The following is a 72,089-nucleotide window of genomic DNA, read 5'->3' as shown; positions in this document are numbered from 1 at the left end:
ATGGTCAGGCTGCCCAAAGTCAGGAGTGGCTATAATGTCTGCTCAGGAAAGGAAAAGTCCTATTGAACAATGGGCACCCAAGAGAGCATGTGATTTGGGTTGCTTTGTAGTGACTGAGCTAAAAGCAATATGGCAAACGCAGCATACTGATTCTCTGTAGCATCCGTAGCTAATTATATATGCTGCCCCCTACCCTTCCGAGGAGTGTCAAGATTGTTAACGGTATGTTAACCAATCTGCTGTTTTGAATTTAGGGCCCAAATAGGGGGCATACAAAATAAAGAGTTAGCACAGAAGCTATGAACATACATAAAAGAGCAGAGCATAAGTCACCAGAGCCTAAAGTTAAGAAAAGTGTTACAATCTTCACCAGATGGAAAACTTTAAATAAAAACAGTAACTAGTAACAGTACTTACTAGGAATCCTAACTTAGAAGAATTTTTGTTTAAAAATGATTCAAAAACATGACAAGCAAAAAAAAAAAAAAAAGATACCCAAAGATCATTCTTTTTCTGAACTATGTCATTTATAAACTCTTTGTTTACTAATTCACATGCATATATATATACACACACATCATTAAATGGAAATGTACAGCTTTATAAAATATATATCACATTAAATTTACCATCCTTATAAAACTATAGCAATTTCCTTGAAAGCCCAACAAAACATATCCATCACCTCAGCCATTTGTATGTTCTGGCAACTACGATTTGAGTACTGGTTTTCTTATAACTTTTAACCCAAGAAACTAACTTCCGTCCCCTCTCAGGCACAGAGAAAACTAGAAAGGAAGCAACTGAGGTTTGTCTGACATACTTAGTACCTAGCAGGCCACAGCACTACAAAGATGCCTGCCTGTGTACCAGCAGCTCATTCCACACCCATTCATTCTGCCTACCTTTAACAAAGCAGATGCCATCCTGTATGCCAATACGACCCATAAGGCCCTGGCATTTGTATATTGGTGGTTATGGTCCCTCCCTAAGGAATAAAGACAGGAGATAAGGGCAGATATATAAAAATTAGACTTGCTTGTTTTATATTCTCCATTTTTTAGAGTTTTGATCTGCCAAGGAACTGGGCATCCAAAGGTTATTAACTAACTAACTCAATTAGTCCAAGGTCTCAAAGCCAATTTGGGATCTTGGTATTATGATTTAAGTTGATGCTGCAGAATAGTTCAGTCATTGCTGATATCAAAGATTGTCAAACAAATTTTATAGAATTTATAGAGACAGTGGAAGTAGAGTAACTAATTCTGTGTGTGTGTGTGTGTGTGTATTTAGGGCCGCACCTGCAGCATATGAAGGTTCCCAGGCTAGGGGTTGAATCGGAGCTGTAGCTGCTGGCCTACACCACAGCCACGGTATCTCTGGATCCTTAACCCACTGATTGAGGCCAGGGATCGAACCTGCATCCTCATGGATACTAGTCAGGTCCATTACCGCTGAACCACGAGGGGAAATCCTAGAGTAATTAATTCTAAATAGTTTAACATTTTCTGAAATTCTATTTTTTTTTCTTTTTCTTTTTTTCTTTTTCTTTTTTTTTTTTTTTGCTTTTCAGGGCCACACCCATGGCATATGGAAGTTCCCAGGCTAGGGGTCGAATCGGAGCTGAAGCTGCCAACCTACACCATAGCCACGCAGGATTCGAGCTGCGTCTGATACCTACATTGCTGCTCAGGGCAACGCCAGATCCTTAACCCACTGAGTGAGTCCAGGTATCGAACCCGTGTCCTCATGAGCAACAATGGAAGTCCCCTGAAATTCTTAAGAGCAAATCTTTTTAAAAGATATAATTCTAACTCACAGCTCTGATTTGACCCCTAGCCTGGGAACTTCCATGTGCCGCAGTGCCACCCTAAAAAGAAAACAAAAACAAAAACAAAAAAACCTCAGTGTAGTTGAACATATACCTTTTACATTTTTATATTATTAAATAATTAAGAATGTAAGCTTATCTGAAGAACCAGACTAGTAAAAGTCTTAGGGAGTCCAGATTAGGCTTTCTACGTATAAACAAATCCAGGTCTTGCAAAAGGAAGGATGTTAGCTAGTATTATGCTTTTACCCTGTTAAAAACAGAGAAGACATAATATTGTTTTCAAATCAAAATTATCAAATCGATAGATTCCAAGTGCATGGGATTAAATATTGAATTCTCTTCTATTTATAGGAAAGAAGATTAGCTTCTCCAAGTCCATCAAAATAGAAGTTCCTTCAATTGTAATGCAGTTTAGAAAGTCTCTCTGGAGGGAGGCAAAGACAGACCAATCCATTCGTTTAGAAATTATTTATGCCCTAGATCTGTCAGGGTTCACCAGAGAAGCAGAGCCAAGAAAACGTGGACATTTTAGACAGAGGTTTATTACAAGGAATTGGCTCACACAATCACCGAGGCTACAAGTGCAAATCTGCATTGCGGACCAGCAGGCTGGAAGCCAGGACCATTGATGGTGCAGAGGAGGTCTGAAGACAGTCTGCTGCCGAACTCCCTCTTGTTCAGGGAAGCCAGGTTTTTTGGTCTCTTTGGGTCTCCAACTGATTAGATGAGGCCCACCCACATTATGGGGGAGGATCCAGATTTAAATACTCATCTCATTCCAAAACAACCTCCAAGACAACACAAATCAACAATCACACACCCATAAAATGAAAAAAAAAAAAAAATCTTGTCAAGATCTCAAGACAGTTAAGTAATTATAGAGGGATGTAGAGCTGAATTTCTATTTTATGAAATGCTATTTTTTTCCCCATACTTGTTCAGTCCATTTGTGAACTGAGCTAGGGGTTCAGTTGCAAAGGTTTATTAACACCTCACTGCTGGGTCACAAAACTTCCCTCATACGCTGATATTGCTCGTTTGCAGGTACTTCTTGGAGCTGTCTTATTTCTTTTACTAAAGAATGGAGGAAGAGGAGTTCCCATCGTGGTGCAGTGGAAACGAAACTGACTGGGAAACATGAGGTTATGGGTTCAATCCCTGGCCTCGCTCACTGGGTTAAGGATTCGGCGTTGCCGTGAGCTGTGGTGTAGGTGGCAGACGCGGCTTGGATCTGGTGTTGCTGTGGCTGTGGCATAGGCCGGTGGCTAAAGCTCTGATTCGACCCCTGGCCTGGGAACCTCCATATGCCATGGGTGCGGCCCTAAAAAGACAAAAGACAAAAAAAAAAAAAGAAGAAGAGGAGTTCCCCTTGTGGCTCAGTGGTTGACGAATCCGACCAGGAACCATGAGGTTGTGGGTTCGATCCCTGGCCTTGCTCAGTGGGTTAAGGATCCGACGTTGCCGTGAGCTATGGTGTAGGTTGCAGACACGGCTCGGATCCCGAGTTGCTGTGGCTCTGGTGTAGGCCGGTGGCTAGAGCTCCGATTCGACCCCTAGCCTGGGAACCTCCATATGCCGCGGAAAGCGGCCCTAGAAAAAAGGCAAAAAGACAAAAAAAAAAAAAGAGAGAGAGAGAGAGAATGGAGGAAGAGTCTTGTACATAGAACCCTTTCAATTTCTTGGCATGTCATGAAGTTAAGGACAAACTAGAAGCAATCATTCTTATTCTGTCTGCATTCCCCAAACACACGTTTAAATCCATTTATATAATTGCTATTCATTTCTTTCTTTTCCAAGTCATTAAAAAAAGTTTCAGGTTGTTTTGTTTTGTTTTTTTTTCTTTGCTTACATTCCCTCCCATTGATAGCAGATGTGTTTGAGTTAGCTATAATCTATGACAGACTCCTGTGGCTAGTCTCCAGTAGTTAACAACAACCCCCAAAAAGCTGTCCCATAGGACTTCTGGGGTGCTGGTGTGAGCAGCCAGATAAATATGAAAAAGAAGAACAAAACTGAAGGATTCACACTTTCTGATTTCAGAACTTATTACAAAGCAGCAAGATGGCGTGGTCTTAGCATAAAGAACATAGCTATCAATGAATCGAGAGTATAAAAAACAAGCCGTTGTATTTGTAGTCAGTTGATTTTCACAAGGTAATTAATTCAAGGGGGGAAAGAACAAGCTTTTCAACAGAGGGTGCTGGGACAGCTGGTATCAACATGCAAAAGAGTGATGCTGGCCTCGTCTCATATCACATACAAAACTTACCTCGACACGGTCATAGACGTAAACGTAAGGGTTACAACTATAAAATTCTTAGAAACATACGGGTGAGTCTTCATTGCCTGGGTTAGGCAAGGCCTACCTAAATGTGACATTGAAAGCACAAGTGCAAAAGAAAACAGGTAAACTGAGCTTCATGAGAATTAAAAACTTCTGTGCTTCCATGGACATCATCAGGAAAGTGAAAAGAGAAGCCACAAGATGGAGAAAGCAAAAACCACACGGTAGGTGACTGGATTTTAGCTTGGGGCAAGCCAATTACCTGAAAACTACTGAGGAGAACAGTTTGCCCTAGAGGGGAATGCAAGCTACTAAGCAGAGTGATGGGGAAAGATCTGGGTTTTGTTATGATAATTTTGCAATGTGGCAGGTGGATAGGGGCACCCAGTGAAGAGACTGCAAATGATAAGGACCCGAGCAACATTTTCTCATTACAGTTTGGTAGTGAGGGATTGAATGTACAAATGGGCAAGGGCCAGCCCACCTATAAAGACAGAACTCTGACTCCTATTCTGCAGCAACCAGTCGGGGAAGCCAACCTACTATCTGCAAGTTGAACTTATAAGAAGTCAAACTTCTACCTCTAATACCTAGTCCAAGAAGTGAAACAACAACTCCTGTAACAATGGGCCCCAGATGGCCAGGGCTTTATTAACATCTGATACCCTCCCTAGTTTGGGCCGCTGCTTCCAGCTTGGGACCAACTGAAGACAGCACATAGGCTCTCCTGATGAATCGCACAGGATGCTGTGTTCCCAGTCGGCCTGCCTGTAGCTTCCCAAGCCAACAGCTTCCAGTGAGGGTACACCTGCAGCCCTCTCTGTGTCCTACCCAGCTACAGCTTCTTCACTCTGCTGCCTGCCTTTGAGTGTCTGCCAAAACCTAAGTGATGCTGGCTGCCTCCTGTGCTACCGCAAGCCTTGAATAAACAGCCTTTTATCTCCATTGGTTGGTCTTTGTTTATTTCCACAGCAGACAATGACTGTTTAAGCCAGATGTTAAATATCACTCCCAGATCAAAGTGGGGAAAAGAGTCAATGCTTTATAGGTATTCTTTCCATGGGCAAGACTAGCTCTAGCCTCACTTGGGGTTTCTCAAATTTAACCATCCTGGTTGATTCCTTGGGCTGTGAAGAGAAGCCGACGCATGCTGCCCTTGCCCTGGCGTCTGCGCCTCCACCCTGAGCAGCACAGTGGAGCGTCGTCGCTCACAGGATCCCTTGCCCTGAGCGTGAGCTTAGTTTGGGATCTTGTCACCACTGGAGTCCAGGGTAGGCACTGCCCCCCCCACACACCGCCCCCCAGGCAAGGTGAAGCCAGGCTCCTCCTGTTCCCCATAATCTCCCAGCCCCAGAGAGAGACTCTTGGCCGGAAGCCACCCTCGACAGCTCGCATGATAAGCAGCGCTCAGAGACAGCAGCCTGCGGATCCCCGTCAAGGAAAAAAAGAACAATTTTCTAAAGCAGCATAATGGGAAAAGAAGGTCGCCTCCCTTCTACCTTACCTCGCAGAGAAGTTTTACTTCCACTTGCTGCTTGTCCACTGCCAGGCCTGCCCTGGGGCTTCTGGTCCACAAGGGCGTCCTTGCTGCCCCCCAGCCCATGTCTGCGCATCACTAAAGACGTGAAGGATGAGCAAGAGCTTTCCCAGCTGTTTCTCGTTTCCAGTTTATAGTCCTGGGCCCAGCTGTGTCTTCCCACCTGGCCAGATTAAGGGAAAAAATGGAGCTAAGATCTGTTCTGCCTGGATCCAGAGCAAACCCTGGGGCTTAGGGTGTGAGGAAGACGAGGGGGAGTTGTGTTTTTAAAATGTGCATGAACATACAATGCAAACTAATTAAATATTTCTGTCTTAAGGTTTTTTTAAAAAAATTGTAAAATACACAGAAAATTTCCAGCTTAACCATTTTAAGTGTACAGTTCAACGGTGTTAAATACATTCACGTCGATGTGTCACCAATGTCCAAAACCCTTTTCGTCTGCAAAACTGTACCCAGGGTTAAACAGCTCCCCACTCCCGCTTTCTTCAGCCCGTGGCAACCACCCTTTTCTTCTTCAGATTTATTTTATCGAAGTCAATAGCCTTCTACGTCCTGTCCCTGTGATTTTGACAACCCTAGGGACCTTATGTAAGTGGAGTCCTACAGTATTTGTCTTTTTGAGACTAGCCTTTATCACTTGGCATCATGTCCTTGAGGTTCATCCATGTGGTAACACGTGTCAGAATTCCCTTCCTTTTTAAGGCTGAAAATAGTCCATTGTATGTATTTACCATATCTTGTTTGTCCATTCGTCTGTCTTTGGATACTTGGGTCGCTTCAAGCTTTTGGCTGTTGGGAAGGACGCTGCTGGGAACATGATGTTACTTTTCTCTATTCCTTCGTTCTTGACTCTGGCCAGAGATGCCTCTAGTACCTCAAGTAGTGTTATTAGGGTGAAAAGAATCAATGTCCAGTTTTTACATTTATTATCTTGTTTTACCTCTGAAACACACGTTAGAGGAAAATCTGAGAACAGATCCCCAAGTTTATGGCAAACAATAGATTTTGAAAGAAAACAGATCAGAGCTTCTTGACGCTGGCTGCACACTGGGGAGATTTTGAAAAAGCACCCTATGCCCAGGTCCTACACCTCTGAGGGTCTGAAATAATTGCTCTGGGCCTGTCAGAGTCACCCGAGAGCCTTTAAATAGCACCAATGCCCAGGCCTTACCTGAGACCCACTAAATTAGAACTTCTGGGAGTGGGGCCCAGGCAGTGATGTATTTTAAAAGTTCCCCAGATGAGTTGATTGCTAGCTGAGACTGAGAACCACTGTCCTAGCCCACACCTCCACCCCTAGAGGGACCAAAGATGGGCCACCTGGACTGGAATGGCAAGGGGAGAGGACTGGGACACGACTTAGAGAAAAGGGGACATCTGGGAAGGATCCAGGTGGAAGGGAGCCATCCCCTGAACCTCTCTGCATCTGTATCAATTAAACTCTCCTCCATGACCTTGAGTGAGTCACCCTTTCCTGCTAGATCCTGACTGATAGAGTTGTCCTCACCTAACAAGGTTGTAAAAATCACTGAAGGTCAGGTTGCCATTAATGCAGAGTAAAGGACAAAGTAGGTGATTAAATGGTTAATTCCACCTGGCGATTGTAAGTAGTGAAAAGTATGGGAGAGCCTTGTAGGTTAATGATCACTCAAGAAAGCAGCCTTGCTTAACAGCAAAACCAAGAAGGCTGGCTGAGCAACAAAACCATGCAACAGGAGCAAGGCGACATATGCCCCCAAACAATGAACCAATGGTGGAATAAAACCCACATCCTGCCCAGGGAGGTCGGCACGTTAGTGATTCCTAGGATGTGCTCCTCTGCATGCACTCAAATCAAAAAATCTAGGGAAAGGTGACATCATACTGAAACCTGAAATGATCTGTCATGTTTTAGTATGTTACCACCTTTTTGCTCATTTCCATTGTGCCATGACAGTCCCAGTCTGACCGTGTAGGGACAAGAAAATTCCCCTGCCCCACATGGAGGAGGAGCTGATGATGGAAGTTTGACGTCTACTCAAGAATGAGAGGCGTTCCTGCTGCGGCTCAGCAGAAACCAATCCGACTAAGATCCATGAGGAGCCAGGTTCGATCCCTGGTCTTGATCAATGGGTTAAGGATCAGGTGTTGCCATGAGCTGTGGCGTAGGTCGCAGATCTGGCTCGGATCCTGTGTTGCTGTGGCTGTGGCATAGGCTGGCAGCTGCAGCTCCAGTTCGACGCCTGGCCTGGGACCCTCCAGATGCCACAGGTGCAGCCCCAAAAAGAAAGAAAGAAAGAGAAAGAAGCTGGTTGTCTCCCCCTCCCCACTTTTCCTTTGATTACAAAATTGTAGCCCACTAAGTTCTCAGGGCAGAGCACACCTTTGCCCGCCTGTGTTGTGTTTCTCACAAGGGTCCTACACACTAATAGACTCTTTCTCAAGCACATTCAAAAAGAGCTGCTCCAGCCACCGCTTCCCCAAGCTGACATATGCCCCCGAACAATGAACCAATGGTGGAATAAAACCCACATCCTGCCCAGGGAGGTCGGCACGTTAGTGATTCCTAGGATGTGCTCCTCTGCATGCACTCAAATCAAAAAATCTAGGGAAAGGTGACATCATACTGAAACCTGAAATGATCTGTCATATTTTAGTATGTTACCACCTTTTTGCTCATTTCCATTGTGCCATGACAGTCTCCCGCCAGCAAACCCTGAAAGTTCTAGTTGCTCTACCCTCTCATTGATACTCGATGTCATCAGCTCTCCTGATTTTAGCCATTCTGTGAAGGGTATAGCCGTATATCATGGTGGTTTTAAATTGTGCATATTAGTATATTATTTTAAAAAACGAACAGAGGAGTTCTTTAGGTTGTTGCCACTGTTGGGGAGGAGACATGGCTTAAGAATTAAATTGACATGTAACAGATTAACAAGAGAAAATCAGAGTTCTCGTCGTGGCTCATCAGAAATGAATCTGACTAGGATCCATGAGGACACAGGTTCGATCCCTGGCCTCGCTCAGTGGGTTGAGGATTTGGCATTGCCATGAGCTGTGGTGTAGGTCACAGATGGGGCTCAGATCCCGTGTTGCTGTGGCTGTGGTGTAGGCTGGCAGCTACAGCTCTGATTCAACCCTTAGCCTGGAAACCTCCATGTGCTGCTAATGCGGCCCTAAAAACACAAAAGAAACAAAAACAACAACAACAAAAAACAACAAGAGAAAATCAAACAAAGTTTAATAAATCTAATGTTGGGGCTCACAGTGGGCCACCCCAAAATATGCAAAAATGGCATTGATTATTTGGAATCAAAGTTACTTAAGACACAGCCAGTGCAAGAGGGACACTCGGACCCTCCTTTCTGTCTCCTTAAAGGTAGGACTAAAGCGCCCAAACGGAAGGTGCCCTCCCTGTATCTGGAGGTAGAAGGATCCCCTTTCCCCAGAGATAGGAATTACAGGTCTGGAAGCCTCTATAAACAAGCCTCTTATTCTTTCATTTACTACCCCAAGCCCACATACGGTTCTGATTCTTCACTACTTGAGCACTGCAAAGCTGTTTCTTTGTCCTGTAAATTCCCTACAATTTCATTGCCGAGGGTCTAAAAGGATAAAAGCTGCCTGCTTTGGCTACTTCTTAGGCCCCATCCTATGAGACCTCTGTGTGCACCAATTAAAATGTGTTCCTTTTCCTCCTGTTCATTTGTCCTCTGTCAGAATTATTATTAGTCCAGCCACAAGAACTCGGGAGGGGTAGAGGGGGACCTGTCCCCTCCCCAGCATACACATCAGAGAGACTCAGGGAACCAGCTCTCCAAAACAGACACGGCCCTCACCTTAGACACCGTCTTCGGTTAGAGACAAACGAAGACGTTGGACAGGGTGGCTTAGAACTTTCGAAAGGAGGAAGACATTTCATATGAAGATTGGAAAAAAAAAAAAAGTTTGGTAAATAAATGTTTGCTGGGCCTTGCAGAGACAATGGGATACAAGACAGATTCTGATCTTTAGGCTTTTATGGTTCAAGTGAAAAAAAAAAAAAAATGAAGGCTGGGAGAATTAAGCACCCAAAGACACCAAGCTCTTATAAGCAGAGTCAGGCTCAGAAGGTGGGACCCCGTTACGGTTGCCCAGGCCCTCGCACGGTCTCTGACGATCTTTAGCCCTGTCCGCAGGGGGAAAGGATCAGAGGCCGCCTGACCAGTGTCCAGGCCGACCTTTCATCACTAGTGGGCAAAGCCATGTAAACCTACACGTTCATTTAAAAATAAGTTATTTCACAAATGCTCGAGAGGGTGTGGGAAAAAGGTAACCCTCCTACACTGCTGCTAGGAATGTCAATTGGTACAGCGACGATGGGGAGCAGTATGCAGGTTCCTTAGAAAATGAAAAAGAGAGTTGCCATATGATCCAACAGCACTCCTCCTGGACATATATCCAGAGAAAAGTATAACTCAACATGGTGTATGCACCCAGTGTTCACAACTGCACTGTGTATAATAGCCAAGACACAGAAGCAACTTATGTGTCCATCAACAAATGAATGAAGAAGATAACACACACACACACACACACACACACACACACACACACACACACATGATGCCTAGGGCCCTCTCACACAGCCTTATTTTTCATAAAAAGAGTGAAATAATACCATTTGCAGCAACATGGATGACCTAGAGAGTATCACAAGTGAAGTCAGACAAAGATAAATACCACATGAAATCACCTAAGTGTAGAATCTAAAATATGACCCAAATGAACATATCTACACAACAGAAACAGACTCACAGACACAGAGAACAGACTTGTGGTTGCCAGGGGGGTGGGGAGGGATATACTGGGACTAGCAGATTGAAACTACTATATATAGCATGGATAAACAAGATCCTATTATATAGCACAGGGAAGTATATTCAATCTCCTGTGATAAACCACTATGGAAAAGAAAAAAATAAACACCATTGATATAATTTAGTTGTCATCAACTAAGCATTTAAGGTATGTGAACATCAGAGATACGTTCACTGTAACAGGGGGAAAATTTTTCTGATGAATACAGGAAAACATCCACAATCTGAGTTTCTCCCAGCCTTATCAGGATGCGGGGAGAGTTACAGGGTGACAGTAGCAGTTATAACTCTTGTCCCTACCTGCTGACACAAGACTTCCAATTTCTTGCAAAGTTTTCTCTCAAACTCTTCTCCATCCCAAGGTTCCTACCTCAAAGTTGGCTTTGCGGGACACAGTGTCCTACACCACTATCTCCACCAGGCGGCAGCACTACATTAGCAGGCACAGCTTTCAGTTTCCTGAGCCCTCTTCCCAGACCATGACAAAGAATCCTTTTTTGTCTTTTGCATTAATTTAAAGAGTTCCCAAAAGACCAAGATTTTTTTGTTTCTACAGGATATAGCTTTCTCAGCCCCTGTCTCACCATACGAATCAGCCATTAGTCTCCTGTAAGCCAAACGTGAGTCACAGCCATAGGGCGGTAGTCAGAATAGCTTATTAGCTCTTCTGACAAAGGCTGCTGAGTCCTTCCAGTCCCTGGGTTGGTTGAGAGCTTGGGAATAAGCAAGATCTCAAATGAGTCCTACCTCTTCTCATGCCTAGATATGATCTTTTGAGGAAATTAATCTCAAAACCTCTGTTTCCTCATCTGTTAAAGGGGGTTGCTGGGGGTATCCACTTCGTAGGGCTCATGTGCAGATTAAATGAGTCTAACAGTCCCTGGCACGTGGAATGCACTGATCCATGTTAGTGCTTAGTATTATACCCATATATACCTACAAAAAAGATACAAATTATTGGAGTTCTTGTTGTGGCTCAGTGGTTAATGAATCCGCCTAGGAACCATGAGGGTACGGGTTTGATCCCTGGCCTTGCTCAGTGGGTTAAGGATCCGGTGTTGCCATGAGCTGTGGTGTAGGTTGCAGACGCGGCTCAGATCCTGTGTTGCTGTGGCTCTGGTGCAGGCTGGCGGCTAGAGCTCTAATTCGACCCCTAGCCTGGTAACCTCCATATGCCGCAGGAACTGCCCAAGAAATGGCAAAAAAGACAAAAAAAAAATACAAAGTATTAACAGGGATTATTTCTGGTGGCAGGATCAGAGTTGATTTTTAATTTCTTCTTTGTTTTCCCAAGTCTTTTTGATAGGTATGCATTGTTTTTACAGTCAGGAAAAAAAGGCAATTAAAATATAATAGATTGTTGATTCCAGTTCCCAACGATTTCACTAAAAATTCAAATACTTTCTCCACTGCTCAATGAGCTCTGGTGGGCTGGGCCTACGTCTTAACTACTTCGGTATCTTTAACATTAGATATATCATTTGACACTCAGTAGGTGGTCAATACTCATGAACAAAAGCTTCATTATATTTCAGATTTTAATTTCTCGGTGTAACTGAGCATCTTCTCTATGAATTCTTTTTTTCTTACTTAGGTCCAATTTCAAGTCCTCTTACAAATTTAATTGAATCTGCTTCAAATTTCTCCTATCAGAATTCCTCTTAGACTGTTGAGTTGGTTTCAGCTAGGTTTGCAAAATATGCACAACATAAAAGTTGAGAGCAAAGTTTTATTTGGGGCAAAACGAGGACAATAACTCAGGAGAGAGCATGTCAGACAGCTCTGAAAACCCACTCCAAAGAAGCAGGGGGATGTCAGCTCCATACAGCTCCCGCCGGGAAGGGCTATGAATGGGGCCACTGAGTTGAGATCAATCTGTTTAATAGCTAAATGAAGGCAAAAGGGCCAGAGGAACCTAGATTATGCAGATTAGAAACGGAAATTGGGAGTTCCCATCGTGGTGCAGGGGAAACGAATCCGACTAGGAACCATGATGTTGTGGGTTTGATCCCTGGCCTTGCTCAGTGGGTTAAGTATTCGGCATTGCCATGAGCTGTGGTGTAGGCTGCAGATGTAGCTCGGATCTGATGTGGCTCTGGTGTAGGCCAGCAGCTGTTGCCTCAATTAGATCCCTAGCCTGGGAACCTCCATATGCCATGGGTGCAGCCCTAAAAAGCAACAAAAACAAAGGGAAATTGACTTTTCGAGAGATGTATCATATTTTAACTTGAACCCCACGGCAGAGAGGGTGGCTGGTTTTCACCTCTTGTAAAGAGTGTATCATCATTTACTGATGATCCAGCTCGGCTGTTGCTATTATTTGCTGACTTTGACTTTCACTCTGAGTGAGTGCAACTGGTCTAGGCTCTCTCTAGAAGGCAGCCTCACACACGATACTGCACTGGTGTTTCTTCTCCCGGAGCAAAAGCTAGAGTTCCCGCTGTGGCTCATCGGTAATGAACCCGACGAGTATCCATGAGGATGTGGGTTTAATTCCCAGCCTTGCCCAGTGGGTTAAGCATCTGGTGTTGCCATGAGCTGTGGTGTAGGTTGCAGACGCAGCTCGGATCCCGAGTTGCTGTGGCTCTGGCGTAGGCCGGTGGCTACAGCTCCGATTCAACCCCTAGCCTGGGAACCTCCATATGCCGAGGGAGCGGCCAAAGAAATAGCAACAACAACAACAAAAGACAAAAAGACAAAAAAAAAAGAAGAAATATGTCAAATCAACAACCTGACTTCCCACCTAAAAGAATTAGAAAAAAAACAAAACCTAAAGACAGCAGAAGGAAGGAAATCCTAAAGATCAGAGAGCAAATCAATGAAACAGAGATTTAAAAATAGAAAAAATATCAATAAAACCAAGAGCTGGTTCTTTGAAAGGGTAAACAAAATTGACAAACCTTTGGCCAGACTCACCAAGAAGATAGAGAGAACCCAAATTAACAAAATAATAAATGACAAAGGAGAAATCTCAATGGATACTGCAGAAATACAAAAAACCCACAAGAGAATACTATGAACAATTATATGCCAACAAATTTGACAACCTAGAAGAAATGGACAAACTTCTAGAGACATACAGCCCACCAAAACTGAATTAAGAAGAAATAAATAATTTGAACAGACCGATCCTAGAAATGACATTGAATGTGTATAGTTTCCACACACACACACACACACACACACATATGTGTATGACTGGGTCATTTGGTGTACAACAGAAATTAATAGAACACTGTATATCAACTATAATATGAAAATTTTTTTAAATTTAAAAAACAATTTTTACAATCCTCCCCCAAATATAAATAAACCTACACATGGCAGCAAACTATTAAAAAAAACCCAACAAGAAACAACTAAAAGGGGGTGGTGAGTTACATGAGTTTCTCTTGAAACTCTGGGATTCCACCCTGACCACTCCTGGGCCTGATGCTTCCTTTCTCCCCCGGATGCAGCACCAGACCAGGGTAGTGTGGACCCTCCTGGCGGCAGCTCAACCAGAAAGGGACCGAAGGGATCCAACTAAATTCTGGTTCAGCCACCTGGATTTTCTTCCCTGCTTGAGATGGTCCTAGATCATAAAGATAATGACCACCTGCCTGAGAGCCCGGCTTGCTGAATCCTCCTCTAGCAGCCCCTGGAGCGCTGTTGCGGGTCTCTGTAAATTTGGTAAAGGTGCCTCTGTCACCCTCATACGTGACCCGTCTCGTATGGAAGGTCTGGGCGTGTTGGGAGCATGACTGAAGGAAAGAGGGAGGCGCAGGTGCTGGAACAGGATGTGCCGGTCCTGTGCTGGTGGAGGAAGAACAGTAACCCCAGCATCTGTGGACCCTGGAGGTGTTGAGTTGCAGGGGCAGGGGTGCAATGAATGGTTCCTTGTCCCCAAGACCTGGCAGTCACCCATCAGCCTAGATCAGGCAGCAGCTCTACTGGACCCTGCCCTTCTGTGGGGTTTGTCGTCCCAGTCTGAATATGGTGAAAACAGGATGATTCATGCAGACGTGGTGGCTTCTGAAGTATCCCTATCTCTGTGCCTGCTGCTGCTGACTACAGCCCTGATCACACTCCCCCCGACTACTGCTCAAACACCTGGACTGGTTCGACCTTGTTCTATCTGATGGGTACAAGTTCACATGCTCTCCTGGTGCCCAAGTGGTCTTGGGTTAGGCCATGTCTGGCAATCACGGCTGCAAAGACAGTTTTTGTTCATGTTCCTTATCCAAAGAGGTGCAATGGCGACAAATCAACCCAACAACGAATCCCCAACTGGAGTGACATGTGCCCCTGTGCCCTGTATCTTTGTATGTGGAGGAGAAAGGGCCACAGAATTCTCCCCAATGGGGTCTGAGCCTCAGCCTAGCAAGGCCTTCTCCAAGGACACTTCTTCCTCGAGTTCTCCTTCAGTCCTAGAACTAATGCCTGCCGCCTAGACCCACTCTTCGTGTGTGTGTGTGTGTGTGTGTGTGTGTGTGTGTGTGTGGTGAATGCACATAAATAAAATTGACCATTTTAAAGTGTACAACTCGGTATCATTAAGTACATGCACGAAACTAGGTAACCATCACCATTATCTCTTTCCAGACTTTCCCATCATCCCAAACTGAAACTCTGTACCCATTACACAATAACTCCCCAGTCCCCCTCTATCAGCCCGTGGTAACCTCTACTTTCTGTTTCTATGAATTTGCCTCGTAGAAGTCGAACCAACGATATTTATATTTTTGTGTTGCTTATTTTACTTAGCAAAATGCTTTCAAGGTTCATCTATGTTGGTGCATGTGTCAAAATGTACTCCCTTTCTTTGACGAATACTCTTCCTTTGTATGTGCAAGCCACCTGCTGTTTATCCATTAATCTCTTTCTATACTCTTCAGAGTTCTCTTTATCCATCAAGTGGTAAACCCTCTGTTGTCAGTGAGTACTTATGTACATTAACCTTTCTTGTTCACATCATGCAGTTCTTGTCTTCTGAGACCCTGGCCAACAGGAACTGCCTGGGGGAACTGCCTTTCTCTCTCTCACTCAGTGTGACTTTGAGGGGGCCCATCATGGAACCTCCTTTTCCTTGTCATAAATCATATCGACCCATCATGCCGGTAACAGTGAGGAGTTCCAGGGCAGGAACCTGGCCCCACCAATGCCAGTCGGAATCCTTCCCCCGCTGATGGGTGAACGTGGGGATCCCCATGGGACTGCTTCGCTGGAGTTCCTGCAGCCGCATTCCCACACACAGACAGGGGCTTACCCTGTGGTGGGAGAAAGTGAGGCCAATATGCAAAGAGAACCAGAGCAATGGAGAGGTTTCTGGTATACCTAGGCAGCAGAGCTGGAGAAGGCTAGAATTTACGGAAGTGAGGGAGTCAATAAGAACAGTGAGAAACGGTGGCCAGAAAGCAGAGGAGCGTCAGGAGCCAGTGGTGTCCTGCTATCACCATCATGCCATCAAGAGGATTTTTTAAGAGGAGGGAGTACAAATGGGCTAAAAATAGCTGCTGGATTGGGCACCAGGTGGTGGTGGATCCAGTGAGAGCAGAGTCCGCAGAGCTCTGGTTTGGCACCGTGGGCTCTCCCTGCCTGTCCCCAGCACCCACCAGGGCCCTGGGATCGGGCAACACTTGCTGTTCCTCAAAGATGCTTTGGCTCTCAAGCTTCCCCAGCTCACTGTTTTGATCAAGTCTGACTGATTCTCCCCAACTTGGCTTGAGCTCAGCTCTTCAGAGAGGCCCAGCCCGTCAGCTCCTTGATCCCAAAGAGGAGGCACCATCTCCGCCGCACTTGGCATGTTCTTTCCTGGGACCATCGCCTATCATGCTCTTGGCTTTGCACATCTGTCTCCTCCTCCAGCCTGTGGACTCCTATAAAGCAGGGTCTTGGACAGACACTGTAAATCAACTATAATAAAAAAATTAAAAGAAAAAAAAAAGAAATTGAAACTGAGGGGGGAAAAAAGGCACGGCCTTGAGTTTATGCATCTTTGTTCCAAGCACTCAGCACAGGGCCTGGCCTTGAAAGGAGCAAGGTGCACACAAATGGATCGGTGTCCACCGGGACGGGCGTGCTCACGGTCCTCCTGTGAGAGGAGAATGTGAGCTGGTTGCCATGGTGCTGAGAGAGATTTCTCCACCTGTTGTTTTCAAAAGGAACAAATCACAGTGAGCTGACTGCATCTGGGCATCAGGCCAGCAAGATCTGCAGAATCCAGCAGGATGGATGCCGCGCTAACCCTGAGATGGCTGAGACACTTTTCCAGCTACAGACTTTTCTGCCCTTTTCTCCCAGGCAGGTAAACTGTCACATAACATCAAAGAATTGCCTTCTTTCTGTAGTCGGCAGATTTAAAAGGCCCCTCTTTTCTCTTAGCTCTCATGCCAGTTTTTTCTCTCCCCCTGCACTATACTTTCTACCTCCTTACCTGCTGCTACCCAACGACAGAGGCTTCCAAACTAGAGCCTGTGGGCCGAACCCTCAGAGGACCTCAGTTTTTTTCCTAAAGGCCTTCTTCAACTGATTGGGTGAGGCCCACCCACGTGGAGATTTACTTTACTCAGATTTAAATGTTAATCTCATCTCAAAAAATTCCTTCACAGCAACATCTAGATGTTTCTGATCAAATATCTGGACACTGTGGCCTGGCCAAGGTGACACATGAAATTAGACAGCACACTGTATGAGCCAGCGTTGGTCCGTGAGATGTCAGCAGAGGCTGCTGGATGGACAGTGCTCCTGAAGAGGAAGGCAGCCACGCTGTCGCACGGCCTGTTACCTCTTCCTCATCCTTCCTGCCTGAGAGGTGAACCTAGTGATTGGCATTTCATTAGCCATTTTGAACTAATGCAGGGAAAGCCAAGAGAAGCTCAGAGAACTCAGCTCCAACACCCTTAAGCTTTGCACCTGCCTAGAACGTCTCCCCTTTGGGCTTCTTTCTCGATGAGAGAAGAACAGAGCACTGTGTTGTTATGCTTCTGTTTGTCGTGTCTCTGATACTTGCAGCCAGAAGCAATTCCCAGCTAACACTCTGCTCCTTGGCCATGCAGAACTCTCTCGGGTCTAAGCATTCCTGAACCTAGCCTCCCAGGCTCCCGCAGACCCCATGGGTCTCCCTGATGTCCCTCCAGTGCGTGTCCTGCCATTCGGGCCAGCCTGATGGGACCTTGCTCGTATCCACGAATGTCCCCCGATACAAAGCATGTGCCAGGTGAGAGGGACAAAGGAGACTAGAGCCATGATGGGGAGGGGGCGGTGGAGAGGAAAGACCATGTTCCAGGTAGAGGTCTGACTATGTGCAAAAGCCAAAGGCCTGAGGCTGGGTCATAGAGGGAGGGGGAGGACTGGCTAGAGTGGAGCTGAGACGTAGGCTGTGGCGACACTGGACTTCAATCTCAAGGATATGGCGAGTCATGGATAAGTTTTATTTGTGTGTACGCACAGGTCACATGATCATGTTTCCAACCCGGGAAGCTCACTGTAAGTGTAGCAAGGAGAAAGGATTATAAGGAGCCTGTGTGAAGACAGAAACTTGTTGCAGGGATCCAGGTAAGGAATGATGGAGGCAATAGGAAAAGGAGAGACAAATTTTAGAGAGGTTTGGAAATAAAGTAAGCAAGAACTCTATTTGGTGGGTAAAGGAGGAAAAGATATCATGTTCAAAATTAAGAATTCTGCCTTGCAAATATCCTATGACATCACCTATATGTGGATTCTTTCAAAAGGGATACAAATGAACTTATTTGCAAAACAGAAACAGACTCACAGACTTTGGAATACTTATGGTTACCAAAGGGAACAGGTGGAGGGAGTGAGGGACTGGGGGGTTGGGACTGGGGGGTTGAGGCATATGGAATGACTGGCCAATGGGGTCATGCTGTAGAGCACAGAGAACTCTACCTAAATCTTCTGTGCTAACTGACATGGGAAAAGAATCTGAGAGTGAGTAATGGATATGTATATGTGCACAGCTAACTGGGTCACTTTGTTGTACAGCAGAAATTATCACAGCCTTGTAAACTAACTATACTTCAATAAAGCTTAAAATAAAAAATAAAAAAGAATTCTGTCTTGATGAATGGATAAAGAAGATGTGTTATATACACACGATGGAATATGACTCAGCCATAAAAAGAATGAAATATTGCCATTTGCAGTAACATGGATGGACCTAGAGAATATGACACAAAGTGAGGCAAATCAAAGATAAATATGATGCAATATCACTTATATGTGGAATCTAAAAAGTATACAAATGAATTTGATGACAAAACAGGGAGTTCCTGTCGTGGCACAGCAGAAACGAATCTGACTAGGAACCATGAGGGTGCGGGTTTGATCTCTGGCCTCGCTCAGTGGCGTTGCCATGAGCTGTGGTATAGGTTGCAGATGCAGCTCAGATCCTGTGTTGCTGTGGCTGTGGTGTAGGCTGGCAGCTGTAGCTCCTATTGGAGCTCTAGCCTGGGAACCTCCATATGCCATGGGTGCGGTCCTAAAAAGACAAAAGCCAAAAAGTTAAAAAAATAAAAAATTAAAAGAAAAGAATTTGATGACAAAATAGAAACAGGCTCACAGACATAGAAAAGAAACTTATGGTTACCAGAGGGGAAAGCTGAGGGGAGAGATAAATTAGGATTTAGGATTAGCAGTTACAAACTACTATATATAAAACAGAAAAACAACAAAGATTTACTGCATAGCATGGGGAACTATATTTGGAATCTTGTAAACTTGTTACAGAAAAGAATCTGATATGATATACATCTATATACACATATATATGTATCTCACTTTGCCGTACACTTGAAACTAACACAATACTAATCAACTGTACTCCAATTAAAAAAAAGAATTCTGTCTTGAGCACCTGGATGGATACCGCTTTTTTCCTCCAGCAGGTAGTTTATCATCCTCATGCTACATCCCTATACCTGTGGAAATGTTCTCGGTGACCAGAGAACCCACCATCTCCCATCTCTCCCCTGGAGTCACAACAGTCACCATCTTTCAGTTGGTCTCAGGCTGTATCATCAAAGGTACTGAGCTCAGAACAAGGGAGGTGATACTCCTGTCCTCTCAACTCTGGACAGACCATATACCAGGTGTATCATGTCTAGTCTTGATCCCTAATCACAAAGAGAAGTTTAACAACTGGAGCTTGCCCTGGTAAGGTGACCATCAGGAAACCACAGCAATGAGGATGTTCTGAGGGACCTGGGACCAGATAATTTTTAAGGAGATAAAGCTCCTGCGGTCAAGTCTGAAGGCAGAGAAAGCAGAGGATTCTGTGTGGCTCTGGAGTACAGAGCAAGGACTGGTGGGCCACAGCTGTGGGAAGGCAAATTTTGTCCAACATAAAAACCTTCTCTAGTTCAGAGTTTTCCTGGGTGGAAAGAAAGCCTGGGGAGGGAATAAATAGCTGATGCTGAGAGGAGCTGGAGTAGGGCGGTGACTGAGGGGACATACGGAACAGGGACCAGAGCGGAAATGCCCACAGGAACCAGAGAGGGATGCACATTCAAATTAAAATCAGCGGCAGCAACACCAAACACTGGGCATGTGGAACGCAGCCTGCTGCACAGGTGGGACTGGTGGAGGCACAGCCTCTGCCCAGGAAGGTGGGGGGCGGAGTGTGTTAGTTTGCTTGGGCTGCTCCCAATTTTCTCCACATCAGGAAATGACACCACAATCCACCCATCTGCTCAGGTAACAGTATCTACCACATTCACTTTTCCTGACTCACCTAACTGGGTGGCTTAACAGATCATCTTGCAGTTATCATCCCACAAATCTGGAGGCCAGAAATCCAAAATCAAACTGTTGGCAGGGCCATGATCCTTCTGAAGCTACGAACAGCTCCAGATGTTACTTAGCGTTTGGCTACGGATGACTTGAAATCTCTGCCTCCTTCTCCACGTAGCCATCTTCCTCCTGTGTCTATGTCCAAATGTCCCTCTTCTTACAGGGACACCAGTCATACTGGATTAAGGGTCCATCCTACTCCAGTATGGACTCCACCTAAGCAGTTACATCTGCACTGAACCTATTTCCGAATGAGGTCACATTCTGAGGTGACCTTACCTTTTGGAGGCATGTAATTCAGACCATAACTGGGAGTCTGAGGTCCTAAACAGCTGGAGATGTGTCAACCTAGGGGTAAGCCTAACGTTGGTGAGCCTTTTGTTTGGTTTTTCTGCCTTGTCTTCCCAGCTTACATAAGCTTCCTCCTTCCCATGAAACTGGCAAAGCCAGAGCCCCACTGACACTTGGTGACTGACCCACCCTCTCTCTGCAGGCCAGGTGTGGGGGGCCAGGATATCCTAGGGCAAGGCTGAGAAGGGGTTCAGGGTCACTCTCAGGGGTAGGGTCTCTGGTGCTTGCAACTCTGGCTCAGAGGCTACTTCCTGCACAGAAGGCCGGGCCTGCACTGCTTATCACAGCCTTCTCACTGCTTAGCTGCTGGTTTGTGGGGAGCTGCCCCCCTCTGCTGGACAGAGGGAAATCTGCTCTCCTTCCATTTCTTAGGAACTTGTTTCCCTAAGTCACAAGTTCACAGACCCACAGTAAAAAGAGGAAGGGGCCAGAGGTCAGCAGGTCCAGCCCCCACCCCCCATTGTGCAGTGGGGGAGACCGAGGCTGGAGGGGGAAAGGCCTCGTCTAAGACCACACAGAGACCAGACATGTGCCACCTCCCTCCCAGATCAAGGTCTAGGAAACATCCCTTAGCATCCTGGAGGTGCAGGCTGGAAGACAGCCAGGGCGGGACTCCTGGAAAGGCTGCATACAGCTTAGCTTGGAGGACGAATGGCCAGAGAAAGAGAAGGCAAAGAGGGGGTGGGCACTTGACTTCAAGCAGAGGCATCAGAAAGCTGGTGAGATGCTGACCCAGAGAAGAGAGCCAGGCCCACCCATCAGTCCATTCTGTCTGGACGAGTCCCTGTCAGCCTGTGAGTGATCCCAGCGTAGCCTAACTCCATGCTCCTAAAAAGCCAGGTGTAAAAAGAACTTGGGTAAATCAAATGCTCTTTTTACCCTCCCTTGCTTCTCCTATGTTCCACGACCACCTTGCGCATACGTGGCCCAGGGGTAGCATAGTAGTTAGTACGTGCTTACTGTTCTAAGCAATACAGCAGGAACTTACTTTTTGCTCTGCCAACGGTTCATAGAGCTTATAACAAGGGGGTGGGGTGAGGGGCTCTGTTCCACCTGGTCACTCCCTTACCTCCCCCTTCACAGAAAAACAAACACCAACAGAAGGGGAGTTTCTCAACCTCACGCAGGGCCCGCCTCTCCCACCCTTCATCTCCTTCTCCTGTCCTCCATCACCAAGGGCTTCCTCAGAGCCTACTGATGTCCTAGTTTTTGGATCCCCTTCCTCTGATGCAGGGATGCTGTACTGCTCCCAATTTTCTCCACATCAGGAAATGACACCACAGTCCACCCATCTGCTCAGGTAACAGTATCTACGAGGCCACGTTCACTTTTCCCGACTCGCCTTTGTCCTCCAAACAACTGATCTGTAGCATGTCTGGTTTGCTTTACCTTCAGAATATTTCCTAAATCCAACCCCAATCAATAGCTCCACCGTTACCAGTCTGATCCAGGCACTCTAACAGGTAACGACAGTAACTGCTTAACTGATCCCCCCACCCCGCCACGCATCTCACTCCAGCCCCATCTCCACACAGAGCCAAAAGGAACATCTTCAACGAGACATCAGACTGTTCACTCCCTTGCTCAAAATGCTTCAGTGACTTGTCACGGCACTGAAAATAATTAACCAAAATGACCAAATAAATAACCACAGCCTATGAGATCTATATGATCCACTCTGCTTACCTAACATCACTTCATGCTTCTCTCCTGTTTACGGACATTCCAGACACAGGGGTTTTCTTACTGTTCTTTACACGGGCCAAGGAGGCTCCTACCTCAGGGCCTTGGCACATGCTCTCACCTCAGATCGTCTCATGGCTGACTCCTCGTCTTTTCAGCTCCTTCAAATGTCACCTCAGAGAGTCCTGACCACCCACCTAACCCATCCCCCCTTATAAACTATACTTTACTATAATTTTTAAAACACCCTCTTACTCCAGATCATGCGCCATCCACTCTCCCCATTTCATTATTTTTAGTCTGTATCACTATCTGAAACTGGTCATCAGCTCATTTTTATCTTGCCAGACTGGTCCCGAAGAAGACAACCTCCTTATGAATAGTCTGTTTTGTTCACTGCTGTCTCTCCAGTGTCTAGAACAATGTCTGGCACTTGGTAACAGGCCCTTGGTAAACGCTGGATGGAAGGTTGAATGACTGTGTGACAGGTGTCAGGGCTTTTAAGCAGCACAGAAACTACAGGGAAGCCACTGTCTCACTCCTGTGACATTCACTGTCCCTTGAAGGCCAACAGTTTGGCCACCTGCAGGCCAAGCTGGAACACAGGACCCTTTCAAAGGCTAGGAGTCCCAGGACTTGGATCCAGCTTCCCCAGGGGTGTTGCAGAGCCATTTCTCTCTGAGACATTGATACTGTGGCCAAGACAATGTTTGGGAACAGTTGCTCGTCTCCATTTCTTGATTTCACAGACCTTGGTTCCCTGTCTCAGAGAAAATTCTGCCACCCCAGCCATTCTGCTCCTCACTTCCCAAGCCCCTAAGTGGGCATCTTCTCCCAGGACCCCTGGTTGAAGATGTTAGAAGAGAAAATCTTGCCTCAACTATGCCCTGGGAATCAGGGAGGGAAGGAAAAGGAAGCAGTTCTCTTTCCTCCTGATGCGTCTACACTAGTAGAGACAGAATGGAAATTCATCTTAAGACAAATTACCCTGCCTCATCCACAGACATTACTACTCAGATTTCAAGGGATCTTGCCTCCTTGTTTTGAGAGGACTAAGGCCGAGACAAAGCTTTGCTAAGGGAGGCTGGAGGTTGAGACAAAACTGAGTTAATGACTCAGGAGCCAGAAAAGAGTCAGTGAGAGAACTGAGGAAGGCAGACCAGCTGGATGGCAGCCTGGACTCACTCGTCCTGCACTTTAGTCTTTTCCAGGGCACTTCCCTGCCTTACCCTCAGTACGGCTGCATATACCTGATGGAAGAAGACCCAGCAAATCAAGCCTTGATGTTCTCTGCCTCTCGAGTAAAAGGCTAAATGTTCACTGGACAAGGAACCTATGTGATAGGTTCCTGGCTCTTCTATAGGAAGCCGATTCAGGGAGAATACTGTTCTTACTGCCATGCCCCGCACGGTCAAAGCCCCACCAAGTCTCTGAAGGGCCTACAGTTTGGCCAATCCTCAAATGCATGGTCAATTCAGAAAAGACCCCTGTATTAGCTATCTATTTCCGTGTATCAAATTACCCTAAAATCTAGCAGTTTAAAAAACCATCTTTATTACCTCACAGTTTTTGTAGGTCAGAAATTTGGGAGCAGTTTACCTGGGTGGTTCTGGATCAGGGTCTTCCAGAAAGTTGGAGTCAAGATATTGGCTGGGGCTGTGGTCATCTGAAGGCTGGACTGAGGCCGGAGGACTTACTTTCTAGGTGGCTCACTCACTTGGTAGGACTCAGCTCTTCATTGGCTACTGGCACCAGTCATAAAAAAGCTGGAATGGCTATATTCATATGAGACTAAATAGGTTTAAAGATAAGAGCTATATTTAGAGATGAGCATTACATAATAACAAAAATGTCATTAAGCAAGAAGGCATAACGATTATAAATTGTATAAGCCAAATAAATTCAAAATACAGGAAGCAAACAGGACAGAACTCAATGGAGAAATTGACAAATTCACACAGAGATTTTAACATCCTCTCCGTTACTGATAAAAGCACTAGATGAAAAAAATTAATGATCTAGATCTGAACAGCACCATGAACCACCCTGTCCAGCTGACATTTATAAAACACTACATACAACAACTTCATGATGCACATTCCTTTAAAGTCATGGAACCGTCACCTAGGTATGCCACATGTTGGGTCAAAAACTGATTGAGGTCAATACATTTCAAAAGTTTTCCCCAGACAATATGAGAATTAAACTAGAAAGCAGTAATAAAAATAATAGCATAGATTTAACAGCCCCAAATATTTGGAAATTAACATTTCTCTCAATATCCTATGATAAAACATAATACAAAAGAATATGTAACTGAATCACTGTGCTGTACAGTAAAAATTAACACGACATTGTCGATCAGCTTATACGTCAATAAAATTAAAAAAATAAAGCTACAGTGATCAAAACAGCATGGCTGGCACAAAAACAGACACATAGATCAATGGAACCGAACAGAGAGCCCAGAAATAAACTCACATGCTTATGGTCAATTAATCTATGACAAAGGAGGCAAGAATATACAATGGAGAAAAGAAAGTCTCTTCAATAGGTGTTTCTGGGAAAAGTGGATAATTACATGTAAAAAAATGAAACTAGGACACTCCCTCACATGACATACAAAAATAAAATCAAAACGTATAAAATGTAAGACCAGTCACCATAAAACTCTTAGAGGAAAACATAAGCAGAACAGTCTTCGACATACTTAGGGGCAATATTTTTTGGATCTGTCTCCTAAAGCAAAGGAAATAAAAGCAAAAAATGAACACATGGGACCCAATTAAAATGAAAAGCTTTTGCACAACAAAGGAAACTACTGACAAAACAAAAACTATTGAATGGGAGAAAATATTTGCAAATGATATGACTAATAAGAGGTTAATATCCAACATATATAAACAGCTCATACAAGTCAACATCACAAAACCAAACAACCCAGTAAAAAAATGGGCACAAGAACTGAACAGGCATTTTTCCAAAGAGGAAATGCAGATAACCAACAGGCACATGAAAAGATGCTCAACACTGCTAATATCACCTCACACCTGTCAGCATGGCTATCATCAAAAAGAATACAAATAACAAATGCTGGCAAGGATGTGGAGAAAATGGAACCCTCTTACACTGCTGGTGGAATGTAAACTGGTGCATCCACTGTGGCAAACAGTATGGAGGTTTCTCAAAAAACTAAAAATATGACCCAGCAATTCCACTTCTGGATGTATCTCTGAAAAAAGCAAAAACACTAATTTGAGAAGATACATGTACGCCAATGTTCATGGCAGCATTACCTATAATTGCCAAGATAAAAAACCAACCTAAGGGTCCATCAACAGATGAATGGATAAAGGAGATGTGGAACGTATATACATGGGAACAAAACTCATCCATAAAAAATAATGAAAACTTGCCACTTGCAGCAATATGCATGCCACTTGTAGCAACAGGGTACTGTGGTAAGTGAAATAAGTCAGACAATGACAGATACTGTATGATATCACTTATATGTGGAATCCCCAAAAATAAAGCAAACTAGCGAATATAACAAAAAAGAAACAGACTCACAAATATAAAGAACAAACCAGCGGTTACCAAGGGGAGAGGGAAGAGGGAGGGGAATTAAGAGGTACCAACCACTACGTACAGAATAAGCTACAGAGATATACTGTACAACACAGGGAATATAGCCGGTATTTTATAACTATAAATGGAGCATAACCTCCAAAAATGGTGACTATCTTGAATACCGGTAACATATAATATTGTATATCAGCTATACTTCAATACTTTTAAAAATAATTACCTTTAAAGGCAAATAAAAATTATGATTAACAAATATCAAATCTTGAAATAAAAGTTTAAAAAATACAAATTGTTTAATATTGCAGAAGACCCCTCTGTACCTGCTCTGCTTATGCTAAATTGTGCATACTTCTCCAGAACCATAAACTGGAACAGGAAGAGAATACGGACTTTCACAATTCTAGGAAAGGCGGCTTCATTCTGCTGAGCCTGACTACTCCTGTACACTCCTGGGGAAGAACAGTTGGTCACGGGTAAGGTGTGTATGCTTGGTCTGAGGAGATACTGTCTGAAAGTGGCTGCACCAACCCACAGTCCTTTAAGCCACGTGAGAGAGTCCCAGAGCAGCACCTGGCATTTTCCCTCATTTTCATTTTAGGCATTCTGGTGGGTGTGTGCATTGCTATTTCTGCAGTTCACACAGACTTATTTTTCTATTCCCTCTGTGGAAAGCGAATTCAGTTTTTCAGTCAACCTGCCCTTGGAGCAGGAGGGAGGGAGGAAGCCATCTCTGGAGGGTCCATCAGCTGGGGCATAACTAGAAGAGGCAGGTCAGCCGAGGCAAGGCCAGGCAGAGGGAACCCCAGGCACCTGGATGCTCATCTCCATTCCCCTGCACATTATCGTTTGCCACCCTTTTCTCATCTCTTTGTCTCTTGCCCGTCCTCATCTCTTCTGGTTCAAATCCTATTCGCCCTGCAAAGGCTGGTCAGCAACATCTCCAAAAAGCCCGTCATTCTTCCTTTCCCTTTCCCCAGGTTTTGTCTTGACATTGGCAAGGCGTGGATGGGTGAAGGTGGGCGAATCGTTAACTTCTCTTGCTTCCTTTCCTGAGGATCACCCGAGCTTCGAGCAACACTCAGTCTAAGTCCTTATCTGATTTTATCGTTTAATGACCCTTTAAGAACCAAGGGGCGGGGAGTGGGCAGCGGCTTGGGTCGCTGCAGTTATGGTTTGGGTTTCATCCCTAGCCCGGAACAACTTCCACACGCCGAGGCTGCAACAAAATAACAACAAACCCCACAAAAAACCAGGGGGCAAAAGAACAGAAACTAAGTGGGTCCTCCCGCGGGTCGGCCCGAGTGTCAGTGCCCGTACACAAGCCTTTGCTCCGAAGGTCCTCACGAGTTTCAGTCTGCAAGTTTCAGAGGGAGCTGCGTCCCTAAATACCACCAACACACTGTGCAAATCTCTTCGCCGAGGGTTATACCTGGAACCCGGTCTCCCGCCACAGTGCCGGAGGTGGAACAAGCGCTCTCGGGGCTCTGAAGGATTCTGGGTTCTTCCGGGTTTTGTGTCGAATCAGCCGGTGGCGACCCAGCGCCGCGTCGCAGGGTGAGGAATGTGCGGCCTGCGCGCGCGCCGCGGCGTTTACTTGGCGATTCATCATGCTCCGGGCCGGGCCGCGCGCACCGCTTCCGCCGCCACCCCCTCCAGACCTCCCAGGGCTGCCGGCTCATGCCCTCTCTGCGCCCGGCGCTGCTTAGAGCCGCCCCGCGCCGCTCTGCTGCTGTCGCCACCGCCCCGGCTCCCAGCCCAGCCGCCGCTCCTGCCCTGCCGGCACATCAACACGCCCGCCCGCGCCCCGATCTCGTTCCCCGCCGCCTCCGCCGCCGCCTCGCGGAGCAGCATGGACGGCGTCGGGACTGAGGAGGTGCTGGCACCTCTTAGGCTAGCGGTGCGCCAGCAGGTACCGGCATTCTGCACCTTTCCTAAGCCCGCGCTCTCCTCCCTTTAGTGCCCTCCTGCTCATCCTCTCTCTCTCCCCCGGGCACCAGTCCACATCGCGGATTAGATTCCACCTCTCCTTCATTCTCTGGAAGCCCTTGGTTTCCTGGCATCTTCCTCGCCTACCCTACTTTGGACCCGGGTCCCCGCGTGCGTCGGCCACCTTCCCTCCCGTGGACCCTTGTCCTTCTCTCTCCTTGGTGTCTCCATCGGATCCCTTCGACTTCCTGCGTTCCTCCTCTCACCATCTGTTCTCCTTTCCTCTTCCTTGTTCCTGCCGGTCTTTCTTCCCTCTCCGGTGAGACTCGGATCTGTGATCCCCTTGGTTCTTCTCCTGCCCTGGCTCAATAAGCTCCACTTCACTTTTCCAGTCCCTCCTATGTTTGTGCTCCCTGGATGGCGAGATGCCTAGTTCTTCCCTGGTCAATTACCAGCCGGAGCTGCGGGTGCTCTCTTCTTACGGCCTGACTTTCTTTTTTAATCTTCAGGATGCTTTGGATAGTGTTTTCTTCTTGCTGTCTTCCTTCATTCAGTGCTTAGTTAGTCTTGTGGTCCGCTGAAGACATAAAAATAGTTGAAACGTGGATGTGAGGAGGTGTTGAACTTTTTTCTTTTCTAATAATGTTAAGTTCATCATTCTTCGCTCCTCTCATCTTTTCTGGGTCCCGAAAGGGCCATTTGGAGTGGGTGAGCTTTCAGATCGTAAACGTGGGAAGCTGTAATGTTCTTGAGTTACTCGGTGAAGTCAGCCATCCATCGTATGGAACATTTTGAAATTTGGAGGAAGGTTTCATAGGCTGGAGGGCTTGTGATTAATGCAGGCCTCCTTTTCCTAGGGCACTGCATGGATATCAGAATTTAGAGAAGACAGAGAAAGGTTATTTCAAAGGGATTCTCATATCCATTCAGGTAGAACCAGAAAAGCTCAGATTAGGACCCTGAGGATCCGATGACTTAGTCGCAAACGCCAAACGGGTTTCTCCTGCACGGGTGCCTGATGCAATAACTTGCCTTAGCTACGGAGGGAGGAACCTTCTCCGAAATAATTCATTGGGGCAGAGCTGCCGCAAATTCGGCAAATTCTGCCACTTTATCTACTTCTCTCAAGTTTGAGCCTGACTGATTCAACAGTGTTTTATTTGAGATTTTCACTAGGGGCTTAATTTTTTCTTTATTCTTTGTTATCAGAGCGCTATGAGTGCTTATTCTCTGTCTCCATCCACCCACCCTCCCCAAATAAAATTAGGTGTGGTTCCTTTGTCTTTTCTGTAACTCTCAACCTTTTTCTCCCCCATATCCCTCACTTTAGATGGGAGAATACATCTAATGTGGAAAAACACGTACTCAAACCCCTCCCTCTGCCACGTTAGCCTGGAACTGCAGTGCAAGTTACCCATCTATAGTAAGACTGTGGAACTAGTTAACTGAAGTAAACTTTGATGATGGAACAACTTTCCAATGTTATTACTGTCTTGCATATTGTTTCTGTTGGCTTGATTGTTAGTTTTTTTGTACTTAAGGTATTTTCTGAATATGTGAGTTAGTGGGTTTTTTTTTTCTCCTAATTTTCCAGGACCACAACATATATCAGTTAATAGGATTTTGAATGACACTGATTTCAGGGTCAGCTGGAAGGAAGTTTAAACATCAACTAGTTACCCCCTCCCCCCTTTTGGCTTATGGGTTCGTGAGATACACTGTCACCTCTACCCATTTTGCATAATTCCACTGTGAAGTTTGTAAAGTGGAAAACATCCTTGGAGTGGGATTTTTAAGGTGGTTAACAACTGGTCTTGTTAGTGGCATGTGTTTCATATAAATATATATTTAATGTAAATTTGCCAGTCTGCTCTGCTGCTGTTTTTTTTCAAGATTTGATTTGTTGATTGACTGAAATGTATTTTCCCATGGCATATTCTTAGTTATTTCCTGGAGAATTTGGTTATGCGGTTTGTTAGGAGGGCCTTACAGCATCTAGAAAACTGTTAGTTGTTTGATGAAGGGCACTCTAGGGGGCAACTGAGTTAAAAAAAAAAACAAAAACCAATTGGGGGGAGTTCCCTTCCTGGTGCATTGGAAATGAATCCTACTAGCATCCATGAGGATGCAGGTTCAATCCCTGGCCTCACTCATTGGGTTAAAGATCTGGCGTTGCAGTGAGCTGTGGTATAGGTTGAAGATATGACTTGGATCCCGAATTGCTGTGGCTGTGGTGTAGGCCGGCAGCTGGTAGCTCTGATTCAGCCCCTAGCTTGGGAACTTCCATATGCTGCGAGTGTGGCCCTAAAAAAAAAAAAAGGGAATTAGCTTAGGGCGGCCAGACTTTATTTTGCCAAATAAGGGTGTTTAGAAAATTGCAATCAACAAACTACTATTTGATTTCTCCTTTCATTTCATACCAAAAAAAGGCAGACCATAACTCAGACTAAAGAACAGTCTTTTATATTTAGTACGTTTAGCTTTGAAAAAAGGTCTAATATATTGTCTTCTCTCACCCCCCCATGCCCCCAGTTTAGCTCATATTGATGAAAACTTTGCCCTGGAGTTTCTTGTTTGAAACCTATTGCTCTAGGGCAATGGTGCTAAAAGTATGGTCCGCAAACCCTTGGAGGTCTTCAAGGTTTAAAACCATTTGCACAATAAAATGAAAATGTTATTTGCATTTTTCACTGTGTTGACATTTGCACTGATGGTGCAAAGCTTGGTGAATAAAACTGCTAGCCCTTCAAGTAAGGGACACTAAACCAAACTGGGTCATATTCTCTGCCACACTCTCTCAGTTAAAAAAAAAAAAAGTCAGTTTTGCCTTAAAGTGTCTGTAACAAAGCAGTAAAAATGATTAATTTTAATACATTCAGACCTCTGTGGGCAATCTTTTTAATATTCTGTGTGACTGCATGGGAATTATGCCTGAAGGATGCCCAAATGTGATGATTGTCTCAGGAAAAGCACTCATTTTATAATTGTTATTTCCCCAATACAATTATTTTTTCTACTGTACAGCCTAGTGACCCAGTTACATATACATGTATACATTCTTTTTTCTCCCATTATAAGAAAAGCACTTATGATTGTTTGAGTTGCAAGCCAAACTCACTTTTTTTCATGGAACCCTCTAAAATGTCTGACAAACAGTTGTTATTCAGTCTTGGGTATTGGGCATTCATTCATTATCTGGAAATAAGTGAAGAAAGACTTACTTCAGGAAACAACTGATAGTATTTGGGGCCAGTAATAAAATTCAATTTGGGGAAATTTTAGAATTTTGGAAAATTTGTATCTATCGCTGTGAATTTGACAGCTTCCCAGTACTTCACGACTTTTCTGATGAGCTAAGGGGTGATATTAATAAATGAGGGTTTTTTTTTTTTTTGCTGTTATGTAATGTATGAGTCAATATTTGAAAGATCTGCATAACTCAGTTAAATAGTATTTTCCAAATGACCAATACATGATGTAAAGAAATCAAGTATTGGTAAAAGATCTACTCAGTCTAAGACATGTTAATGGTTTTAATGTATCAATATCAAAAGTTCATTGCTAGGAGTTCCAACTGGGAACCATGAGGTTGTGGCTATAGCTCCAATTAGACCCCTAGCCTGGGAACCTCCATATGCCCCTGCCACTGCCCTTAAAAAAAAAAAGAAGAAGTTCATTGCTCTAGTGTCCAATTCCACATTCCTCCTGGCCTTAAAGAAATAACTTCTAAGAAACTACCACTTGTTAGAGTTTTGGTGGTGTATCAAAGACGAATATCCACAATTATTTGAAAAGGCTTTAAAAGTTATGTCTTTCCATTTGTGCATGATTTTGATGCAATATCATATTGGAAGAGAGGCAGATATGCAGATCTGGCTGTCTCCTGTAAACTACTAGTTAAGAGATTACAAAATAGTAAAACTATCATTCTTATTTTGTTTTATTTGGAAAAAAATTATTGTCATAAAAATGTTATTTTATGCATGTTAGCACATATTGAGCTTTTTTTAATGAATTAAGCATTTTTTAATATATTGATTTTTTTTTCTGTTATAGCTGGTTTACAGTGTTCTGTCAATTTTCTACTGTACAGCATGGTGGCCCAGTCACACACACATGTATACATTCTTTTTCTCACATTAACATGCTCCATCATAAGTGACTAGACAAAGTTCCCAGAATTAAGAATTTTTAAATTTCTGTTTTAACTTCGAATACAGTAAGCACTGATGGAAATAATCTTCATGAACAAAAGCATTTGGGGGTCCTAAGTAATTTTTAACAGTATAACTGGGTTTTGAGCCCAAAAAGTCGGAGAGCCAGTGCTTTAGGGGAAGTATCTGATTTAAATGAAGACAGATTTGGGCTGCTCCCGGAATCCCCCATCCCCACCCTGCTTTCCCCTTTACAGCCAAGGGGTTTCTCCTATAGTCACTGGCTCCACCTTCTCATTTCCCTTTCACTCTTCTTCTCCCTCCACCCCGCCCTTTCTGCCCTTGACCTCCGCCACTACCCTTGCCTGCTACCCTAAAGGGTACTCTCCTCTGATCATCTTTAGCGTTTTACTGTGTTAACCACACTCCCGTCAAGTTTCTCCCCCACCCCACCCCTCCTTGGCTTTGTCTACACATTAAATGTGATTCACTAGCTGAAAAAGTACGTCTCAAGGTCTCTTTGTACAAACAGGGCCTGTTGAGATGACTAACTTGATCTGGAGTGTTGGGAAGAACCAAATAGGCAGGTATAGAGATTTGATGAGGTGTTTTCTGTATCATTGCCTGGGCTTAAAAGAGGCCACTCTGAAATGATCTAGGTAGGTGTAGCTTGATGCTCTAACAAAGTATCCTTATATGGAGAAAAATAACCAAGAAGGGTTTTTTTTAACCTGTAATGAAACTTAATAATTGTCAACAAAGGAGAGCTTTCACGTGTTGCTAGATGGGCTTTCCTTGCCAGAGATCAAACCCAAGCCACAGCAGTAACCAGAGCTACAGCAGTGACAATGCCAGATCCTTAACCTGCTGAGCCACCAGGAAACTCCTAGATGGGCTTTCTCTATGCTCCTATCTATTTTTGTGTTGCTGTATTTTGTAAATAAAAGTGTAGGCTCTGAAGTTGTACTTCCAGCGTTTGGATCCTACTTCACTCTCTACTTAGCTGGTGACTTTCTGCAAATTATTTAACTTTTCTATAGCCAAACCTCTTCATCTGTAATGCGGGAATGGAGTGACAGGCATTACAGGGAGATGGTTCGTGTAAAGTGATGACAGTGCTGCCTGTAGTACATAGTAAGCTCTGGGTAAAATGTTAGATATTATTCCGAAATGATTGTGGCTTATTGGAACGCTGGCTTTACCAAATTATTGCTGGCATGGAACTCACATTTTCTTGTGGTTGCTGGTTTGATAACATTTTGAGCCTTTAAAAGAGAATTGATGTCTTCTGAATTTGGTTAGGATAGGGTGATAGAAAAGCCTTTTTAATGATTTCTTGGGACGTCTTTAAATGATTAGCTGTCTAAATTACTAATGATAGGCATAGATGTGTGAATAATATTACTTGTGCTTCAGCTTTTCAGATTTCTTTTACTATAATTGGGAGGATACCAGTAAAACTCAGATCTTAGTCGTAGGAAGAAGACTTGGGCTGAAGAGCCCTGAATTTTGCTCTGCTTTGATTTTCTGAACTGAGATGGCCATTAAAGCTCTTGTGTAATCCACAAAGAACCAATGTTAAGTTTGCAAAGTTGTGTTTGTCAGTAGTTATAAAGCACTTGGAAGTCTGAAATTAATTTATTAATCTTAGCAAGAACCCACTAGACCCATATGTGTAAAGTCAAATATCTTAAAAAGGTAAGGAAATCTTAAAAAAGTGAGGAAGTGTTTTCTGTTTTTCCCTTGGCCAACTGAATATGCAGCATGATATGTATGAAGGATGCATGAGGAAGCTCCTTTGGAATGATTTCTCATCTAAAACTATTTTGCTTTGTAATCACAGACTCTTAGTTCTAATATATGTCTTTATGACCAGAATTTATGCAGGAATTAAGCTTCTAGTTGATGTTTCTTTTCTTTCTTTTTTTTGTTTTTTTTTGTTTTTTGTTTTTTAGGGCCACACCGATGGCATATGGAGGTTCCCAGGCTAGGGGTCAAATCGAAGCTACAGCTGCGGGTCTACACCACAGCTCACGGCAACACCGGATCCTTAACCCACTGAGCAAGGCCAGGGATCAAACCTGCAGCTTCATGGTTCCTAGTCAGATTCGTCAACCACTGAGCCAGGATGGGAACTCCTAGTTGATGTTTCTTGAAGGTAATTTAAAGATAATGTTGATGTTTCACATCAGTTTCATTCAACACACACACACACACACACACACACACACACTATAGTTGGTAGTGACGAAAGAGAGAAGAAAAATAATTAGAAATTAGAAATCCTTAAATTCTTTCATTCCATGTTTAGATCACTTCCAATTCTTTTGTTTACAGAATTAGGTCATCATAATCATGGTTTTAATTATTTCCATGATTCCGAATAAACGTGATTGTTTCCCTAGTCACGGAGACTTTGGAGATGATTAACTCAGTGTAAGAATCTTCACTTCACTGCTTCTGTTGATAGCTAGCCTCTTCTCGAATGTATGTGTGCCTTATTCTGTGCCTGAACTTTAAAAGACAGAAAGTAGTTCAGGGAAATTAATTTAAAATGTTTCCTGCCTTTTCCTTTGTTTGTGGCCTTACTGCCCTGCCCTTTGAAAAGCTCCAGAAGAAAAACGTGGAAGCATCCATACTTGACACAGTGATAGAGGAACTGCTTGCCACCCTGTTTTCAGAACACAGACCCTCATAAGGTTCTTATCCCCATCGAAAAGCACTGTTTGTGAACACTTAAGAGCTAAGTGTTCCGACAAGTAGAAGGGGAAAGACCGCTCAATGAGTCAAGGACATGTCAGTAGATATTTGATTTGTTCTAGGTCTAGGTTGTGATCTCAGGCAACAAATATTTGAGTGCCAGAATTGACATGCCAGAGTTCCTGTCTTAAAAGAGCCTACTTTATAATGACAGGGCCAGGTAAGAATGCATGGAAATCAATAAGCCAGTCCATTGATAGGGTGATTTCAGATATTGTATTTGTAATAAAAAAGTTAAAATAAAGTTGGAAGGTGACTGAGGATGTTGCTTTTGCTGGAGAGATCAAGATAATAGAATAAAAACTGCTAGAATAATAGTGGACTAGAAGTTTCCCGCGTGGCTCAGTAACGAATCCGGCTAGTATCCATGAAGGCTCGGGTTCGATCCCTGGCCTTGCTCGGTGGGTCAAGGATCTGGCATTGCCATGAGCTGTGGTGTAGGTTCAAGAACTGGCTTGAATCCCGAATTGCTGTTGCTGTGGTGTAGGCAGGCAGCTGTGGCTCTGACTCAACCCCTAGCCTGGGAACTTCCATGTGCCCTCAAAAGAAAAAAAAAAAAAAGGATGAGACTTTATTGTATATGGTAAGAGAATGAGAGGAATAACCAATTCAGTGCCTCTCAATGTATCAGACCGAGTGTCCCCTTTTCTACCAGATAATTTGGAATTCCCTGTTACTACCCTGTAATGAAATGCATATGAAATATCTATGCACATCTCATTAAAAATATGTGTACATATAATGCTCTAGGTGTAATACAAATAAACAGAAGTCATTTATAATAAAATAATGTGTATTTCAATATGTGAGTTTGGGGTATGACTCCACTGAAATTTCTGCTGAAATAAGTGGATGCTTATGCCTCTGCACAGATTTACTGTGAATGCAGTTGCTATACATGCACATTGAGAAAGGTATATTATGTCAGTTACTTAGATAAGTTAGTAGCATAGCCAGTGGTCACATGGTTTGTTTTTCTTTCAAGTAGTAACGGCTTTGTGAAACTCTGAGCAGAACATGGTATGACCTTCCTCTCCCTTTTAAATTGAAGTATAGTTGAATTTCGTCTTCCTTTAAATGATATTTTCCTGGATGCATTCCTGGAAAATTCAGTGTATGTTAAAACTGGGACAGTACTTCTGATTATATATAAGCAGAATTAGGTTCTAGGTGCAGATAATTTTATACAGCTTTTCATCTCCTAACTAGGACATGCTAAAGTAGCATGAATGGCAGGGGAGGGGGACTGTCATTGGACGAGGTGAAGTAGGCAGGAGCTTAGAAAATGTGAACAAGAGGAAAGAATGATGACAGGCCCCTCAAAGGAGCCGGAGTCTTAGAAGAAGAAAAGAGGAATCAGTTTGAAAGTTCAGAGGGGAATAAGGAGGACATCTGTCCATTTCCAGCCCTTGAGGATCAAAGGGATAGGGGAGAAAACCCAGCCTCTGGTTGAGATGGCTTCAAGGGGAGAAATGTCCTCAAGGAATGATTCTAAGTTTGCAACATTCAGGAAGGGCTTCAGAAGGGATGTGAGAGAATTTCATTAAGTGAAAGGAAGCACTTTTGGTATGCGGATAAACATTATTTTGGCATAAGGGTAGGAACAGTCACCAAATTAGGGATGCTGTCTGTTTGTGAAGAGAAGATATACAAAGGTGGAAGAGAAATGAAATGAATTAGAGTAATTTGGTGCTAGGTGTGATCTTAATTTAGACCCTTTTGGATGAGAGACAAGCTGGTAATCCGTTGTAGCAATCTAGTCCATGAGGGGTGAAAAGGAGAGTTTAGATTTGAAATTCTCAAGTGAAATTGACCAGAGGTTGGAAGTAAAGAAGGATGACTTGAGGCTTCTTGTTGGGAAGTGGTAGGTTTGGTTGCCATTAACAATGGAGAGCAATACAGTACAAAGGAGAAGGAATAGGTTTGGAGCAGAGAAAGATAATTCCATTAGGTTTGGAATAATTTGGCTACAGCAAATTTGAGGTGTTTTATAGCATAACAGCTGTCGTTTTTGTCTACTGTTAGGTTCTATTCAAAAGAGTCTCCTTAAATTGTTTTATTTATTCTTTCTTTATAGCAATCCAGTGAGGTAAGTGTTATTATCCTGATTTTACAGTTGAGGAAGCTGAAGCTCAGAGAGGTTTCAGCTTGCTCACGGTTTCACAATTAGCTGATCAGGGATTAAAATCTAGGTCTTTAATAACTCCTCTTAAGCACTATGTTTTACATAACTTGTATAGGCATGGGATTTTTGTTTTGTGCGTTGCCTGCATTTCATCATGCTTCTTGAATCTGAGAATGCATGTTTTTGAGAATTTACAGAAAAATGCATAGCTATTATCTTTTCAAATATTACCTCTTAGAAATTTTCTGTGTTCTTTTCTTCTTGAATTCTGGATGAGTGAATGCCAGACTCTCATTCTCTTCTCTGTGTCTCATTATCTCACTCATATTTTCAGATTTGTCACTCTGCTCCACTTTATGGATTATCCACAGATAATTTCTTTAGGTCTGTCTCCTAGATCACTAATTTTTTCTTCATCTGTGTCTGATCTGCTATTTAAACTGTCCACTGAGTTTTTAATTTCAGGTTTATTTCCAGATGATCTGGGTGGTTCCTTTTCAAGTCCCCTGATTGTGTTTGATAGTCTCTGGTTCTTCAATCATGTTTTTGAGTCCTCCTTTTATTTTACTTTAAACATCTTGAGCATTTAAAAAATATATTTGGTCATCCTAATATTTTAAGGGATCTAATTTTGTTTCACTCATGGTAGCTTTTTCCTCATAGGTTTTTAAGTTTTGGGTTATTATTTTGGTGACCTTAACATGCGGAAATCTTAAAAGGCCTGTGTGGAAGGTCTGCTTGTCCAGAGGGCAGTTGCTTCTCTGGGGCACCCAAGGGCTCTATTACTTTGGCAACTTTAATTTCTCAGCTTGAAGTTTCCCACACTGTGTAGTGCAGTGTTTTTATTTCCTTTCTCACTGTACAAGTGGTAGGTTGTTGCAAGTGAGAAAAGTAGTCTAAAAGAAATTAACCAGGGGAAGTTCCCTTGTGGCATAGTGAGTTAAGGATCTGCCATTGCCACATCTGTGGCACAGGTTGCAACTGTGGAGAGGGTTCATTCCCCAGCCTGGGAACCTCCACATTCTGTGGGTGCCACCAAAAAAGGAAAAAGAAAAAGAAATTAGCAAGGAAGATAAGCCAGTAGTAACTGAGAAGACATGGTCAGAGAGCTAAGTGGAAAACTAAGACAGTCGTTTTTTTGTAAGCGAGAAAGGGGAGAGATTCACGGAGAGGGTGGTCTGTTTGTTGGTTCTTCTGTGTTCTCAGTACTGACCTAGCTCTTTACTTTTTGTCAATGCTTTTCTCTCCTCCATCCATCCAGTCCTCACAAAGAGAAAAAACAAACCAGTAGTAATCACCCTGTGAGCATGGTTATTTATGTACTCATCTATATATTCTGCTGGATTATAAAGGCTGAGGGCAGAGACCTTCAGTTATTCATAATGAACTTTTTTTCACATAGTAAACATTTGAATTTCCTCATTCTTACACTTTTTACAAGGCGTGCTTCAAAATGCTTTTCTTGACTTCTGGAAACCAACCAATCCTGAATATGCATTCTCTTGGTTGCCTAGGGAGACCTTGTGCGAAAACTGAAAGAAGATAAAGCACCCCAAGTAGATGTAGACAAAGCAGTCGCTGAGCTCAAAGCCCGGAAGAGGGTTCTGGAAGCAAAGGTGAGTGAGTCTAGGGGATCCTGAAAAAGGAACATAAGTAGGTATAGAATTATTCACCTTTATTTAGTCTCTTTGGGTGGAGAGACCTAGAAAAGTTTCTGAATTAGTCACATTTGCTGTATCTCTACTTGCCCAGAATCCTCTCCTCCTCCTCTACTTGGCAGACTCCTTACCCTTTCTGCGTATAACTCAAAATGTCACGTTTTCTCAAAGCCTTCCTCCTCCCTGACCCATCCCTTCTCTGCCCTGACTTACATCCTAGGCTGGTTATGTTCCATGAATGTTCCTGGAAGGCATTGTGTTCTTATGAATTCCCTGATGTCTGCAAATAATAGTGATGATGTTTTAAATTTGTTTCTCTCTCTCTTTTTTTGTCTTTTTTTGCTATTTCTTGGGCCGCTCCCTCGGCATATGGAGGTTCCCAGGCTAGGGGTCGAATCGGAGGCGTAGCCACCAGCCTACACCAGAGCCACAGCAACGCGGGATCCGAGCCGTGTCTGCAACCTACACCACAGCTCACGGCAACGCCGGATCATTAACCCACTGAGCAAAGGCAGGGACCGAACCCGCAACCTCATGGTTCCTAGTCGGATTCGTTAACCACTGCGCCACGATGGGAACTCCCTAATTTGTTTCTCTTAAGGTAAAGTTCTATTCACCTGATACATGCTCCTGAACTTTCAAATTATAAATTTCCCATCACCAAACTGGAATAGTTTGAAGTTTTGTTTGTTTGTTTTTATCTTTTCTAGGGGTGCACCTGCAGCATATGGAGGTTCCCAGGCTAGGGCTTGAATCAGAGCTGTAGTGGCTGGCCTACACCACAGCTCACGGCAACGTTGGATCCTTAACCAACTGAGCGAGGCCAGGGATTGAACCCACAACTTTATGGTTCCTAGTCGGATTCGTTAACCACTGAGCCACAACAGGAACTCCCAGTTTGAAGTTTTAAGTCACTTTCCCTACAGTGATCCACTGAAAAATCAAATATTGGTTCAGTATCTGCATCTAAGTAAGCTTAGTCTGATAGTCTTGGAAATGATCACACACTTTCCTAAATAGTTAAGTAAGGGTGTCTTTTCTGGAACTCAAAGGGGAAAACACCCTAAGGTTTCTCTTGTTTTAAGGGTCTCCAAATCTTGTCTGATAAATTTTATACTGAATTCTGCTGAGGAATGAAACAAATTCACATGTGTAAATTGAAATTCCCACTCACTCCTCCAGTCATATATTTTCTCTTTAAAAATCCCTTATAGGAGCTAGCGTTACAGCCCAAAGATGATGTGGTAGACAGAGCAAAAATGGAAGATACCCTGAAGAGGAGGTTTTTCTACGATCAAGCTTTTGCTATTTATGGAGGTAGGGAACTGATGAGAGAAAGAACAATTGTGTTGTTAGTGGATTTAATAATCTTTTTTTTTTTTTCCTTTTTTAGGTCCGCAACTGTGGCATATGGAAGTTCCCAGGCCAGGGGTCGAATTGAAGCTGCAGCTGCTGGCCTATACCACAGCCACAGCAATACTAGGTCTGAGCCATGTCTGCGACCTACACTCAGCCCACAGCAACACCAGATCCTTAACCCACTGAGCAAGACCAGGGATCAAACCCACATCCTCGTGGATGCTAAGTTGGGTTCTTAACCCACTGAGCTATGACGGGAACTCCTGAGTTAATGTTCTTAAATCAGAAACACAGCTTGCCAATTGGTAACTAGTTATATCCGGTCACACAAAGCAGAAGCTAGATATCTTGCTGTCATTTGTTTCGAGTTGGTCACTTGGTGTGATGTCTGTTCTTGTTTCCCTACACCCTCCTTGTTCTTGAAGGCAACTTTTTGCATTAGGACTTAGGGAATTTAGGGGGGGTCCCGATATTAAACACTTGATGTGTCCATGCCAGTGGAGCCTAGGGAGCAGGAGGGGCCATTGTACACTGGCCGACTGCACTGTGCCCCTGCACACAAGGGCTTGATAAACCATAGTTCCTAGATCAGTCATTATGGCAGCTGCCAGGAGAGAACGTGCTTCATAGGTACGCAAATACATCTGCATCTTTTCTGAACACCACGTGAATTTATGTAGTCAAATATAATTCACCGATTAAATGCAGAATGGCATTTTTCATAGTTTTCAGAGATTATTGCAACAATATTAGACTTTCAGTACTTTGCTACCGACCTTGATTTGAGTTTTAGTCTGAGCAGATCTCTAAGTGTTTAACTTCTTGAGGTTTAAATGGTGGCTCAAATACTCAAGAATGTTTTAGAGAATTGGCTACTAAAATTTGAGATCATATTTATTCAGCTGATGCAACAAATTATTTTCTGATTTCTATAGCAGAAATCTATAATCTGCTTTTTCATTCTTTCTTATATATGGAGGAAGGTCTTTTTTACTTTTTCTAGTTTTTTGCTAATCCTACCTGAAATTTCAAGTTTGGAAATAGTAATGGAATGAGAGTATTTTCATTTTACCTCTCTGTCAGCTGGCTGAAAATAAGGCTCTTCAGTAATGAGGAATTTGAATACATTTTTAGGGAGTAAGCGAAGTCTTAAAAGTATCAGTTTCTTGTGTCTCCTTGCTTTGATTTGTTCAGAGTAACAAGGGAAAGTACCCGTTTTCCTCCTGTATTTTACAGGTGTTAGTGGCCTCTATGACTTTGGGCCAGTTGGATGTGCTTTGAAAAACAACATTATTCAGACCTGGAGGCAGCACTTTATCCAAGAGGAACAGATCCTGGAGATTGATTGCACCATGCTCACCCCCGAGCCAGTTTTAAAGTAAGATTTCTAGTTTGAGGTGGAAATTCTTCTGTATATATATATATATATATATATATATATATATATATATATATATATCTAACTAACTTTTTCTGATTAAAAAAACTACCCATGTTCATTGTGAAAATCTAGAAAGTAAAGAAAAACAGAAAATATTTACTGCCCACAGATAGCCATGTTAAAAATGTTGTATTTATCCTTCCTGTCCTTTTTTAAATTTAAATTTTTATTTTTATTTATTTTGTCGTTTATTTTTGGCTGTGCCTATGGTATTCAGAAGTCCCCAGGCCAAGGATCGAACCCTCACCAACAACCTGCTGAGCTGCAAGGGAATTCAGCCATTTAAAACAAATTGAGTTCTTAATGATGGATATAAGATCAGAACAACCCATTCTTTACTCCTTGCTCCACTTTGGGAACTGCGTAGAGATAATACCAGTGTCCATGCAGGTTTTGGTGGCAGAAAAATCCTTTAGTTCATTGTCTATACTGAGTTATCACAAATTCTTGGGTAGTCAGAATCCTCGTGTTTTGGACTTTGCTTGGATCATTAATAATAATGAGACAGCAGTGACAATGCCGTACCCTTAACTCACTAGGCCACGGGGAACTCCTGGCATACATGTTTATCTGCTGTGGGATGGATCATTATAGATACGGAAGCTTTCATCTTTCAGAGTCACAGATGTAAACTATGGCTAAACATATAGAAGGGAGATTGTCTTACAAGGTGAAAGTCTATGTGTTAATTCGTATGAAAATGACTAATTGGCTTGGCATTTATTAACGTAGGACCTCTGGCCACGTAGACAAGTTTGCTGATTTCATGGTGAAAGATGTCAAAAATGGAGAGTGTTTTCGGGCTGACCATCTGTTGAAAGGTATGGTTCTTTATCTCAGATAAATATCCTTTCAAGTAGGTTGATCAAAACAAAGGCTTTGGATTAATCTTTAATCTCAAATATTTTTCATTATTTTTTTTCTTGGGACGTAACATAAAAAGAGTAAGTGCACAGATCTTATAAGTATACAGATCTAGTCCCTCACTTTAAAAAAATATATATGTGTGTGTGTGTATATATATATATATATATGTGTGTGTGTGTATATATGTGTGTGTGTACATGTATAAGATCATTGGAAGTTCTAATGCACCAAAAGAACAAAGACGATATTATGACTCTCCGTGTAAAATCAACCATGGGATTCATATAAATTAAGAACATTATCCTTGGGTTCATTTTTTTTACCTGTCCAGCGTTGACACTCAAAAGTACATGGTCCTTTTTTTCTGACCGATTGAAATTCACATTTACCAACCCTGTTCTTGTAGCTCATTTGCAGAAATTGATGTCTGACAAGAAGTGCTCTGCTGAGAAGAAATCAGAGATGGAAAGTGTCTTGGCCCAGGTGAGTACTTGAGAGATGTCATCACAGTAACCCAGGTAGGTGCTGTCTGTCTTTCAGCATCTGATAACTGTTGGATTCCGCACGTGCTGACCTGGTCACCGCTGTAAAGAAGTTTACTTTCTGTCCCTTGTGCCATCTCTTTTTGCGTTTTTATTTGCTTCTCTGTCTACTCTTTGTGGCTAATCCTTTATTTCTATCAAACTGGCAGGTCAGTGAAAACAGACATGAAATTAGTTCTCTCTCCTCAGAAACTGATTGTCTGGATTTAATGGGAAAAATCAGGGCAGTCTCTAATGGTGACTCGCATTCAGCGTGGAGGTTTGGGGCAGGCATGTATATGAGCGCTGTCTCATGGCCACTTCTGTAGACCTACATTGGTTTTGTTTGTTTGTTTGTTTTTGTCTTTTGTCTTTTTATGGCTGCATCCATGGCATATGGAAGTTCCCAGGCTACGGTTGAATCGGAGCTGTAGCCACTGGCCTATGCCATAGCCACAGCAATGCAGGATCCGAGCCATGTCTGCTACAGCTTATGGCAGCGCCAGATCCTTAACCCACTGAGCGAGACCAGGGATTGAGCTCTCGTCCTCATGGGTGTTAGCCGGGTTCGTTCACCGCTGAGGCAGGACGGGAACTCCTGTAGACCTATAGTTTTAGAGTTTATTTAAGGTGATAATTTTAGGGAAGGCCAAAGATACCATTGAGATAACCTCTTCTGGCCTTTAGCTGATGTAGAAGTGCAGAAATACCTTCTGTGTCCGAAGTAGTTCTTACCCTTCTCTTGCACACCTTTGCCCCAGGGAGGCGCACGTGTCCACATGTGAATGTTGCTGGTTTCTCACCTCATCTGTCCTTTCAAGCAAAGTACATTTTTCCAGCACCACGTTTGATCCTGAGGTCCAGCAGGGCTTACCTCTTAAATTTTATTGCCTTCCTTGGATGAAAAAACAACCACCAGTGCTATGTGGATACACGTTTTCTTTTTTCTTCTTTTTTTTTTTAAATACACGTTTTCTTTATTTTGGCATATAAATGAGTGAAGTTCAGTGTAAGACTCTCTAACTCTCATGAGAATTACTGGATACTTCTCCACTATTGCCCTAATTTTTCAAAATATGCTAATTTTCTTCTGTGATATATAGCTTTCCAGCATTAGCTAAGAAATTTTCTCCTTCCTCACTTAATTTGAAAACTACTTAATCTGGTTCTTAACTCCTCTGCCAGTTTATTTTGGACCTTGTGAAGTATATTTTAGCCCTTACTCAAAGCTCATTGCTTTAGTATTTACTCATGGTTTAGAAAATCATTTCTTGTATTTTAATACTGTTAAGGCCACACACTCATTTCTCATTTCCTTCCTTTCCAACGGCATGACTATTATTAAAAGACGAAATGATGGAGTTCCCGTCGTGGCGCAGTGGTTAACGAATCTGACTAGGAACCATGAGGTTGCGGGTTCGGTCCCTGCCCTTGCTCAGTGGGTTAACGATCCGGCATTGCCGTGAGCTGTGGTGTAGGTTGCAGATGCGGCTTGGATCCAGCGTTGCTGTGGCTCTGGCGTAGGCCGGTGGCTACAGCTCCGATTGGACCCCTAGCCTGGGAACCTCCATATGCTGAGGGAGCGGCCCAAGAAATAGCAACAACAACAACAATAACAACAACAACAACAACAAAAAGACAAAAAAAAAACCAAAAAAACGAAATGAAAAGCACCCCTAAATTATTCTAATTACCCTTAAATTATTCTGTTTCCTATTCAGAATTTTAGACTTACTAAGGTTTTGTGTGTGTATTTTGATTTTTGGGGGGGGTGTCTTTGATTTTTAGCAATTTCATTCATTTCCGAATAAATGGTCAGAAGCCGGAAGAATTGGTTGATTTGCTAAGTCATAATGTATAAATTGAGTACTGACTTTCTGTTTCATCTCAGATACGTATTCCAGGAGAACAGTTTGAGTTTTGGTTTGCCACATCAGATATATATATGATGTATATATATTTTGTTGTTGTTGTTGTTTTTGTTGTTGTTGTTTTTCCTCAGTGCTACGTAAGTAACGTGAATTCTAACAATGATTTAAAATTGCTTGGAGCCACTTTCTCTGAATAGGGAAGTGCCCTGACTCTTAAATATGCACAGAGTAGTAAAATTCAACTATGAAAACTTATTCACATGATTTCAGATTCTTACCAACTAATAACGATTGTCATTGAACAAGAAGTATTATGCTTTTTTTTTCATCGTGAAATGGTAAATGTGTGAATTTTATGTCAGTCCCAGAAAGATACTCCATTTTTCTGTTGGTAAGTGTAAAGTGTGCAGACTGGTTATGGTTTTAGCGTGGATACCTTGAAGGTTAGGTTAATTTTGATGTGCTTATTTTGGGTGAATTTAATACTAGTTGGGGTTTTACATATCATACTTTATTGTATACTTGGGTTTTTTCCTCAGTCTTTTACACTCATGACTTCCTTGATGTGTTCTTTAGCTTGAGAACTATGGACAGCAAGAACTTGGAGATCTTTTTGTGAACTATAACGTAAAATCCCCCATTACTGGAAATGATCTGTCCCCACCAGTGTCTTTTAACTTAATGTTCAAGACCTTCATTGGGCCTGGAGGAAACATGCCTGGGTATGCATCACTTACTGTTTATGCAATGAAATTATTAAAATTGCTTGTAATAAAAGGTAAAGAGTGTTATCAGCCATGGAGGAGAAGTTTTGAAAAGTGATGTGTAGAAACTCCAGATAAACATATCAAGGAGCTAAAATGACCGGTGTATTCTTAAATTTCATTTCTTCTAATTCTTTCTGAATATATATATATATATTTTTAGTAGGGTGATGATTTTTTTGGGCCATAAAATGAAGACAAAACTCTGTGATCATCCTCTCTTGTAATTATTGCTGCATAGGGCAGTAGAGACAGTTGAAGAATGATTCTGAAAATCATTGACCTTACTATTGAAAAAGACTTTTAGAAGCCATTTAGTGTAGATTAGCTACACTGCAGGTGGAACTACCTGCAGTGGTGGAAGTGTTCTGTGTAATCTGTGCCGTCCAACATGCTAACCACTCGCCACATGTGACTGAGTGCTTCTGAGGAGCCAAGTTTTAAAATGTATTTAACTTCAAATAACTTAAATTGAAATGGACATGTACTGGTGGCTTACTATGTTGGACAGGTTACATTTAGCTTATTGATCTTAAAAATGTGGTTTTCACAGATAAAGAAAACCTGAGCACTTTACAGTATGATCCACAACCAGAATCTGTATTTCCAGATTCCTTGTCCATTGTTAACAAACTTCATCAAAGTCTTCCATTTCCTGGCTTCACGTGTTTTCCTTATGGTCTCATTGTAGAGTAAGAGAAGGTGGTGTTTGCTAGATGAAGCTAGCCTAGGTAGATCATGTTTCCTGGAGCAGAAACTAAGTAATAATAAAAATTAATTGTGATATAATGTAATTATTGGCGTTCTTTTAACAAGACTTTGAGTTGAATTAGGATATTTTGTGGAAGGAAGCCAAGGGTGAACCTGCCATTTTGGCAGTGCATACAGAGAGGTATAAAATGGACCATACCCTCTGACCTGCCTTCCTGCTCCTGTGAATTTATCTTAGGGAATAATTCGAAAGGAAAGAAGCTGTGCTCATCAAGAGCATATCAGTTAAAAGTAGAAATAACCCATTTATCCAATAATTTAAGGGTGGTTAACTTAATTATAGTAAAGTAAATCATTTTGGTAGAATACTCAACAACTGTTAAATATGAGAACATTTTATGATTTTTTAAAGAAAATGGATACTTATAAAAGAGTTCATAATTTTACACATTCTACTTATAAATATGCATATAAACTATAGTCATATTGGATGCAATAAAAAACAAAATGAAAAGAGTTGGTATGTTAGAATAAGAAGGTAAAATTTTATTTATTCTTTGTTTTGAAGTTGTATTCATAAAATATCTTGCAGTAGACTTTAGGAGCTCTTACGTTTTGCACAGAATCTTCTGTAAAATGGAGAAGAGGGCAGCAGCTCGAGTGGTGTATTGCTTGGCTATATGGAGAAATACAGAGACGCCTCTGGCTGAAAATGTAAAATACCATGAAGAGTTGCTCATTCTGCTCTTCTCTGTTTCTTTGTGTCTCTGGGTCCAGAGAAGTAAATGATGTGAAAAACCTTGAAAATTGCCTGGCACGGTGTGATAATTGTGATGAGCAGGCTGTGATGTTCCCTCCGTGTCAGTGTGTACTGGCTTCTTTTGAGCTCCACGGTTAGAATTAGTATGTGGGTTCACAGCAGAGGTGTACTTAGGTTATTTTCAAAAGAATCTCAAATTGTTGTCTCCCTCCAAAGTAAATGATTAGGCGGGAGAATGTCAGAGGTTCTACAGACGTCGTAAGAGAGGTTGTGTTTGACCCCCTGGAGTGAGTAAATCAAAGGACCTATCTGCCAGTCTCCTGATAACTTCTCCATTATGATTTTTTAGCTTTGCTACCAAGGCAAGTATCTGTTTCTCAGACTTCGTTTTCGGGCCCATACAGTTTTGTGTGAAAAGAGTACATGGAGGACTTTTAGGATTTGTATCTAGAATTTCACATTTATTGGAAAACTTCATTTCTTTCTTTATAACAGACTGATTTATTTAAATGTATAGGTACTTGAGACCAGAGACTGCGCAGGGGATTTTCCTGAATTTCAAACGACTTTTGGAATTCAACCAAGGAAAGTTGCCTTTTGCTGCTGCCCAGATTGGAAATTCTTTCCGAAATGAGATCTCCCCTCGATCTGGACTGATCAGAGTCAGGTACTGCCCGTTTTATTCTTCCGGTAAAAGTAGTGAATAACTTTGGCATTGAATTGGAAAGAACAGCTCGCTACAAGCTTGAAACAACTCTGCTGCTTTCTTACATGATTATATATTTATTTTCTTTTCCAAAGAAGCTTTTTACACGCGCGGCCTCAGAATATAGTCTCTGGGCTCATAGGCAGTTTCGAGTGACTACAGTGCTTAAGGAGGGGAAAGAAGGAGGGTGAGGAATAGCTCAAGTGTCACCTCTAAGGCAAAATGATTCATTTCAGTCTCCTTGTTCATCTTATGATTTGAGGATGGCAAGATCTTTTTTTTTTTTTTGGTCTTTTTAGGGCTGCACCCATGGCATATGGAGATTCAAGATCTTTTTTTTTTTTTTTTGGTCTTTTTAGGGCTGCACCCACGGCATATGGAGATTCCCAGGCTAGGGGTCAAATTGGAGCTGTAGCCCGCCGGCCTACACCACAGCCGTTGCCACAGCAGCATCAGATTCGAGCTGTGTCTGTGACCTACACCACAGCTCATGGCAATGCCAGACCCTTAACCCACTGAGCAAGGCCAGGGATCGAACTTGTGTCCTCATGAATGCGAGTCAGATTCATTTCCCTGAACCACTGTGGGAACTCAGGGGATGGCAAGATCTTGGTTGTCTGCACTGGGGCATTTTCTGGCAGTGGTGATGTAGATGAGTGTAGGGTCAGGTGGGGAGGAGGTGATGGTTATGGCAGGAGGACCGTGCTAGGTGTCCGGGGCAAACCGCATTACTGGTGTTGGGGTGAGGGTGTTTCAGTAGCCAGCTGGTGATCCTTGGGGTGTTTGAGGCACCTGGATGACAAGAAGTCCAGCTGGCAAGTTTACCGCTATCTGCTTTCGTTCAGACACTCTCCTCTCTCTGTTCTGATAACCTGCCCTTGTCAGATGTATCCAGGAGTATGTGGGAAGGCGTAACAGCACCGCTGTCATGTTTTTCTTTAGAAACTGACTAGGCTGTTGGTGACTTAACCTTTTTTTGTGATTTCTCTCCATTTTCTTACTGATATCATCTCTTGAGGTAATAAATGCCATATAAACCGGGGATATGGAGGGAAACTTAACTTTCTTAGCCTCCAAAGTATTTTCTGCAGCCCCAGTGCCCCCCGCCCCCCCCCCCCCCCGTTTCTTCTGTCTTTTCTTACTCGCGGTAATGACAGACTTCAGACGAAGTGTATCCAACCCCTGACTTACATCAGAGCACCCAGAGCACCTGCCTAATCTTGTCAGACCTCAGGACATCCTCTGAGGAATGCTCCTGTGTTCTCGCCAGACTGCGTCTCCAGTGCCTTCCACAGTATGGTCTAGAAGGGGCCTTCCTGGAGGGAGGAGCTTGCACACCTAGGAAAGTGGAGTGGGAGGATACCCCTGGGCCTTGGTGCAGAAAGAAGTAGCTGGAAACTTTATCCAGGTGTGGTCACAAGGAAAAACATGTCTGAATCGGTTTTATTTCTCAGTGACAATGTTTCTTCGTATCTTTTTTCCTTTTCTTTGTGGGCTTTCCCTTTGTTCCAGTAGTATTTGCAGGCATGCTTTCGGAACACCGAGGCAGCTGTTTCAGACTGAGCTTGTCCAGAGCCAGTGTTCTGGAGAGGATTTACATCAGCTAGTGTGGCGATGGGAAGATTGTAAAGGACCACGTAAGGCAAAACCTGGGGCCTGTGGTAAATAAGGAAAACCAGCTCAGAACTGCGGAAAGGCCCTTGGGGTTCCTGACATTTTATTTCTTGGTCAGTTTCACTTCAAACATTCTGTCTGGATTTCGGCTGCTTTTGTCACGTGCCTCGACAAGATCATGGCTAGAGATCCACTCACCCTTCCGCAGGTCACTGTCTCCATGGCTTTTGTTTCTCAGTAGGGCTAGGATCTGTTCGTTTAGTGTTTTGGTTCCTTCTTGGTGACATAATTTGAGGTGATAAGCCCTTGTATAGCTGTGATTCCTTTGGTTTAGGTTAGGGGCATTATATTGTTCATATGACACTTTTTATAAACTTCATTTCAATAGGCTTACTTCTATTGAATGTCTCCATAGTTCCAGGTAGAGTTTCCAAACTCAAAGGCAGGAGACAATCAGTATTCGTATTGATTTCTGTCTCCTGTCTGTGAGCTGGGCTCATTCGACAGAGTAGATGGAAAGACTTTGGCAGCAGATTGTTTTGGGTTTCTGGGCAAGGTCCTCATCTCTGTCTGCCCTTCCTTGTAGATGTTCCGTTGCCGTCATCCCATTTAGAAGCTCTGTGAGGGTGGACATAGGCTTCTGCGTCTCTCTTATTTCATAGTTATTGAAAGGCAGTTGCGTCTCTCTTATTTCATAGTTATTGAAAGCTATTTCATAGTTGTTGAAAGGCAGTTAAGACACAGTGCTGCTGGATAAATAAGAGATGCCATTAAAAAATAAAAAAATCAAAGCTCTTTTGCAGTTCATTTCATGTATTTTTAGGACCCATTTAAGCAATTTTTTATTCTAAAACATCTGAGGTAATCATGAAAGTGCACTAGTAAATGTGTGTGTGTGTTTTAAAGAAGAGAGATTTGATTTGACTCATAAAATTAACTTAAAACACTTTCCCCCCAATAGCTACTAAATTGCCATTCAGGGAAATCTCTTTGGGAAACCATTGCTATGTGCATATTTATTTCATCATTATGCAGTTAGCTTGATGTTAGCTTGTTCCATTTACGCCGTATGTCCTCTGCCTTGAATAACACTTTATTTAAGAAGCTCTTACTCTAAAGACACCAGCTGTATGGTGCCATTACCAGTCCTTTACTTGCTCAGAGCAATAAAAAGGAGGAAATCAAACTTGTTAGAAAAGCTAAAGAACAATTTATTTCACTTTTAATTTCCCATTCTTTGAAAGGTAAATATCAGGAGCTTCATTTAATGTACATTTATAAAGGCTTGCTAATGCTTTAAGGAAAATCATTTTATCTGGAAGTCACTATTCAGTATCTCATTTTGTGTGTGTGCCTGATGTTTGCTTAAGTTTTCCTAATTTTAAAAACTGTATTAGGAGTTCCCGCTGTGGCGCATTGGGATCTGTGGCATCTCTGCAGTGCCAAGACACAGGTTCAGGCCCTGGCTCAGCACAGTGGATTAAAGGATCCTGCATTCGGCATCAGTGGAAACCACGGCTCAGTTCCCTCACTCCAGAATTCCTTATGCTGTGGGGTGGCCAAAAACTAAAAAAAACAAAACAAAACTATCAATCTGTTCTTTAAAAATCATTTTCCATGTGGAGTTCTCATTGTGGCTCTGCAGGTTAAGGACCGTCGTCTCTGTGAGGATTTGGGTTTGATCCCTGGCTTCTCTTAGTGGGTTAAGGATCCAGCATTGCAACAAGCTGCAGTGTAGGTTGCAGCTGCGGCTCAGATCTGGTGTTGCTGTGGCTGTGGGATAGGCCCTAGCTGCATCTCCCATTTGACCCCTAGCCTGGGAGCTTCCACATGCCGTGGGTGTGGCCATAAAAATTAAAAAATATATATTTTCCATGTCATTCGATATCACTATAGTATGAGTTAAAAATAAAGGCCTTGTTAGTTGTTTTTCATAGTTAAGCATGCAACTTTTCTCCCTCATGTTTTTGCTTTCAGAGAGTTCACAATGGCAGAAATTGAGCACTTTGTCGATCCCAGTGAGAAAGACCATCCCAAGTTCCAGAATGTGGCCGACCTGCACCTTCATTTGTATTCGGCGAAAAGCCCAGGTCAGCGGACAGTCTGCTCGGAAAATGCGCCTAGAGATGCTGTGGAGCAGGTGAGATTCTGTACCTGGCTCAGTGGAGACTATCCTTATTCCAGCATTTAAGCATTAACACATTCTGTGCACTAGATAGCAAAATATTTTATTGTGGCCATCATTTATTTTTATACAGCCTGTGTAAAAACAGTATTTATTATATAATACTGTAGTGGGAGGAAATCACCTGAACATGCCAATGTGCAGGCCATTGGGGCTGACGTGAAAGCAGTATTTAGCAGAGCGCGTGCAAAAGGGTTCTTGGTTTGAACTGTGCCTCATCAGTCTGACTTTTAACAGCACGTACTGCTGCGGGGAGATATTTTGACGCACAAAAAGCGAGCTCTCCGGATTTTAAATTCTTCTGTCTTGCCTGTAGTGACTGATGGAAGTGTGCATGCTTGCCTGCTTGTTTATGAACTTATTCGTCTCTTCACTTTGTTAGGGTGTGATCAACAACTCAGTATTAGGCTATTTCATCGGCCGCATCTACCTCTACCTCGTGAAGGTTGGCGTATCTCCAGATAAGCTCCGCTTCCGACAGCACATGGAGAATGAGATGGCCCATTATGCCTGCGACTGTTGGGATGCTGAGTCCAAAACATCCTATGTGAGTCGAATGGAGCGGTTTTTACCATGTGGTTTCACACTGACAACTTAGAGGCATGGGTATCAAAATTGCCTTTCATGTGTTTCATGTCAGAGTGGCACAAAAAGGAAAGAGAACTCTTCCTGAGCAAAATGGAAAAAGCAGTTGCCCCCCTGTCCTCTCATAACGGGGTGGGGGCTACTCTTGTGCTCCAGGAGCCCTCGTAGACTCGGATGGCTTTTACCCAGAGAGTAAGGGTGAGAATGAGAGCGAGAGAGAGTGCCATGGCCAGTGAAAAGGCAGGGCTGGTGGGTCCTTCCCAGGGGGCGGGAGTGTGATTGGTCACATCCTGGAGTGCAGCTAAGATGGGGCGGCCTCCCTGACAAAGACCCTGGCAAACACTGTAAGTGGTGGGGGTGCTGAGGAGGAAGGTGCTTTAGTTTTAGAGAGCTGTTTGGTAGATTTTGAGGATGGACTAGTAGATTCTGATCTCTTGTTTTTCTCGAATTTCTCAAATTCCGTATATGTAGTAATAGTTCAGAGAAGACCTTCAGGCTACCTCTTTGCTGTACCTACGCCCCCCCTCCCCAGACACAAACAGGAATACTGAAGCTTAGGATTAAAAGGCGTTTGGATATAGGAGATGCTTTCTGCACTGGTGGCAGTAGGAACAAGGTGACATCCAAAACAAGGGGGCTGAGAGCCTCTGGCCTGTCCCTTATTTGGTGTTAGAGGGACTTCTCACACATGTGGAGACTTTAGCTGAGGAGCCTTGGTTCCGACATGCCCTTGGTTTCACTTTGTAAAGTGACTTTGTTTTAATAGAGTCATTTATTTTTTAACTAAAAATAAAAGTTATTAAAAACAGTGACCCTTTTTGCAAAACAAAAAGCAAAACCTAATTCTAAGTGTATCGTGTAGAAAGTGAAACTTGCAACTGTGTATCTCCCTCTCCCCCAAGGCATTTCGTGTCTCTTTTCTAGATCAGGGATCCAAGAACATTCTCCGTGGTAAATATAGTAAATATTTAAGGCTTTGTGGATCTCTGTGTTCTTTCTTCTTGGTTGTTTTCATTTGTTTGTTTGTTTTTTATAGCCCTTTAAAAATGTTGAAACCATTCTTGCCCCATGAACTTTGGTTTGCCAACCCCTATTCAAGATAATTTTATATGCTTTATAAGCATGTACACATGTATACATGCAGAATGATATGCATATATCTGTAGTGGCTGTTATTGATGGGTTGTATTTTTTTTTGTCTTTTGTCTTTTTAGGGCCACACCCATGGCATATGAAGGTTCTCAGGCTAGGGGTCGAATTGGATCTGTAGGCGCTGGCCTGCACTACAGCCACAACAGTGTCAGATCCGAGCTGCATCTTTGACCTACACCATAGCTCACAGCAATGCCGGATCCTTAACCCACTGAGTGAGGCCAGGGATTGAACCTGCATCCTAGGTTCCATCTGGTTGCTAGTCAGATTCCTTTCTGATGAGCCACAATGGGAACTCCTGATACTGTTTTTTAATGTATTCTCTTTCCTTTGTGGAATTAGGCAAGAATCTGTTAGGTTTTTCTTGTTACTTTACTTTCTTCACAAACTTGCTTGACATGTATCTGCTAAAATGATCGTGGTCATTATTTTTGGATTAGAGATGATGAGTAATTTCTTTATGTGTTTTAGATTTTCTGGAATTTCTTTTTATTTTCAAATTAAACCAATAAGGTATTTTCTGTTTTGTGTGAGATTTCGGGTTAACCCAGACACAGAGTCTTAGGATCTCAATTTAGATTCTGAGTCTGGCCTAGATTACATTTCATTTGTTCATTCAGTGTTTGTAATCGTCTAGAGTTGGATATCATTCTGAGTGTATTATTATCTAATGCTCACAATAATTCTATTCATGGGTCCTATTTCTGAAGAGACTGAAGTGCTGAGACGTCAGCTAGTTTGCTGGAGTCTGACAGCTAGTGAGTGCTGACGCAGGGGTGTGAACCAGGACTAAGTCTAGACCTGTGATCTTAACCACGTTGCTTTAATACACCTTGCTGCACCCCTGTTCATCCTTATCTGAGTATCACGGGGCTGTGGCCATACCCTCAAGGATGGGGGGGGGCGTCAGAAAATGTGGGCCTCATAAGTCCTGGGGGTGCAGTTAATACTGTATTGCACATGTGAAGGTTGCTCAGAGTAGATCTGAAAAGGTCTCATTACAGAAAAAAACCCTTGTAACTATGGATGCTGATGGGTGTGACCTCAACACATTGCGGTGATCATTTGCAGTATATACAAATATCAAATCATGATGTTCTGTGTACACCTGCAACTAGTAGAATGTTGCATGTCAGTTATACCCAAATGAAAAAGAAAATTAAAGAAAAAAAAATTTTTAAAGAAAATCAGGGCCTGTTTTGAGATTAGGCCAAAACGTTTGTGTAGTCATTGGGAGACTGGTCTAAACAAAACCAGAAGCTCCAAAATAACAAACCTTTAAGGAGAGAGGACACCTTTTAAGACTTTAATACTTTTTTGGTGTGTGCTTCATTGTTCGTTTTTTTTAAGAAGAAAAGTTACTGATACAGCTATTGCTCCATCCTCTTCGTCTCTCTCCTCAGAGAGAACCCAAAGTCGGTGTCTCCCAATCCTAGGCATGTTTCTCTGGTTTTACCTTTTAGTACCTAAATATGTTCATTGACATCTGTAGCAAATGACCACGAGCAAGGTTTATATGTTTAAGAATATAGATATACTAGTTGACGTCTTAAGTGACTGTCCGATGATCAAGTTACATGTGTTTAGGCTTTGTTTTTATCCTTAATGACTATTTTGTTGTTGTTATATGTTGGGATTTTTGAGCTTATATGAGTTTTGTATTTGCCTTTTCATTTTAAGTACCCCATGTGGTGACATGTACTTGGAAAGCTTAGTAGTTGTGATGGTTGAATTTTCTCAAACTCTTTGAATTAAAGACAAAAATAAGTATTCAAGAGAAGGACTAACTGAAGATCTGCTGAAACAAGCTTTTTCCCACTTTTAGTCTTATTCAAATAATAGGTTCTTAAGAGTCTTTGAAAATACTTTAGATGATGCTTTTGAAAAGTGTCTTAGGCATTGACAAGAAATGGAACTTGTCACCCATGTGATAGCAGTGCTGTTACTAAGTTTTATTCTGTGACCTAGACAGTGCCTGTCCTTTACTGAGTTTTCTTTGTTGGGTAGGAACCTGAACTGAGCACAAATGCCCACGTTCGTGGCCAGCTGCGGTGTGTGTTCAGCACAGCCATCCAGTGCCAGGTTGTGAGAGCAGTAGACAGTTCATGCCAAGAGAATACAGTTGTCCCTTAGTGTCCACTGGGGCTCGGTTCCAAGACCCTTGCAGATACCAAAATCCTTGGATGCTCAAGCCTCTTAAATAAAATGGCTTTGTATCTGCATAGACCCTGTGCACCTCCTTCCATATACTTTAAGTCATCTCTAGGTTACTTAAAACACCTACTGCAATGTAAATGCTACGTAAATAGTGACCAGTATGTGGAAAATTTAAGTTTGACATTTTGGAACTTTCTGGAAATTTTTTTTTTCCTGAATATTTTTGATTCACACTTGGTTGCATCCACAGATGTGGAACCCAAGGATACAGAGGGCTGCCTGTGTTCAGCTTTGTTATTGCCGAGCCACAGCAGGAACTCTGTATTCTTGGCTGCGTTTGGTATCACTTGAATACACCCTTCAGAATCTACCTGCCACTTTTCAGAAACCTTTTAGAGGGTGAATGTCAATAAAGCAATGCAATAGCTTTGTAGAGAAAGTTCCTTTTTCCTCTTTATTCGTCTGTCTTCTCTAAGTTTACATTTGTGTGGTCTCTCCTCTGACCTTTCCGTAAGGTAACTTCAGAGTTCATCCATTTGAATTAACAGATAGGCTACTAAAAAGAGGAGGAAACAGGCGAAATTGAGTAAATTCATGTTCCAGTTCGTTAATGCCTCCCTAATGTATAAAAATTGAGGCAGGGTTCGGTGTCACCACCATGAGTCTGGCACACTGGCATTCTTCTTAGTTCTTGCATTTTTCCTTGGTCTGTAAGTCCGGGTGTGGACAGATATCCATTCTGTTTGCCCTTTGGGGCCAATGGGATGTATTAGCCTCTATTCCTTTCCTCCTTCTTGTAGGGCATTGTATTCTCTTATTATTATTCTCAGTTTTTTTAGGGCCACTCATGGTAGCTACCTTTTTTTTGTCTTTTTAAGGGCCAAACCCACAGCATATGCAAGTTCCCAGGCTAGGGTTCAGAATTGGAGCTGCAGCTGCTGGCCTACACGACGGCCACAGCAACACCAGATCTGAGCCACATCTGCAACCTACACCGCAGCTCACAGCAATGCTGGATCCTTAACCTACTGAGCAGGGCCAGGCATCAAACCCACGTCCTCATGGATACCCGTTGGGTTTGTTATTGCTGAACCGCAACGGGAACTCCACACTCTCTTATTACTTTTCTTTTTCTTTCCTTTTTAATGGTTTAGAAAAATGCATATGCACATTGTGTTATTTTCCTGTAATTTCTCCTAAGGATCTCCTGGCGCAGGGTTCTGAACTTGAGTGACGTGGGCGCAGGACGTGCTGTCATACAACTAACTGCCCGGCTGAGTCCCCTCCCCACATGTGTCACCCTTTGCATCTTGGACACCTCATTCAGACCTGCCATCACCCAGCATCGTATTAACGTGTTCTTATTTTTGCTGCTCTTCTACTGTCATGTCGTACTGTCTGTTGTCTCCTCTCAGATGGCTTATCCCTTTGGTGAATCCTCGCTTCCCACCCGCTGCTGTTGACCTTATTTTTCTGTCTCCTATGTTGGTCTCTGAACCCTAAAGCGATTTTCAGGTGGCTAATTGGGTCATTCACCTATGAACTGTTGTTCCCTTTAGTAAAAACTGGTGAAATTCTTCCTCCTAATTATCTTCCATGCTGTTAAAAGGTTCTGAAAATTGTTTTCCTGTGTTTCTTCTCCACAAATTTCTTTTGAGGTGAGCACCAGATTAGATTTGTGGGTGCATATATTCTGTGTGGACTGTCAAAAGGGACCTTTCTTGACCCCTCAGCCCTCCGCGTGTAAGGTGATAGAAAGTTCTGGAGAGTGTGCTGTTGTGTGTGTCCTGTGGGATTCCAGAGGGTGAGTTCTGGTCATGGATGTGATTTGCGTGCAAGTATAGGGCTTTTCTGACTTAGCCATGCCCTTCTCTTTGGCAATTCTTAAAAGTGCACGGAGAGTAACAACTTTGCAGATGTGACTTCTTTGATTTGAGCCAAAGTTTTACCAACATAAATATATGGGGGCCAGGGGCGGGGCGGGGTGGGGGGGACCATTACAGTCATCCCTCGATATCCATGAGGGATTGGTTCCAGGATGCCTTGTGGATGCTAAAGACCCTAATAGAGAATCCCTGTGTTAATGGTTTCTGTCAGATTCATTTGGAATCCTGGTCACAAATTTGGAACAAATCTATCAGTTTGTCTAAGTTCACATTTTATTCTCATAACTAAATCTTAGGAAATTTTAGTTTATCCCACATTTACCATATGGCAAAATAAATCTGTCCAGGAAATAAAAAGACTGCCTTGTGTACATGTGTGAATTGTATTTTATAGGACTGTTACTGCCTGCTATATAAAACTATTCCCATTTCAAACACTTTTAAGTAAAAGTTGAGAGGAGGTCCTGTAACTGAATTATTCTTGAATATGTGGAAGAGTTACTGCCGATACGCATCACTTAGGAATGAACCTTATGTAAGTTGCACATGTTTTTCTGTTATGTCTTCTTAGGGCTGGATTGAAATTGTCGGATGTGCTGATCGTTCCTGTTATGACCTTTCTTGTCATGCAAGAGCCACCAAAGTCCCACTTGTAGCTGAGAAACCTCTGAAAGAGCCCATATCCTTTCTGGTCACTTCAGCAACTCAGGACCAAAGTGTAAAATCCACTTACCCAGTCAGATAAATGCAAGTCTACACCTTGTTCTACGGAAAAGCTGCGATGTTTGGGGTATTGTGATAGCACTCTATTTAAACCCCTTTATTTTACCCATGTCATTGCTCCTTTGCTAGTCTCTTTACTTGTAATCTGACATGTGCCTCTCAGTGTTTGGTCCTTGAAAGAAGCACATGCAGAAAAATGCTCTGAATGTCTTTCGGGATGGTGAACAGTTTTTCTCAGCCATTTCCCACACCTGCGTCTACATACATGCTCTTAAAATGTGCATGGTGAATACTTTATTAAAAGATGAGTGCCCTTTTATGGTGAATGAAATAATTTAGCTCATTTGATCTGTAAATCAGCAAAAGAGAAATTTCCTTCCTTTACCAGGCAGTGAGGTTGTGAGCTGATCTAAGGGCTAAGCCAGTGACAGGAAATAGATCCTGTTGTGTTGAGGCATTTGAGAAATGAGTAATTTGTTATCAGAGGTTATTATGTTGTGTGTCAGGTTATGTTGCTGATGAAATAATACGCCTTTATCTCACTATAACTTTGGAAAAAGTCTTTCTTGATGATGTTTCCATATTTTGAGTGCAGTTTGCCCGGATGATGTCATGGTCGTTGTTTCATGTGGCACTTGAAATTGGCATGGAGAGGATCTCAGAAACCAATGAGGAAGCAGTAGTTGTTTTAGGTCTATGGTGGCCGTTTCCTGCGATACTAAGGCAGTTCTGCAGTTTCATATTCCTTGACTGCTGCGTACAAGACAGTCAATGTTGTTCAGTTTGAACCCAATAAGGGAGCAATTGGTAAAGCATATAAGAAGGATGCAAAGCTGGTGATGGAGTACCTGGCCATTTGTGATGAATGTTACATTACAGAAATGGAGAAACTACTGAATGAAAAAGGGTAAGATTTAATATATGCGCTTCTACACAGCTTCCAGTCAGCTGTGTCATCTCTGCCAGGTTTTGAAACTTAGGGCGAGATAAGTTTCTTTAGAAATGTTTTGCAGGTAAGTACCACCTCTCGGGTATATTTAAGGGCTATGTTTGTCGAGATTTTGGCATGATAGCCTGGAAATTGATTCAAAATACACTATAAAGACCTTTTTCTTTTTCCCCCAATAGCTTTCTTAGAGCAGGAGTCTTGTCCAAGGTATCTACCGAGGAGGAGTTAGAAACTACATCCATCTCTCAAGTCAGTTCCCTTTTTTTGAGCTTTGGCATGGGCTGTGTAAAACTAATGGGCTGTGAACATACATGTAAAAGCAACAGAGAAGACGCTTTAAAGGGATTCAGCAAAGTCCAGCACTAAACAATATAAAATTTACTGTGTCTTGGCAAACAATAAAAAATCTCTTAACACATGAAAAAACATGAAAATGTGACCCATGACAAGGGAAAAAATTCAGTCACAAGAAATACCCAGAAGTGGCAAACACGATGGAAGGGTGTTAAGATGATTATTATTAATGTGCGTCATATGTTCAAGGATGTAAGAGAAAACGTGAATGTATGAGGTGAGAAATGGGAATGTATATAGAAAAAAATGCAAATGGAGCATCTAGAGGCCATATCTCAAGTGAAATAGTGTGTACATAGCCACAGTACCATAGAATGCAGTCTTTTAAAGTGCTAACAGACAAAAGTCCTGCACCCAGCAAATAGATCTTTCAAAAATGAAGAGAAAATGTTTTCAGACAAAATGCTCAGAGGCTACATTGCCAGCAGACCCTACATTGCAAGAAATGTTAAAGGAAGTTCTCCAGGCAGAAGTATGGAAATTTAGATCCACCCAAAGAAACTAAGAGCTCTAAAAATGATAAAATATGTGGATGAATACGAGTGACATTTTCTTTCTTTTTTTTTGAAAGGCAATAGGTTTTTTAAGATAGGACGCTTGTAAGAGATGCAAGCAGGCAGGCGCGGAAGCTCTCAAGTAACGTTTAATTTCTTTAACGTGACATCTCTTAATTCTTTAAAATATAATGGGGCGTTTAAAGAAAAAAATGATAACAGTGTGTTATGAAATGTGCAATGCATGGAAGTAAAATGTTTACCATCAGTAACCGTACGGATGGGACAAAGCATTGGGAATATGTGAGAATAGGTGTCCTGCATGAAGTGTTACATTACAACGTGGACATAGACTAGAAGGTAAAAAAGGACTAAAACTCTACGGCAATTACCTGGGGGAAAAAACCCCACCGAAACCAAAGGGGTTTATCTCTCTTAAACCGGTAAGAGAGATAAAATAGAATAATAAAAAATACTCCAAAAAAAGACAGGCAAGGAGGAAAAGCAAAGAATGGATGCGACAGATAGAAAATAACTTGTGAAATGATAGATTTCAACTCAATAATATTGATAGTTACATTAAATGTAATTATCTAAACACCGAAATTAAGATCCTTTACTTGTCAGACTGGTTAGAGAAAAATCAAGACCCAGTTAAATGCTGTTTACAGTAAACTGTATTGTAATACAAGCAGACCTCAGAGGTACTGTGGGTCTGGTTCCAAACACTGCAATAAAGTGAATATTGCAATAAAGCCAGTCACACAAATTTTTTTCGGTTTTCCAGTGCATGTAAAGGTTTGTTTACACTATACCATACTCTATCAAGTGTGCAGTAGCATTGTATCTTTAAAAAGATGTGTTCATACCTTAATTGAAAATACCTTATTGCTAAGAAGTTAAATAATGATGAAAAAGTTTGAAATATTGCAAGAATTACCAAAATGTGACTCCGAGATACGAGATGAGCAAATGCTGTTGGAAAAATAGCACTGATAGACTTAATGCTGTGTTGCCACACACCTTCAATTGCAAAAAAAAAAATCAGCATCTGTAAAGCCCAGTTAAGCAAACACAATAAAACAGGGTCTGCCTGTACACAAGTTCAAGAATCAAAAATTATTTCCCATGCAAACACTAATCAAAAAGGTGGTGTAGCTATATTAATATCAGACAAAGTAAACTTCAGAACAAGGAAAATTCCCGGGGACAAATTTGCATTTCATAAAGATAAAGGTATCCGTTTATTTATCAAGAGAGCATATCATTTTTAACTTTGTATGTAACTAAAACAAGCTCAAAATACATGACAGAACTGCAAGGGGAAGTGAACACATCCACAGTTACAATTGGAGATTTCTACACCCCTTGTCAGTGATTGGTGGAGCAAGTAGGAAGAAAAAAAACAATAGGAATTTGAAGATACAAACATTATTAGTCAACTTAATTGCCATTTACAGAATACCTAATAGCCAGAGAGTGTACGTTTTAAGTGCATTTGAAACATCTTTTATGTTACTTTTATACCCCTCTCCAGCTAGACATGATGTTTCCATTTTCAAAGTGTAGTTTATAAAAACAAAACACATGAGATTTGCATATGGCCTACAAATTCTGAAGTATTTCATAACTGGCCCTATGCGGAAAGTTTGCCAAACCCCTGTCATAGACCTTAGGCTGAGTGAAAGATTATATGTATGTGTATTTGTCAAAAAAACTCTCATAGGAGTTCCTGTCGTGGCTCAGCGGTAACAAACCCGACTGGTATCCATGAGGACTCGGTTTGGCCCCTGGCCTTGCTCAGTGGGTTGGGAATCCGTTGTTGCTGTGAGCTGTGGTGTAGCTCGCAGACTCGGCTTGGATCCTGCGTCGTTGTGGCTGTGGTGTAGGCTGGCAGCTATAGCTCCGATTCGACCCCTAGCCAGGGAACTTCCATATACTGTGGGTGCTGCCCTAAAAAGACCAAAAAAAAAAAAAAAAAAACACCAAACTATCATAAGATGAATGCTTTTAAGTTGAAAATATAATTATCCATTTCAGTAGGAAAGTTTTAAAACATTTCTCGTCTCCCAGAATTCATGTCTATTTATGCTGAAATAACATCACATCCCATTGATACTGTCATAGATTTCTAGTCAGATATCATTATCTATAAACGAGAGTTGTGGGGTTTTTAAAAATACATTCTCAAATAATGGCTGTCTCCTTGCTAATTTCAGCTTTTTATAGCTCTCACCTGCTCTGCACTTAGACTGTGCTCGCAGAGGACATATGATGTTGTTTACATAATAGAGTTTTAATGCACACATGCACAGACTTCAGAGGAGTAAAAATGGAGGAAATCAATGAAAACCTTTCATATGATACATGAGATTATCACTGCTAGAAACTAGCAAAATGCACTATACCATGGACCAGCCATAAAGCTTCAAGGACTCCCCCACTTGAGGGCTCTCTCTTCCCAACTGAGCTGCTTGGGAGATAAGACACATCCAAATTAACCTTCATAAGTGTGACATACCTTGTAAGCTGAGATACGGGTATTACATGAAGCACTTTAGAAAAGTGAATTCTCATGACCTGAAGTGGAATGGGCGTGGCTCAGGCTGTGAACATGGCAGCCAGTGATCTTGGAGAGAGAGTATTTTATGCTGAAATATCAAGCAGAATCATTAAACTTCTTTTAAGGTGATCTCCATCAACGTGAGCGTCAGAGTTTGTTTTGGAAACAGTTTCATGTGGGAGTTTAACATTTTTTTTCTGTAAGATGACAAACTGGTCATTTTTACATTTGTTGGAACAATAGTGAGAATCTTTCTACCAGAAGGCCTGTTTCTGACAGATTTTATTGTAATTATTCTAAAACTGAATCTTTTTTGGTGGCGGGGGGGGGGCCTCCCTGCTTCATATGGAGTTCCTGGGCCAGGGATCAGATCTGAGCCACAGTTGTGGGCTTTGGTCCAGCTGCGGCAACGCTGGATCCTTTAACCCAACTGTGCCTGGCTGGTGATTGAATCTGCTTCCTGATGCTGCAGAGACGCTGCTGATCCTGTTGTGCTGCAGTGGGAACTCCTAAAACTGAATTTTTAAAAAATTGTTTTTAATTTTACCTTGATCTCAAACCCAAAGGAATTTGGTCATTAAGTCATTTGTGAAATTTTATGAAACTAGCCACATTTTTGGGTGCCTCCCAGAATACTGTTTGATGCTGTTGTTAGAATAATAATTTGATATTCCTCATGAAGTAATTTAAATTTGACTATAGCTGTTATATCTGGAGAGTTGACCAAATTGTATTACTCTTAAAATGAAAAACAGCTTAGCAATCTGTAAAACTCCTTTAAATTAAGGCATGGGGATCCGTATTTCACTAACATATGATGTCTTTTGTTTCTTTGTAGGGAATTTACCATTGAGACTGAAGGGAAAACATTTCAATTAACAAAAGACATGGTCAATGTGAAGAGATTCCAGAAAACACTACATGGTACATTTGTAAAAATAATTAAGAAACAAACAAAAATCATTACTCCTTGAAGGTGTTTTTTTTTTTTTTTAAGTTTTATAGCATAACCATTTTATAGAAAATTTGAAGAAAAATAAACCCTTAACGCCACAAACCTAAAATTAATGAATATGTGTAAGGTATTCTCTTGGGCTTTAAAAAAAAAAATCATTGTACTCTTACTGAAGAATAATTTGTAACGCTTCCGTTAAATTTCCTATGACCTAAGGTACATGAGAAGAATATCTCTTTGATTAAAAACATCTTTTGTTTTTTTCTTTAAGGAAAAGTCCTTTTGTTTCTTAAGCAAAAGAAAGAGCTCACCCTTCTATCTTTTTTGGCAAATTAACATAGAAGTCATTTAGATTAGTGATCTTTCATGCTTTTTTTAAAATCCAAGGAGATGGTTATTTTTTTGGAGAACAAATTCTCTGGGTGGGGCAATGGGTATTTTGGAGAGTATTGGAAGTGGGCTGGTGGTTCCTGTGGCTGAACTGAAGGGCCTGGAAACTGAGAGCAGTGGGTACTTGAGTTGCTGCTGCCCGTGGCGAGAGCAGCCTCCGTTTCCATTTGTTTTTGGCCAGCCTCGTCGTGACCAGGCTGTGGTGAGCTGCAGAGCAGGACTCGGGGCTCCTTCTTCATGCTCTAGAGTTTTAAGCCTCCATCCTGGCAGCTGGCTCAGAGCTGCATTTCACCATCACTCAGATGCCACGAAAGGATGCACAGAAAATGCCTAGATTATTGTTCTAAAATGTTATTCTCCCTCATTATCACAGACCCAAGAAACTTCTCTATTCTTCTATGTATATGGGGTTTGGGTTCCAGTTATCTCATTTCCTCTGAAACCTAAGTTCTCCAAAGTTAGGGTCAGGTGTCTTAGACTTGAGCAGTGCTCAGCAGTGCTTCCTTTTAATAAGAGGTAATGATGATAACAATTCCTGTGTTTACTTACCACGGGTAAGGCTTAGGGGAAAAGCTCTGGGGCCCGTGGCACGTCTTTGAATGAGTGCTGGTCCCGAGCAAAACTCTTCTGACCCCAGAACCTTGGAAATGCAATGGCAGTAATGTGGCTCCCGGAAGGAGTTCTCATCAAGATCGCAAAATAAAACGTAAAACACAAATCACATTATACTTGTCGTATGTAGGAGTTATTCTTGTTAATTTTGCCAGCCGTGGCAGCAGATGTCTAATTCTAGCAGAGTCTTACAGAAGCTCTAGACGTTTTAAATGCTTTCTGCAGGTGATCGAGTGTAGCTGCTGCTGTTCCTAGCTTACCAACTGGGGCAGGATATGCTGGTATCTTGTTTCATTTTTATGCTATAGAAACAAAGAATTAAATGTGGTAAAAAAAATTTTCGCTCCTGTTTTCTCTTTAAAGGCATCGTGTTTCCTACCAGCAAATAGTTTTGGGGAATGTTCTGATTTCTTTGTCCTGAGGTACAGAATCAGCCACCAGCCATTTAGAATGGGGTTATTTTTAAGGCCAATACGAATTGTTTAGGGAGGCCCCGAGATGCATGAGACGGGGTTTGAGAGAGTGTTCCTGGGTTTCTGTGTCTCTTGCAGTTGAAGAAGTTGTCCCGAGTGTCATCGAGCCCTCCTTTGGCCTGGGCAGGATCATGTACACGGTATTTGAACATACATTCCACGTCCGCGAGGGAGATGAACAGAGAACGGTGAGCTGTCGCATACAGGGTGCTCACACTGTCATTTACTGCGGGAACAACTAGTGGTCATTTGCGGTAATGTTAACACCTTTGTTTAATTGTTTACAAAGCAAAGCGCTTTATCTCCTTGGCGCTTCGGGGTGCGTAAGTTATCCTAGATGCCATTGTTTTAGTTGCACCTGAGTTCTGAGATAGAACATGTTACTTTGGGGAAATTGTCTGTGTTGTCTCAGTGGCAGGAATGATACTTTCTGGATATACTCGCTTTTTCAGAAAATTGAGGGGGGCGATAGTTCATAGAATTTGGCCAAACCAAAAATCTGTATTTGTACATCGGTAAAGCATTAGAGGGAACCTTTTCAAACTGCATAAGGTTGTCTGGAGGTTTTTTGGAGTAAAGATGTAAAATTCCTTGGTTCTGTTCCAGAGATACTGATTCACTAGGTCAGAGACGCAGGGATCTGGTTTTAGGATTTGCCTCATAAGAGCCCCAGGCGGTTCCAGTGTGGGAGATTGGCAGATGATAAACTGAGCAGAGGTGTGTGAGGGAGTAGCCTTTCCTAGCATTCAAGCACTGCTAGGGATTAAGGTTTCTAAGTCTTCGTCCACTCGCTCAAGTTTTCTTTTTGGCTCTGATGCTTTTGAATCCCTGCTCCACACCTCCCACCTGTCTCTTCTCTTCTGCCTTACTTCACCTCTCTTACCTTGCCTCTGCCTGTGGAAATCAGACTCCTTTAATTTATAGCTTCAGGTTTCCAGGAAGCTCACTCAGAAGAAGAATGGCTAGAGAGGAGAGGCTGAAAGAAGCCTGACAGAGCAAAGAAGCATTCTTTACGTGCATGACCAGCTAAAGTTGAGTGTGTGCAGAATGGGACATCAGCTCTGGGGCTTTTCCTAGGGCATTTAATCTTAAAGGATGAACTGATGAGTTCCTGGCACAAGCATTTTAGAAAAGCCGCCATGTTCTTGGTAATAGGTAGCTAATAAAGCCACTCTTTTATTCTCTGCCCTGAAGTCACATCTTCATTTCCTGACATTTAAGGAGCAGCTTTTCATTCGTTAGCAGATAGTAAGAACCTGAGCCAGACCGCAGACATGCAAACATCAGAGCATGGTTCTTCCTGAGGAATGATGTCGTCTTAACTGGAGGATGCGTTCTTTTCAGATGTCAAATTTCCTTCAAGCCTTTTCTGCTTATTTTTCTAATAAAAAGGTTTTTAAAAAGGTCCTTTAGCTATTCCTTTGAATCTAACAGTATCGACATAGCTAGAGTTTTAATAGAAATTTCATAAGAGCTAAGCAAGAATAAATTAGTTACAGTATTTTATGAATTGCATAGATTCTAATCATGAAGAGAAATCTGATTAGGCTGCGAGAACGCCAAAAGCGTTTCTAAATTATTAACACATAGTCCCTTGATCCGTCTTTCTATAAATTTGATATAAAATCATTGCCAGTGAGATAACAAAAAATTATTTTTCTACAAAGGCAGGTCCCTGCGTCTCTCCCACATTAAATGGAGTGTCACAAAGAGAAGGAGAGGGGTGGAATTTGGGGTGTTCCGTGATTCAGACACCATGTTGGTGGAGTCTATGGTTTACTTACTTACTGTGGGATATTCTCCATGGCTTGGTATTTAAGGTTAATTAGGCTTTGGGGGCGAACCTGGAACCCATGTCATTCATTATTTTTACGGGACCTTTTCATTGAGTCCCATGTTGCCTTCAGTTGAACCTTTTGTACAACATTATTATTTTTTGTCTTTTGTCTTTTTGTCTTTTTTAGAGCTGCACCCGTAGCATTGGAGGTTCCCAGGCTAGGGGTTGAATCGGAACTATAGCTGCCGGCTACAGCCACAGCCACAGCAACACCAGATCCAAGCCGTGTCTGCGTTCTACACCACAGCTCATGGCAACCCTGGATCCTCAACCCACTGAGCAAGGCCAGGGATCCATCCCACAACCTCATGGTTCCTAGTTGGGTTTGTTTCCGCTGTGCCACATGGGAACTCCTGTACAATATTATTAAAGAACTATCTTTATCCCTCATTTCCAACCCAAAAAATAGACTGGTTTGCCTTCCACAGAATACCTTCGCTTTCTCTGATTTCTGAATAACTAGAAAGCTGTTTTAGGAGCAGTTTAGGAGGGCTGTACTTTTCATTGCCTGTATATAGAGCACTTTTGTTTTCTACTCTTTCTTTTGGACATGCCTTTGTGAGCTATTAAACTTTTGTTTTACTTAGTCACTGAGCCTCAGTGATCCTTCAGCCGTGCTGACTCTTACGGGACAGAACAGGAGTTTGTCTTTGGACACTACCACTTACTCGATGATTCGGGGGCAGGTTTTTTAGGAATCGCCGTAGAAAGAAGTGAGGCTTCTATGTAATACCAAAAATTCCCATCTCGGATGGTAACTTTCACAGGGCTTCCACATCATTTAACCTGTTTATAATAGACCTGCCAAGTAAGCAGAGCAGATGGAAGAGACCTGCTTTTTAGATGGAGAAACTGAAGTCCAGAGAGGTCGGATTCCCTGAGGTGGTCCAAATTCAGAGTTGAAAACCAGATCTCTCTTCTGATTCTCGTTCTGGTTATCCTGCTTTCTCTGTTTGGTCACATTGCTTTTCATACCATATTGTCTGGTCTTCTGATAGTGAAGTTTGGATATTAATGTTTGGATGTTTATATACTAACGTGTTTGGATTTCTTTCTCGTTGAACCGTCTAGTTCTTCAGTTTCCCTGCCGTCGTAGCTCCATTCAAATGTTCCGTCCTTCCACTGAGCCAGAACCAGGAGTTCATGCCATTTGTCAAGGAATTATGTGAGTAGATCCAGTTGGGTAATCTCCCTGGGAACCTGTCAAGTGGTCCTGAATTTTAGAAGTGTCTCTTTTTCAATAAAAATATATATTCAAAAAGAATACATCTAAATGGTTTTAGCCTCAGCTCTTATTTCTGAGAGAGAGAGAGAGGATGTTTGCTCAAATTGTTTCCTCCTAGCCTTTGAGTGAGTCCAGGTAGGACCCAAGAGTTAGATTTAAAGCATCCTTGCTTCTCTCGGTCCTGGTGGAGGGTGACAGCCCTAGTAGATCTACAGCCATTGGAGCCACGGCCTGGAAAGGGATCCTAGGGGTCATCTGGTGCAGCCCAGAGTTCAGAGCCGGGGAGTGGGAAGAGGTCAGGGAGCTGCTCGGCGTCACACAAGCCTCCTGGCCTTGGCTCTTGGTCTGATACTCACTCGAGGCCGAACAAGACGTAGGTGTGAGTGAGGGGTTGGGCACCAGCAGGGAGATAAACTTTGGGAAGTTTCTCTCTTGCTCCTGCAGCTTATTGCACTTTGGGGTTCACCCCTTTTGTAAGTTTCCTGAGCTCGCATGACATTGAGGTGACATCAGCCCTTTCTCCATTGTAATTTCTCTAACTATTTACTCTGGATAGCGGAAGCCTTGACCAGGCACGGTGTGTCTCACAAAGTAGACGATTCCTCTGGGTCTATCGGAAGACGCTATGCCAGGACTGATGAGATCGGCGTGGCTTTTGGCATCACCATTGACTTCGATACGGTGAACAAGACCCCTCACACGGCAACCCTGCGGGACCGAGACTCCATGCGGCAGATAAGAGCAGAGGTGGCTGCCTCCTGTTTGCATGTTTCATTTAGAAATGTGTATGGTTCCCTTCTGATTTGAAGAGGCTGTTGTGTTTATGCTCCCTTCCCTTTTTTTTTCTTTTTAATTTTGCTCATAAATTTGTATCAGACAGAACACAGACTCCTAAATCCCCTCGGTTTAATTATAAAAATATTCATGAATTTGGATCACTCTGAACTCATTCTCTGACAGTTTGCTTTTATAGCTATTTGTTTGTTTGGATAAGAGAAATACAGTCCCAAGTGGTGGTTGCCATAATTGTATTAGTTGGCTTTGGAGGGCTTTGACAGTTTTGTCTTTAAGTGTATGCATGTGTACGTATAAAGGTTTTCATGTTAATCTGTTCAAAACAGTGAATAATGTTTCAGTAGTTGACTTAACGGGAAAGGAATAATGGAGATGGGAAAAGTACAGGAGGGAGAGGAGAGTGGTCACTTTAATTGATAGTCGCCGACTAATTTATTTTGAATAGATTTTTATTTAGAGTGCCTGTCATATGCTCTGCTTCTCACAGAGAGTTAGCACTAGGGAAAACAAGTGAAAAACTGCTTTTTTCTAAAAGAGTTCATAGTCTACTTCAGAAGTCACAGATTTCTGGCTCGTCTGTTTACAAAACCATGGCTGCTCTGCACCCATGTCTCCATCGGCAGGGATTCTCCAAGGGTGGTCCCTGGACCAGCAGCGTCTGCATCACCTGAGAGCTTGTTAGAAAAGTGAAATCTTCACCCCACAGCTACTAAATCAGAAGCGGGGGGGCGGGGGGAGCTGTGGAAGGAGAGAGAGCAGGCAGAACTGCTTCAGCAAGCCCTCTAGATGATTCCAAGGGTCACTCAAATTTGAGAACCCCTCCTGTGCGGCAGCCAAGGCTCGGTTCTGGCTGGGGAGCAGCTGGCCCCCTTACCAGGGGCTCTCCAGTTTCCCAGCTCCCTTTGTTCATGTGACTTGACTGACCCCTGGTCTGAGAGTGAAATTTCACACATGAACTAAGTCCATGGGGCTTGGAGATGCGGAGTAACTAGGGAAGGCTCTGCTGGAGAAGCCAGTTATCCAAGAGCTGGCAGGCTTTCTGGGCTGGAGGAAGAGCGTGAACCCAGGCCTGGGAAGGAGGTGAGGGTGCTTCGGTAAAGAGGCTTCAGTGGGAGTCACAGGAAACCTACTGTAGGGACCAGTTTGTAGAGAGATCCTGTCATTGTGGAGACACTGACCTGGCTCTCTGTGTAGTGTCCCGAGTTCAGGGCGAAGCCTCATTGTGACAGTCTGATCAAGTTGGTTGACTCTGGGACTTCTCTTTGCTTTTACCCCAGGTCTCCGAACTGCCCAGCGTGGTCCGCGACCTGGCCAATGGCAGCATCACGTGGGCCGATGTAGAGGCCAGATATCCTCTCTTTGAAGGTCAAGAAACTGGGAAAAAAGAGACAATCGAAGAATGAGGACATTTTTGGCAACTTCTGGCCATTTTCGCTAATAAAAGAGTAACTCTTACCATGTCCACTTTACAAAAAAGCAGCATCGCAATTCCTCCCGGTGACTGCGTTTCATCCTCAGTGGCTGCCTGATCTTACTTCCACAATTAAAGTTGAAGGAATTCCAAACAAACCTGTAGTCCAGTTGCTCGTGGTTCGGCGTTTTCAGCAAAGCTGTTTCTCCTCCCTTTGTTTATACCCTCATGGCTTTATGTTAAACGCAATTAATATGTTTAAAAATTAACCTTACTCATAAAACCGTAAAATTCACCTGTTTTAAGTGTACAATTTGATGTTTAGTATATTTACCGAGTTATGCAACTGTCACCACCATCCAACTTTAGAGCATTTTCATCACGCCAAACAGAAATCTCAGGCACATGTCAACCCGGCCGCAAGCAACCCCTTGCCTACATTCTGTCTGCACAGATTTGCCTTTTTTGTTCTTTCTCTTTTTCTGAGGAAGTGATGCATTGAGCCAAACAGTAGGTGGATGGGCTTCTGAGAAGAGCTGAGGTGGGGATGAGGTGGCAGGAGTCGTGGAGGAGGAAGCGGCTGCAGTGGGGGTGCAGGCTGCTAACCCCAACGTCCTGCTGACGGAGGTAGGTCTCTGCTCTTCAGAGTCGCCAGCAGGGGGCGCATCGGCAGAAACCTTGCATTTTAATGCTCAGGCGTCCCTGTACTTGCCTTGTCTCACTAGGCACTTCTCATCCACCAGTGTCTTGATTCTACCTTAATAGTTTGGGCTCAGGGTTTGAGGGGCTTGACTTCTGTGACATTTTTGTATAGACCCTCAGAGCACATTCGTTTATTGGTTAGGAAACAATTGAAGGATGTGTGACTTTGAACTCTGTTTGCAGTTAAGACTTGTCTGGCATCCCACCTTCCTCACAGGGGAGCGGAGAGGCGATCTCCAGAATGTCCTCCTTCGTCTTGGGTGTGGAGAGTGGCTGAAGAGTGTCCGGACTTCTGCCATCTTTGTCTCATCTCTGATGATGCCCCTACTGTAAATAGTAGGCAGTCAGTAAAAAGACTTTGAACAAATCTCTTGGGGGAGAACGCCTTTCACTGAAGCTCATTTCTCTTCTGCCTGGTGCTTTTTAAAGTTCTAATTATTAACTTTTAGAAGGACCTAGATTTTAAATAAACTGAGTTTTCGTTTTCTGGGGATACCTTTCCCCTCAGATCCCTCAGCTCTGGGCGTGTATTCTCGCCTGCTCACGTTGGGGCTGGGGTGGGGTGGGAGGCAGTTGTCTCTCTTCCCTTTTATTTACTTCCTTTTACAGTGGGCACCTCCGCACTGAAACAGTCGCCACCGCCTCAGACACCGTTGCGAGCTCCTTAAAGGAAAAGAGGCATTAAATACATAGTGGGGTTTACCTCCTTCGGAGCATCGAGGGATTAACCAAGGCTTTCTTTGCTTTTCATTGGCAAATACATTTGTCATCATCTGGATGCTGACATCAGTTCCGCAAGCCCTGCCTTTCTGTTCCTCTAGGTGCAATGCATGATTTCTCCTGAGAAAACACCCTCTGTCTCTATGACCTGATGGATGACCTGAGGGGGAAGACGGCTCAGTAGCAGAGGGCTCTGGTTCTGTCTGTGTCATGTATGCTTGATTCTAAGCACAAGCAAGTGAGCTGTCTTCTAAACGGAGAGGCTCTTTACACACGAGAATTGCACACACACGCCTCTTCTGTTGAAGCCCAATGTGTATCTAAAGCCAGGGTTTTTCTGCTTGATGCTCCGGAAGGTTCTTTATTTTTTTTTTTTGGTTTTTCTTTCTTTTTTTTTTTTTTGTCTTTTTGTCTTTTCTAGGGCTGCTCCCGTGGCATGTGGAGGTTCCCAGGCTAGGGGTCTAATCGGAGCTGTAACCACCGGCCTACACCAGGGCCACAGCAACGCTGGATCCTTAACCCACTGAGCAAGGCCAGGGACCAAACCCACAACCTCATGGATCCTAGTGGGATTCATTAACCACTGTGCCACAACGGGAACTCCGGGAAGGCTCTTTATTATTTACCAACTTGTGCGTATCAAACTGGGGCCTTGCCCAAGAGCTGAAAGACTGGCAGTGCCTCTTAGAGAAGTTACTCCTGTTCTTCACTCTCCCCAAAAACAGGGGTGGGCGAGGGTCAGATTCTAACTGGTTTCCATGGAATGTACATAACATG

General features: G+C 42.8%; 1 protein-coding gene across 1 annotated transcript; it reads left to right on the top strand.

Moving 5' to 3' along the window:
• Positions 1–27,529: 27,529 nt before the first annotated feature.
• On the top strand, positions 27,530–70,185 carry GARS1 (glycyl-tRNA synthetase 1). Its single transcript, XM_047762968.1, is given in 20 exon segments — positions 27,530–27,620; positions 27,622–27,816; positions 38,387–38,488; positions 39,745–39,847; positions 41,126–41,267; positions 42,063–42,151; positions 42,604–42,680; positions 45,166–45,311; positions 47,342–47,491; positions 51,122–51,224; positions 51,226–51,265; positions 51,268–51,284; positions 51,712–51,876; positions 57,681–57,788; positions 58,594–58,739; positions 63,031–63,116; positions 64,701–64,810; positions 67,531–67,624; positions 68,241–68,431; positions 69,757–70,185. Coding segments are annotated over 20 exon segments (2,226 nt in total). The 5' UTR covers positions 27,530–27,584; the 3' UTR covers positions 69,883–70,185.
• Positions 70,186–72,089: the final 1,904 nt, after the last annotated feature.

Source organism: Phacochoerus africanus, chromosome 16 (assembly GCF_016906955.1).
Source record: "Phacochoerus africanus isolate WHEZ1 chromosome 16, ROS_Pafr_v1, whole genome shotgun sequence".
Taxonomy (NCBI): domain Eukaryota; kingdom Metazoa; phylum Chordata; class Mammalia; order Artiodactyla; family Suidae; genus Phacochoerus; species Phacochoerus africanus.
Note: the sequence above shows the minus strand (reverse complement) of the source record. Positions and strands in the feature narration are given on the sequence as shown.